The sequence below is a fragment of the Phaseolus vulgaris genome, chromosome 1, assembly GCF_051622355.1.
Source record: "Phaseolus vulgaris cultivar YP4 chromosome 1, ASM5162235v1, whole genome shotgun sequence".
NCBI classification, from domain to species: domain Eukaryota; kingdom Viridiplantae; phylum Streptophyta; class Magnoliopsida; order Fabales; family Fabaceae; genus Phaseolus; species Phaseolus vulgaris.
The window spans coordinates 41,330,264-41,402,352 of record NC_143498.1 but is presented as its reverse complement, the minus strand read 5'-3'; the positions used below and the strand labels follow the sequence as shown (position 1 = coordinate 41,402,352).

At 30.4% G+C, this 72,089-nt stretch overlaps 4 protein-coding genes across 5 annotated transcripts; 3 read left to right on the top strand and 1 right to left on the bottom strand.

The window, feature by feature from the left end:
* Positions 1-1,974: 1,974 nt before the first annotated feature.
* Positions 1,975-11,785, bottom strand: LOC137814080 (1-acyl-sn-glycerol-3-phosphate acyltransferase 2). 2 transcript variants are annotated; one of them, XM_068616631.1, is made up of 11 exons: positions 11,429-11,785; positions 10,652-10,774; positions 8,784-8,823; positions 8,549-8,622; positions 8,221-8,280; positions 6,359-6,436; positions 5,998-6,156; positions 4,434-4,559; positions 2,917-3,009; positions 2,596-2,682; positions 1,975-2,448 (listed from the first exon to the last, which is right to left on the bottom strand). In XM_068616631.1, exons 1-11 carry the CDS (start codon positions 11,507-11,509, stop codon positions 2,206-2,208), a joined length of 1,164 nt encoding a protein of 387 aa, XP_068472732.1. In that variant the 5' UTR covers positions 11,510-11,785; the 3' UTR covers positions 1,975-2,205. The 2 variants fall into 2 exon arrangements, with proteins under 2 accessions (XP_068472732.1, XP_090158751.1); XM_090302625.1 differs by having other exon boundaries at positions 7,570-8,280; positions 11,429-11,747.
* An 18,359-nt stretch (positions 11,786-30,144) lies between these two features.
* Positions 30,145-31,911, top strand: LOC137814079 (uncharacterized). The gene is made up of 4 exons (XM_068616630.2): positions 30,145-30,585; positions 30,669-30,718; positions 30,839-30,900; positions 31,151-31,911. The coding sequence occupies exons 1-4, from the start codon at positions 30,438-30,440 to the stop codon at positions 31,608-31,610; spliced, it is 720 nt and encodes a 239-aa protein (XP_068472731.1). The 5' UTR covers positions 30,145-30,437; the 3' UTR covers positions 31,611-31,911.
* A 23,915-nt stretch (positions 31,912-55,826) lies between these two features.
* On the top strand, positions 55,827-58,939 carry ADSS (adenylosuccinate synthase). Its single transcript, XM_068616629.1, has 4 exons — positions 55,827-56,260; positions 56,949-57,641; positions 57,865-58,176; positions 58,385-58,939. The coding sequence occupies exons 1-4, from the start codon at positions 55,979-55,981 to the stop codon at positions 58,553-58,555; spliced, it is 1,458 nt and encodes a 485-aa protein (XP_068472730.1). The 5' UTR covers positions 55,827-55,978; the 3' UTR covers positions 58,556-58,939.
* A 5,476-nt stretch (positions 58,940-64,415) lies between these two features.
* On the top strand, positions 64,416-67,611 carry LOC137814077 (oligopeptide transporter 5). The gene is made up of 2 exons (XM_068616627.2): positions 64,416-64,670; positions 65,042-67,611. Exons 1-2 carry the CDS (start codon positions 64,578-64,580, stop codon positions 67,286-67,288), a joined length of 2,340 nt encoding a protein of 779 aa, XP_068472728.1. The 5' UTR covers positions 64,416-64,577; the 3' UTR covers positions 67,289-67,611.
* Positions 67,612-72,089: the final 4,478 nt, after the last annotated feature.

Sequence of the window (72,089 nt, the reverse complement as noted above, 5' to 3'; positions counted from 1 at the left end):
TTGGAAGGACTTTGGTTAACCGTCGGCTCAATTAAGTGCTACTTTCAATGTATTGCATGTGAAGATATTCATTAGATCAGAAAATAATTAAAGATTAATTAGAATCTATGCCCCCATTGAAATTTTATTGATTGTTTCTTGATGTACAAATAGAAAGTTGTAGCTGGTAAAATAACATGGATGTTGGATTTTCTTACAAACCAAAAAGTACGGAAAGTGTAGTAATAAACAGTAAAGCATCAGTTTTGAAATAAAATATTGTAGGTCTTGAATGATTTCATTTGGATAAAATGCTGTGTTTTAATTTTAAAACAAGACTTTTTCTTGCAATGATAATCACTTGATCACTTCCCTAGTTGTTCCATAACATATTCATCTGACTTGTAACTGGTATTAATGATTGGTCTGACATAAACTATATGATATTTCAAATGAAAGAATAAATAAAGTTAAGAGAACTACTCAATACTAATGTACAGTCTGGAGAGTCTAATCTTGGAAGAGAGACGGCAGTTAAATATTGCAAGCATGATGATTGAGAGTCACTGTTCGTACAAAGTCGTGACATCATTTACTCTTTCTAAGTTTAATTGAATTCACTGTGCATGATGGTGAAAGATAAATCTATCCATCAGAAATGCATATCATTCAACTAAAGAAACTGAATACACAGCCTGTTTGAAGATAGAACATCAAGCTCTTAGTTTTTCACCACACAACATTAATACTTTCTGTCCATTCATGGATGAACGGATAAACAACAGTGAATAGATACATGGTCAAGTTGATAATAAAATAATAGATTAGTCTTTATAATAATAATAATGATGATGATATGAAGGTTTCTATTCCAACCATAGTTATCTTTCAAGGGATTTTATTTCAGTATATTAGTCAAACATTTTCACTTCCCATATTCTGTTTGAAGGTGAATATGATAATGAAAAAGAAAAAGTGGTTTGTGGAGGGAGATAACAGCGATTTTCAGTCATCAATGACCCTCCGGAAAGTCCAAAAATGATGTCACTTTCATCAGTTGCTTTGAGCTTTTGACAGAGACCACAAACTATTAACCATTCTGAGATCATAATTGAGATATTGTCACTTTGTGTTGTGTCCTTTAAATATTTTGGCAGCTACAACATGCACATAAAGCTGAATTTAAATGTATTCACTTTCCTATGCTGATTTGGAGATTGATAAGAATGAGTTGGATAAGGAATAAGTTGATGGTCAGTGGGCCTATATATGGTCCAATCTTTATATGGGTCTTAAGCAAGCTTTCTGAATCATCTCTTTACGCCGCAAAACAATAAGGAAGAAGCAAGAGAACAACACACTGAGCAAATGCAAATTCTTGTTTAGTAGATAATCCCAGTAAATTGCCTTTACTCATCTCAGTACTGAGCCATGTAATCATCGTCAAAACATTGTAACAATAAGATGATAATAACATATCACATCCTATCCCAAGTTTACTTTTTTTCTAGTTATTATTGGTGTCAATTAATCCAGAAGGTTGTCCATTTTATAAAAACAATCAGAATATATATATTGTACAGTCAAGACTAACTGTCATTTCTCATTTTATTCTTCCATGTGAGTGAGCCTATGATAACGATATCCTCTAAGCATTCTACAACTTTAATTTAATAGTAAACATTTTCTCTATTTTGAAGACGCTGCATATTCTTTCAATTAATAAACTATTATTATCCATTCCTTATTCTTAAGGTGAATTTAACATAGAATTATAGTTAACACTAGGGTGTCATCATTATCAGGAACCTTTGTGATCTATAGCTATAGGATAATAATGGTGATATGACATGTCCACCTCTGGCCTTAACTGTTAGCACTTAAGTTATGGCCTTAACTCTACATACCACACGGATTATCCAGTAATGAACCTCCAGAACGGTAATGTTGTTGCCAGTGCATAGATACACAAAAATAAAATAAGAGGTAGTAGACTTTTTCTAGGCCAAAATGTTATCCTGATAAATTTAAAAACAATGGATCGTTAAGCATACATACTGCATATATAGAATAGAAACATAGCATGGTCATATTTTGATATCAAAATAATGAGTATTACGTGAGTCACTCATCACACAATGCTACTTCAAGTTCATCAAAACATGATCGTAGATGAAGTCCCTATCTATGTATGGAAAAGTTCGGTCGGGGTAACAAGAGAATAATCTACTGTTGCTTGTCATTCTGAGCCTCTAGTTGTTCCCCCTTGCTTTTTGACTGAACTGGTGCGATCTTCGTAGGGTTTGAACGCTCTGACTGTGAGAATTGAATCATAATTTGCATCAGTGCAGTAACAACTGCCAAACCAACAGCTGAGAATGCAACACCCTTCCATGAAGATAGTAGTGAAGACCGTTGTAGGAACTTTACAAACCCCGCAACAACCAGACAGGCCCAAGACATCATTACCTGCTCCCAAAATAAATTCATGGTTCTTTAGGAAAACATCTATAGGATTGACCAAAAATAATGGAAAACATCCATTGGCAAACGGGATACAAAAGAAAAGAATATCTGATAAATAAGAATATTAGAAGTCCTGAGAAAGTATCTTACCAGAAGAGACTTTATTGGTCGACCAGTATCCTGCAGCTCTTTGTCACTAAAAGTATCCTCGGCTATATGTTTGTCTAACAGAGCATCCTAGTTTTCCAATGGGTAAAAAGGAAAATAAAATCAGTGATATTTTTTAACAGGGCACAATCATATATAGAGAAAATCAACAGTGCAAGTAGAACATTGTGAACAATTTTTCAAAATTTATCATTAATCATAGTTACACAAAGTGAAAACAATTATACCACACTACCAATATGTGGACCCAGAGTGGAAAAAACAATAATAGAAACAAGTAAAAAAATGTCTTCCAACAAGCACCTTGGCCACAAATATATCTCGACACCATTGAGCAACGGCCTCGTCTGTTTCTGGCAATTCCTTCATCAAATGCCGCTTGATATGAACATGCACCTGTGGAATGAATATTACAGATCCTGTTCATGAAGTCAACCAAATTAAAGCAAAAGGTAAACGATAGAAGCATCCAATCTCTTCAGCATCAACAAAATAGCAAACCTCAAATATTCCAAAACCTAACCTTCAAAATCCCTAAAAATACCGTGGCTTAACATAAAAGATAAAAAAACAAGAATCCTATTCCAAATTTTCCGGTAGAATTAGAGATAGAAAAATAAATATTATAGCATAAGCCACTCTAATTGGAAGCAGTTTGATAGAAAACCAGTAATTTAGAATGATACAGTGGAACTTCTCCTTGTCTCGTTAACATTCAGGAGTTCAAAAGACATAGTTCTCTTCCTTCCAATTTGTGTCTCAACTCAACAAGTCACTTCAATAAATCCCCAATCTACCTTTATTACCAAATACTAGCTAGTGTTATTGATAGAATTGGGACCCAGTCCCCTTCTAACCTCCCTTTCTTATTCTAACTTAACCTATACCCTTTTAAAACAGAGATCTACTAACATCCTCCAACTTTCCCTGAACCCCAGACTCCTTGTCTAGATGTCCTTTTCATGGCCTCCATTTTCCCTAGTTACAGGAATATCCAAGTATTAATAATTTAATACCACTATGCAAGTGTCAAAATCAGCCAAATAAACTTGTACTAAATATTAACTATTGAGCACATTCAAGGCACACACTGAGCAAGGAAATCATTCATTATCATTCATTTCATCTTATCTGAAATTCCAATTTCTAATCCCATAAGTGTTAATTTCAGCAGTTACATTCACATCAGAGATTAGTGTAGCACAGTAAACTTACCGAGAGCATAGGGACTACTGAGTTTAAAGAAAGGGAAAGTCAATAAAACCATTGACGGGGGAATAACAATTGTGTCTGATACGTGGATATTGTAGGACAGGCTTTTCTATTGCACTGGAAAAGTCACGGGATAAAGTCGATTTTTGACAGTTGAGGGTGGCCCAACCCAATATCAAATTTTCAATATGCCCTAATACCATCTTGATTTTGGGTTAGCCCTAACTTAACTCCAAAATATAGCTCATGAGGTTAGGTCATGAGGATTGCTCAAGCTCTCATGAGTCATAACATAAGCTCTACTTTTGGACATATGTCAATGTCGGATCACAACAGATTAGGATTAGGATAACTTTATTTAATCATTATGTTCCAGTTTTGTTATTTGAGGAGTTTATATAAGTTTGGGGAAACTTTTTCACCTATTTTCCTCTCTCCTCTCCGTCTATATATTTTATAATATGTTTCAGCTGAATTAATGAGGAAAAATATCATTATTCTCCCTACCTATTACGATATTCAATGACAGTTACATAATACAGGCAGAAAAAAAATTGATGGGCACTTAAGATGGAGCTATTTATAAATCTTCATTTTGATTGTCTTACCACTGAAGCTTGCCCTTTGAAGAGTCTTAGCATTGTAGGAGCAGGGGAATTCTTGGGGACAGCTACTGTTACATCATAAATGGCAGGAACAAATGAGCGCATATGACTTACTGCAGACACAAAACCCTGAAAGAAACAAAACAATATACTAAACAATAAATATTACAGTGTAAAAATAAAAATTGTTGTTGAGTTAATAAATATGAGAGCTAAGAAACAGTTTACATATGTTCTGGGGTAAAGTAGTAATGTGGGCCTTTTAAAATCAGAATATAATATTGTCACATCTACGGGTGACAATATCTCCTTATATATATAAAGATTCCTATTCTATATGGATCCAAATTCTATAATGCTTTTTGTTAGAAACAATGTAAATAGGGTAGTTATGGTATGATTTTATGTTGTATATTATTATATAATCACAGTAAATAGGGTAATTGTAAACCCTTGTATTTATGAGCGTATGACAATATAAATAATATCAACCGCTCAGTAATTGGCATACAGATTCCTTCATGCTTATTGGGTTCGTTCTTTTTCCCTTTCAACACTTTCTCTTTAATAGATTATAAGACAGCTGAATTGCATGGCTCTTGTTTGTGTGAAGCAAACAGACCCTAGACGTAATTCATTGGTCACTTTTCTTGTTCTGTTTGATTTTCTATACCATTCTAACCTGTTTTCCGCAAAAGCACATAAGAATAATTCAACCTAACAGAAGAATTGGAGGAATAGGAAATGCAAAGAATGAATGGATTACAGATGTATTGAATTATTGAATTAGGAGAAAGATACAGAAGTTTACAAAATGAGTCTGACCAAAAAAATTAACAACTCAGATCAAAGCAACCTTGTTTTATAGCTAACAACTACCTGTTCAACTCTCAACATAAAAACAGAAAAACAGAGTAACTACCTAAAGTCCCGTCCTGTAACAAAATCCAAACAGTTTCTTTCCTGGGTTTTCTCTGATGCACCTCTAAATCAAGTCCATATTCCCAAAGGTGCTGTTCAAAGCACCTAAGGGGCCACCAAAAATATCTAAACTTGACCCAATAAAACCATAATCCTTACCTGTACAGAATCATAAAGGGCCCTTCGTCCAATTTTGTTAAGGCATAATCTACAGGAGATAAAAAGACACAGCAACCAACCATACGAGATGTTCAAAACTCAGACAAACACTAATTAAATTGGAAAAACTAAAAAGAACTCATATTTACTATTCTTATTGGTCAAAATCTATGAAGTTTATTTAAATATCCTGTCTCCGGCTACATCTCTTGGTGAATTTTCATATAGTCTTCAAAACAAATTAACTATAATACCCACATAAACCTAGCAAGTGATTCTCTAATTTGAATGAACCTTTTTACGATCCATACCAGCTAGAGTGACATCAACCTGATAACAAGCAGTGGAAGTGTAATACAATCTCAACAGCAATACTACTAAGATTTGCAAGACTGTAATGGCCGCTAACACAGATTAACACAGTGTAGCTTCCAATCCATGGAAGGAAAAGCAATAGAAGGAAAGGCAGAAAATATATATAATTCACCTTAGTTCTTGGAATTAAAACATTTCTAGGAACAGGCAATCCAGTGGAAGTTGCATATTCCTTAGCAGCCAATAGTTTTGCCTGTGTAAAGCGAGTTCCTTCTACAAAGAGAGCCAACCAAAAGGGAAGAGGATAATCACTCAGTTGTTGGATGCCTGACTGCAGATATGATAACAAAATATTCAAATGAGATTCCCAAATGAAATCAAACAGCTAATGCACCCAGAGAGAAAATTTATAGCCATTGAATGTATTGCTGCATAAGTAAGAAATAAGAACACATCAGTTTTGACAGCACAAGCATGTATCCTTATCTTGTGAGCATAAAAATATAAACTAATTAAATTTTAGCATGTCATACCCTTAATGTGCTTTCATCCTTGGCCCAACTTCTCTCCAGAAAAAGATACTCAGAAAACCACATTGACCAGCCAATGACCTGCATAAGTACAACTTAGCCTCTAAGAGTGGCACGAATGAACTAAGCCCACTAGAGATAATTATGAACATCAAGTTGATACGAACTTATGCAAACCAAAAAATGAGAATGGATGAATAATATGTATTATTGATGACTGAAGTAAAATGCAGTAGAGAAACTTCCACCACCACACAGAGAAAGGTATTTTTTTCCTCCCATCCTCAACAGCCTCTTTCCCTCAAATAACCAAATTCTCTCATATCATCCTTTCCCTCATTTTCTCTCCCCACCTCATCATTCCAAACAAATTTCCTATTCCTGCTCACATACACTTTCCACATTTTTGGGCCTACTCCGCAGGGCCTCCCTATTGTCCGAGGGCCTATCACAAACCCAACAAGTTTCAAATATCATTGGAACCTAGGAACTAGAGAGACAATATCTTCTCTTCAGTCAAGACAAGAACAGGGCAGCAAGGGGCTCTCCATCAAAGGATTGCAGACATGCTAAACAAAAGGGGGTACAAAGCATTGACACTTCAATTTACTTCACATATCCATGTCGGTACATATTCGATACTGATATTCTAAGGTACTTCTATGTATCAATGAAATATCCAAACCTACAAGCACCAATACTTTTATTTGTTTCACGTATCAAAGATACTTACTTCATCGATACGTGTTGGTAAAATGTTCAAGCTTTTAATGCATTTATATCCAATAAAACAATAAGAAGAGTATGTGTAATATAGAAACATATAAACATTGTTTCTTCATAGACCAAAGAGGGAAATTGTTCTCTACAAATTAATTTAAAAAAGTAGTGACATTGATAACATTATTCCTACACTTAAATACTAAAAAGTATTTTACGATTACAATGATTTAAAAAAAATTATTTCAGCACAATGTCTAAAAAATGTGATTTTAATTTGAATTTGCACTTGAAGATATATATATTCATTACATTTTGTGAATTTTTATACATTCTGAAATATGTATCTTGCATGTATCCTATTGTGTTAGAATAACCGTACTGTCATATCATATATGCATTGTATCTAATTCGAGCAAGCTAACCCCTAAACTTGGAAGAAGGATTGTCAACAACCCCTTTTGTAACCGTCAAAAGAATGGCATGTGACTCACATGCACCAGAGATTCAAACAGCACATGCGGCATTGGATGACCATGATTCAGTGGAGATGAGCCGGTAATTAGGAGGCACTCCTCCAGGTGTAATCACCAACCCAATGGGCAGCAGCAACAACAAAAGTGGCAACAATGACTGAGCAGTGGCACCAAAAACAGAGTCCTCGAGATCAAGAGCTCTAATACCAACTAGAATGAACATATTTCTGTGTCGGAACACAAGCTCTAATCCCTTTTTATAGGCTCTTGCATAGAAAGAGAAATAGAGGAAGTAGGAAGAAAAAAATCCATCCTAATAATATCAAATATACAAGATTTTATTCTATTTACAAGAATAATACAAGCCAAAATTATTCCCAAGAGGGAGCTTAAAAAACTGAGTTATTGTGCTTCCAAGAAGGTAAATTGCTCCTAGTTTTTACAAGGTTTAAGATAATCTAATTGAGAAATCCAAAGATGAAAGTATACTAGAAAGCTTATAATTGATGTTACGAAAATATGAGAGAAAGTAGAACATATAAAAGAGAATTGGATGTTACTGTTTCTGCAAATTAAGATCCTCTAAATGCAGAGTGCACTTTAGGTGATGTCTACAGTACATAATGACTAAATAAATTCATTTTGAAAGTAAAAGTCACAAGCACATACCGGCAGAAACTTTGAAGATTTCTTCATCACAGCTAGGGTGCTGCCAAGACAACCTGAACGCTGTTGAATGATATTGAATAACCAATCAGCAGTTGAAGCAAAAACCAAACAAATATGTCACAAAAATCATAAGATAACAAATCAAAGATTAGCAATATTTTATTATATGTATCCACAAGTAACCCTAAAATGTGTTCGTTTGTCCTGGTATCAGACAATCCAAAATAATTAATAATATAAATTACTTGTATTAATACACAAGTATGAATTAATTTTAATTTGCTTTCATTGAAGATGTGGAAAATATCAAACCATAGACGACAATCACCTGAGCTGAAACCCATCCAACAAGCCAATCAATATCACTTCTGTGATTGCTCATCACAAGGGCATGCTCTTTACCTGATTATACAAAACAGAATCACATTGTTACACGTAAGCAAATGTTAACCCCAGAATCTCCCCCTTTTTCCTTTCCAGAAGATAAGAATACATGCACAACACATTAAGAAAGAATGAGAGCAAGAGTGTCATGCTAAATACATGACTAAAAAAGGACTTACCCATTAGACGAAAGGTTTCATGATCTGTGAATATTTGGATCTAGAGACAGAAAGTTCCAAATGTGAGAATAAGTTATATGAAATGCAACTGAATAAACTATTAAATTACTGAGCATAAATTATTATTTTCAAATAACCAATTTTATTTATTTGATAACATCAGACCTTCTGAAAGTATTAAAACAAGACAACGATCTTGATCTTGAGAGAGAATATATTTCTCGAATTCCATATGGTATGGTAGCAATAAACCAACCACCTAACTCATTACCATTCTTTTGAAATGAACTGATTTCAAAAGGAGCTCTTTGAAGAATAATCCAATGGAGTTAATCTTTCCATCTGATCTTGCAATACAATAATAGAGAAAAGCAATATCCCCTTGCACGAAAAATTATTTAAAATCAAGAAATTTGTAAGCAGGCTTCAATTCACAAGAAAAAGTTCTGGCTAGGAATAACAAACAGACACTTTTGTTTTGAATAAGAAAAGCTTGATTAAAAATAGAGAAGAATGAAAATTACAAGTTAAATTAAATTATATCTTGTAAGTAGGAATATTCAGTCACTCTCTAAATCTTTACCTCTTTGATAGTTTTTTTACCCAACTGGGCAGGCAGAAAAGGGAGAAATTTTAATCAAGATAAAAGGGGAGGGAGGTATTAATAAAAGATAACAAATGCTTCTAATATTCACCAATCATATGGATTGTAGAGCTATGTAGCATCACACCATTGGATCTTCCTCAACTTTTAGATCCAAAAAACCTAATATCCTACCCTTTTAGTACATACAACTACTAATGAAATAAACATCCCATTCCAATTATTTCAAGTCCAAGAAAAACCTAAGAAACTATAAAAAAAAATAATTATCTCCAAAATTTCTAGCTCTGCCCATTGCAGCTCAAAGAATTAATGGAAAGTGGCAGTTTCCTTTGCTCAATTACTTTGTTTATATAAAATAAATACCTGCTAGACTAGTTTGATTGAGTTGGAAGTCCATTCAAGTCAGACATTTTTTTGTTTAAGCTAAAAACAAGTGACTATGAGATAAGCTTTACTTAGAAAAATTTTCTTCAGAAGATAGTATTTGTAGGTTTATGAAAACAAACTAAAATGGCTATTTTTTATGTCTTCATTATTTTGTTCATGAATATAAAGCCCTTTGACTGAATAGTATTCGCTTTTAGTACTGCTAAGTAAAAAACATGCACTTTTATTTTTTACTGGAACATTTGGGACTAAATATGCAACACTGTAGAGCCCGTAACATATTGTTCCTTGTAAGTCACATGCACAAGGTAGCCAGATTGCCCAAGTTTAATTTTACAACAACCATCCAAGGAGAGGGAAGAGATGATTACCCTAAACAGCTATTTAATCCTTACAGGTTTCTAGAAAAGAAATGTACTATGAGAATAATATAGAGGCTCACTTCCGTATCTTCTAGAATACCACATAGAGCAAGCAAAACAAATTACACAGTGGTGGATGACTAACTAAATTTGCAGACAAAAATAGTCCCAAAAGTGGTTAAAGTGAAAGGAAGAGATAGGTGTGGGCTTTAGTATCCACCAATAAAAACTAATATATTAACAACTAATATTTGGCGATTTAAAAAATAGTGCCCAAAAAACACCTGTTTGGATAAATCTTCTCCCATAAGTTAAAAATTAGCCAGAGAAGTTAAAATCAGTTTTTAAAAAAGTTAAATGAGAGAATATCCATTAATCTTATATACAAGGTAGTTTTAACTTGTGGGGAGAAGCTTAAATTATTTTATCTTCTTTTGTTCTCGGTGTTTATTGAGAAATTTATCCCAACAGGACCAAAGAAAAATATAGAAAACTTAGATCTAGACAAACACCTTAACTCCTGCCCACCAATCAATAAGCCATACAAGCTCCAGCCACAACAGTTCTGCTACAACCCGGTTGATCCGTCTGTACAAATTCTTCGACACCGGCCTTAAAACAACGTAGCATATCGCCTGAGACAAATTAATCAAAAGATCAAACAAATTAATCGGAGCAACTCCACATCTTTCATAGTATTTTTTTCATTTCCTTTACAATTTCCTTTGTGGCATGAAACAAAAAAAAATGAAAAAACTAATTTTGCACTGTTGGTTTGCAATGAAGATGAACAAATTAACAAGAGGAGTGTCAGCATCACTCTCTAAGACACACTTATCGGATTAAACTTTATCGAAAATTATAAAATCAAGATAAACTTGTTAAAAGGAGAATGAGAAGTGGAATGTAAGGACTTAAGAAGAGGAGAATTAAACCCAAAAGACCAGTCCATTAGATGGAACAGCCCCGAAACTCCCAACTATCAAGTAGCTGATTTTCTCAATGTGGGCCTCCAAACATGGAACCCGCTACAGTTTATAATTTCAACCAATAATAAGGAGCGTGTTCAAAAGAGTGCGTGAGACCGGTGTATGCTACCATTTCTCAGTCACGAAATGTTGGAAATAGTTCTTCCACTCCATCAGTAGAAAAGTGGTGAATGAGTTAAGAAAGAGTTGGGAGATATTGGTGGAACCTCCGGTTTGCATGATGATGTGGAGAAATGAAAAATTTTGGATACATCTGAGAGAGAAGAAGAGATACAGCAGTGAAAGGGGGAAAAGAGAAACCTGAATGAGATTGACAAGGAGGCCGGAGGCGAAGAAGAGGAGACCCAATGGCAGGACAACAGCTGCTGCAGCAATAGCCATGCACAGCAGAAGGCAACAGAGAGAGAAAAAGGGAATCAATGAGAAATGATTTTTGAATGTGTTGGATTTGGTGATTCAGATTTGATTTGGGAAGTGAGAGCAGAGAAAGCGTGGTGAAAGGAATAGAATGGAATTTTGGGTTAAGAGAGAAAAAGCATGGAGCTTGGTGGTTCCCTTTTTCCCTCTTTGGATTTTCGAGAAGACTGAGCTAAGTTTCACTTCCCACTTCCCACTTGCCACTTGCACCCATTTAATTAACTGCTTCACCTGTGCACTGCATCATCATCATCACCATTGATTTTACTCTTTTTTTTTTCTTTTTCCTTCTTTTTTTTACAATAAAAATTGTATTTATTTTAATTAATTGCTCTCTTTTTTTACTTATATTTAAAATATTTAAATTAAAAATATCTCTACAAAATGTTAGCTCATCTAACGGATAAAATTTGACTGTTGGCTCGTCCACTACTTTTCCGTAGTATTTCAGCTACATTACTATATTAGATCAACTACTGTACCAGTTTTCACCAATTTTAATAATTTAAATACAGATAATGTACTTCGTTCGGATTATTATGATTTTAAAAAATTATATATAAGACGAAATTTATTTTTTACTTTTAATTCAAATTTCAGTATATTTTTTACATTTATAGTAAAAAAATTATTGAAATTAATTTTTACAAAGAAAGAATTAATTTTAAATATTTTTTTACAAAGAAAGTATAATATACATATTAATTTTAAATATTTTAACATCCATATTTAGAATATGTTTATTACATGAAAAAATCTGGTAAAAAATATTTTAATAATTTTTTTCTACAAATATTTAGGAGTCTAAAATTTATATTAAGAAAAAAAATTAATTTAATGTGAAAAAAAGGAAAATATTTTTTAAAAATTATTCTCATAATTATATTTTAATTTTAATTGTTATTTAAAGCTTTGCCTTAATTATGCTATATAAGTAAGTAATATGGGTTGGGTGTGGTAATTTTGTGTTTTGGATTTCTGTAACTCCATTTTTGTCTTGTTTATCACTTTCACTTTCCATTTCGGTTGCATCGGATAAATGATGCCCTTGATAAGAGCTTTCACTTTTAGCAATGGCATCTACCAAATTATCATCCAGAGAAAAATTTGGTAACTTTATGAAATGAAAACGATGTTGGGAGAAAGTTTTGGAGCTGTATAAAATAGATTATAAGTTTTTTTTGTTAATGATAATTTTTTCCACCCACGCCTATTTTAATTTTAATGGTCTAATCTTTTATTTTTAATCAAAGAGAAAACGTAATTTCTTTAAATAGGATGACAATCTCGTCAATGAATGTACATATTTGCATGTAGTTTATTTCAGTAAAAGTAAATGAAGCTTTTAGATGAAATTATATTTAAATCAGAAAATTTTGAAAAAGAGAAGTAAAATTTTAAAATGAAATGATTGAGATAAAAGATAGAAGATAGAATGGAAAAGTTAAAAAAGAGATAAGATATGTTTGTGAGTTGGATGAGGGTGAGAGTGAGAGTTCACATAGAAGGAAAAAGAAAGTTGAAAGTTAGGTTTTTGAAAATAGTGAAAGCATTTAGATAATATGATTAGTGTGAATGAAATGTTACAAAAATTAATTATGTAATTTATTAATTTATCGAAATACACAATTTTTTGAAATTTTTAAAATATTTGAATTAAAATAAAGAAAAATATTTATAAATAAAAGTTTATATATTTATTTATAAATAAATATTTATAAATTAATAAAAATAAGGGTTTCTAATCGATAATGCTTGAGAACATAATCGATTAAGGTCCACATCCTAATCGATTAAGTAGTCGATGTTAAGTGATTACACTAAGTCTAAATTGATTACAAATATCCAATAATGGTTACAATGTTCAACCCATGCATTTGTATTTTTAAAAAATTTCCAAGTCACAATAGACTATGGTCACTACTCTAACCAATACAACTACTCATCCAAACAAAATGTAAAACACGTTAAATGTGCCTATTGAGTGAAGCAAAGTTAAACTAAGTGAGAATGTACACATTGTTGATAGCAATGATGATGCAGTTACTCATTTCTTATCGATCAGCCTCTAGCATCTTCAATAGAACCTACCATAGCACCTTCAATACACCATAATCGATTATGGCCTTAACCATAACCAGTTATGTCTCCGAGCCTAATCGGTTATGGAGCTTACGGGAACATGCAAATGTTGGTTCTTTCACATAGAAACAGTCACAATGGGTGCATGCATATTGTGGAACTAACTTAGAAATAACAAAGCAATATACTCAACATGAGAGAGACATTCGTTATATAATTCATAAGGATCATATTGGTTAAAGAAAAATGAGTCTCAATGAATATTTGAAGTGCATGCAAGTGTATCAAAACTTGCTTACTTGGAAGACAATGTTGTTGGAAACCTACAAGGAGTGTTTGAAACTACATTGCAAGAGTCAAACTTGCAAAAGAAACTATTCAAGCAAAATGTAAGTCAAAGTGTTGCGCGGTTGATAAATGTGTATTCTTTGTGTGTGATGAAATGACTTGGAGTCTTGTTTTTCAGGAGCCTTTCATGCACCTTATTTTCATAACCAAGTTGCGTCACCTACACAATATCTTTCGAATATTTTCAGTGTGTGAGAATGGATAAACAGAGGCAGTGGACGTGGTTGAAGCTGGAGAAAAAAGTTTCCATGCACGTGAAGCTTCAGGGGCACATTTGTAATTGGCTCATTCATATCAATGTTTCCATGCATTTCTTTACAGTTTAGGAGGGGACATCTTTCACCTCCTCTCTCCTTTCTTTCCTCCCAAATCAGTGTCAAACCACCCAACCATGCATGAACAATACTTAGACTTTCTTAACCCTCAAATCCACTCTAAGAGTAAATTGGTCAATCCAAACAAAGTGTTAAAGCATGGTTCATGAATTGGAAATGATAATGGAAAACTTAGAGATAAGGTTATTGTTTGAGAGAAATAAAGGAATATGATTAACATGTGTTGGTGTGGCTATGTCTTGGACTTTCATTTTAATTTTATAGTATAGATGGTTATTTACTATTCTTAGTGTCATGTTATGTAATAAGTATCATTTTGATTTTGTTTGTGTTGTGCATTATGTAACAGGCATACTCAATGTCATTTTGTGTAGTAGGGATCATGTAGTGTTGGTTAATGTGTAATACCAAGGTTGACATGATATATAAACACGTATTGGTTTATGTAGTGAATTATGAATAGTTTATGTTCTAGTTTAACTTGTGAGTTTATATGATATAATTCTCATCCAAACTTATTGTGTGATTTTTTTTTTTTAATATGGTGGAATATGTTCAAAATAATAAAATTTGTGTAAATAGAAGTAGTAAATAGCTTTGAAAAGTATGCAAAAAGTGTTGTACTTTCATCAAAATAATCTCAAATCACTTGTGTACATTTAGTTTCATCTTATGTGTTTACTGACATTGCTCCACCTTAATTTTGTAGCATATGATTGTTAGATCAAGTGTTTACCAATGAAATAAAAATTATAAATAATAGTCAAAAAAAAAATTCTACTTAAGAGAGTAGCATCTTAAACATCACGATTCAATTTTAAATTGGTTCACGTGACCTCTACCACGAAACAATTGATGCATTATACAACCATGTATATTGCTAAAATGCATTTCTTTCTACCATTTCCTTAAATTTTCTCTTAGCTTATTGTGCTACTCCAAATGTAATCCTAGTAGAATAATTGCTCATTCTGGTTATTAATTTTAAATTGATTTCATCTTTTAGATCTTAACTTATGTCACTCGTTTTGATTTGACATTTCTATTGTTGGAGACTCATCCAAAATTATATTTGGGTTGCATAGTTTTTATTTCAGGTTTCATAATGTCCAACATTTTTAACAAATACGAGAAAATCATTTCATTATTAGACTTAGCTATAATTATTCTACAATTATTTTTAATCAATTTAACTTTTATTTTATTCAATACAAAATGTTTAAGAATAATTTCTTTAAACTCCTTCATTGAACCAAATTACATGTTCGACTTAGTGTAAAATTATCAATGTCATTAACAATATATCTCTTATTTCATTATCAACATTCCAACACATCTTAAAATCACACATAATGAATATTTTAAGTGATCCAACTATTCTATACTTGAAATAAATAGTTTATTTTGGTATCAAATAAATATTTTGTTTTTATATAATTTTTTAAACTCATTTCTTAAGTAAAACTTTCGAACTATATTTGAAAATGAATTATTTATCTATATAAAAAGTTTTCTTGTACTTTCACTTGTTTTTTTTACTCTAAAACCATGAAAAAAAGTTTTTTTTTAAATTGTCACATGATGAAAACGTAGTTAGAGCCACTTGATATTTAGCATAACCTTTAATAAGCTATGTAAAAAAAAAATACTCCACAAAGATATAACAAAAGCAACTAAAATAATAAAGTTAGAAATTTTAGGAGATAAATATTAAAAGTCAAAATTATATATATGTTATAAGTCTAAATATTTTCATTCGAATTAAAAAATAAACAATCAAAGATAATATCCAAATATTTATTTTAGAGATTAATTTTATTAAAATGTATTTATTTTTTATACATGTATTATAAAGCATTTCAAAATAATAATATTTATTGTGAAAAATTTTGGATAGATGTTTTAATATTTTATTGAGAATAGTAAACGTCAACACATATAAAAAATGAACGCTAAAACATTAATCAATTGGAATGCATAGTTAATATATTTAAAAAAATCTATTCCAAGAAATTTAAAATAATTGATATTACTTTAACAATAAAATCAAATCATTTCTATATATCTTATAGTTATGATCAATTTTACTATTCACTGAAATTTTGAATTTTTTAAAACCTATTGGCAGACAATTTTATTTACAGAAAAAATAACCATAGAATAATAAATAATAAAATTTCACATTCGAGATTTCGGTATAAGAAAATGCTGCCAAGATAACCAATTACATCATAATATAAAAATTTGAATAAGGTTATCTCTTATAAAAAGTCCTTTCAATTTAAATTAAAACAAGCGAGTTTTAGTATGTGATTTATATTATATTAAAGAATAAACTTTAAATCTAACTCAATTTTTATAAAATCGGTTTATAAGATGAGGTTTGCACTAATTTATATATTTTGAAATATCTTTATCTCTAGTTGAGGTGAGATCTCCAACACACACTCTTAGATTGAAATCTTCCAACTTGTGTGTGAAATTATATATTATGGGTGGTAACATGATTAACCCAACATACAAATTCTCGTTAGGATAGACTCTAAAATGATTCTAACACTATCTTAAGAAGTGGACTTTCAATATAACTCAATCTTATAAAACTGACTTATAAGATAAAGTTTGCACTCACTTATATACTTTGAAATGTTCTTATATCTAATCGATAGAATCTAGTCGATATGGAATCTCCGACATATTATTTTAAAAAATAAAACATGTATTATATATTCAAACTCTCACCAAGTTTTACCATTTTTAATTTTGTAAAAAGAGGAAATTATAGCTTATTTTTGCGATATCTTATCAAACTCTTTTCTTATTAAAGTAATGTTATCGATTTATATTTTAAGACATTAATTATGTCATATGTAAGGTTATCAAACTCGTGGATTGACTTTTAAATTCGAACGAGTTTAAGAGTCTAATGATGACTCACGAGTTAACTCGTGAGTATACTCGTTTTTATACAGTCTCGGAGTGGACTCGGACAGACTCGCTGAACTTAGTGCAAAATCGCAAGTTGGAGGTCGAGTCAACTAGTTCGCCTTGTCGCGTGTTTTCACAGTCTCAAATCTTCATACCTCGCCTCCACCACGCCTCGCCACACTTCCTCGTGCTTCTTCATACCTCGTCGCACATGCCTTGTCATTGCAACCCCGTTCAGGTAGGCTCTACGGTTGGGTTGGGTTGTTGCAATGTGTGGCTGTGGATTTGAGGGGTTGAGAAATTTCAATTTTAGGGTTTGTTGATAAGGGCAGATTAGGGATACACGATTGTAGGTTGAGGGGTTGGAAAATTCTAATTTTAGGGTTTATTGATATGGGCAGATTGGGAATTATCATTAAAAGTGATTGTTAAATCATTGATTCATATATTTCCTGAAATAAAATTGGGATAAAATTATTTTTTATTATTTTGATTTTGGTTAATACAGTGAAATTGTGGAATTACTACTTAAATGTGGAACAAGTGAAATGTAATTATACTTTATAAATATTTAATTGATGCATTTAATATTATAGAATTAGTATAGGAATATTTTTTTTATTGAATTTTTACTTGAAGTAGACTCTTACGAGTGTACGAGTCGGGTTTACGAGTCAAGTTTACCGACCTTCCATAAGTCTACTACTTAGACTCTTGAGTCTGATAACCTTGATCATGTGTTTTATTGTTGATGAATTTTATTGAAAAAAAAAATTACTAGTAAAACTCGTTAAATAAAGAGTTATACAAATTTTTATGATGTTTGATCAATTTTAAATATCACAAATATAATTAAAATGTACTACCAATATGTAGTTAATATGTGTTCTCTTATTATTATTGGTTAGATACTATTTGAAATAAATAACATTTGATTATTAAAGGATATATGGGAGATTATAGGTTAAATACATTATTTTTAATTTTTTTAATAACAACATAATATCCACTAAGAAAGCATTTTAATTTAAATGTAAATACTGTAATCAATCTATTTATTGCAAAATATTAAAAATTGTTTTAATTTAATTATGGGATGAGAAAATTATAATATTGAAGATAACACTAGTGAAAAAGACTTTATATGATGGTTTTATAGGACTTTTTATGATGGTTTTATAGGACTTTTTATGACGGTTTTGATGATGATATAGATTCAAGCGTTATAAAAACTTTGTACTTTCTATGTCGGTTGAAAAATTGGCATAGTAAGTTGACTTACTATGAGTGTTGTCTATAAACCATCATAAAATGTACAAAATACCTATCATAATATGTTCAAACGAAACTTTCTATGACTGATATTTCTACAACCGTCATAGAAAATACGACTTACTATGATGGTTCTCTTCAACACCATCATAGTAAGTAATTTTTTATGACAAATATTCCTACACCTGTCATAGTAAGATTTTTTATGTCATCTATTACAATATCCATCATAGTAAGTTTGTTTTTTTTAGAAAAATAATTGTTTTATCAATTTTTCATACATTCATTAATAACAATTATCTGCATATCAATGTTATCTATACAATTGCATACAATTTACAAAAAAACTCATTAATTGATCACATTTTCCCCATTCATTAATAACAATCACCTACATAACAATGTTATCTAGACAAACTCATTCATTGATCAATTTTACTTTATTCATTAATATCAATCACTTGCATATCAATGTTATCAATTTTTTAAGAAAAATAAAAATAATTTCATATTACCTAAAAATAAAATTATTTTTTAATTTTTAAAATTAATATTAAAGGGCAGTTTTCATATGCAAACTAATTCCTACTATTTCTTTAACTTCTTATTTTAAGAACCTAAGCCACAACCTTTATGGGAGAATTTTATTTAGAAAATAAGAAGAAGACAATGACAAAAAAAAAATATTGAATCTCACATATCAAAGAAAATAACATCTATTTCCAGTCACTCTCTTCATTGTTCCACTCCACTTCAAGCAACTTCATTCTTTGGTGAAACCATCATTCTTTTGCATTTACCATCAAGTGAATCTCAATCTTAGTCCAAACCCCATTACGCCCTCCAATTCCAAAATCACTAACGAAAAAATAAGAAAAAAAGTTTAAAGAGGAAGAAAAGTCCAAACTAAAAAACAAAAAAGAAATTGATAAATCAATTCATCGTTTTTTATATATATTATTTTTTGTTTTTTCAATTTCGATTCATTCAAATTAAAAAACGCGGATACAGACACACCGTCATATACATGTGTTTCCACTAGTAAATTATAAAGTTATTAAAAATTAAATTCCAATAACTAATTCTAATTTTTGTTTTCTCTTTTTAAATCTACATTTTTCAAAAACTAAATTAATAAAAAATAGTTTTATACTATCATCCAATTATAAATAATTATATATCATAAAAGTTACTTAAAAATATATATTAAAAGTGCATGATTATTACATTCTTTTATCTACCTATATAAAGAAACAAAAGATAAAAATAATGGCATTCAGTGTCAGTTTTTTAATTATATGTAGCTACCCATAGTCAATTATAGTTAGTAGTTGGAAGCCATTTTAAATGTTCTTGAATAAATGAATTCAAAGTATTTAATTTGGTTGGCCAACTAATTTGTTTTTTAAATTATTTTTGGTCTGTCACTGAAGCATTTGAAGTAAATGCCAACATCCACCCACCTTTCTATTTATGCAAAGATGAAGTAGGGAACTTCCATGGACTTCAACAAAAATTGGTGTTATTTGCTTCACCAAACTTCAATAACCCATCACATTATTTTTAAGGTTTCTTTGCAATTTTTCTTCAATATAAAACTTTATAATTGTAATAACTTTTTATTTACCTGTTTCAAGAAGGGGCACTTTTAAGACAGAAAATAATTTCTTGTTTTTATAGTTCAGAATTTTATTTAAATATCCTCTATCTTAAAAAATTTGTGTCAAAATAAAAATATTAAGCCTTTTATGTTTTTTCAAATTTTTAGTTTTTAATCTTTTTTAGTTAATTTTTTCGACATGTCAACTATATTTTTAATGTCGTTAAGAGGGAAAATTAATACTTGCATTTACAATATATATCCAATTATAAAATAACCACTTTATAAAAATTATTAAAATTGATGAAAAATAATATGGGTGCTCTTCCATTTATATCATTATAATTGTAATAAATTGTTTTTTCTATTGATTATTTCATCACAAATTTACATAATATTTTTAATATATGAGTCATAATCTTAATTTTTAAGAGATTCTTCAAGATGTTTCGTTCACGCAAAATCAAAGATGACAGACTGTATTTTTTAATTATTTTGTTTTATTTTAATAAAAAATGTTTTAGTCTTTTAAATTTGAATAACTGGTTTCCTTCCAACAAAGTAAAAGGGATGTGGTTAGTTGGAAAATAAATTAATTTATTTAAAATAGGTTTGATATCACCTTTTATAATATTTTTGCAATTATTCAATGGAGGCCATCACCTTTTTTCCCACTCAATATTATCTTCAACTTTATTAAAATGACTCAGTTTTTTTTTCGTTAAAATGATCATAATTTGGTAAATAGAGATTGACACATAATAAGGTCGTATTATCCAAGTCAAATTTTTAAATAAATAATAAAAATTAGGTTTAAATGATAAGACTTCATGTATCAATTTTTATCTATCAAATCATCACTTTCTTAATGACCTCGACGTTAATCTAATAAAAGAAAATAGATTGAAGTAATTTAACAAAATTTGGCACTACAATGAATCCACAAAAATTGAAAAATTATATGAAGTAATTATGAAAAATATTGGGAACAGAAGTAGTATTAAATCTTTGAATAATTATTTTAATACAATAATGATTAAAAAAATGTCACTATAATAATTTTTATTAATTTATATCTAACTCTAATATTATTAGTTTCAAAACTATAGGAAACCTAGTTCAAAATGTTGTTGAAAATATTCGGTACCATGTTAAAAAAGAAAATAGACTAACAAGATTTATGTAACCAAAGTCTTCAACTTGTTACATAATAAATGTTGCAACCTACTTCCTTTAACATTTTGAAAGTAGAAACTCAGAAATCACACTTCCATTTCAACAACCTCAGTGTTTCATATGGCTCTTTTTTCTTTGGTGGACTTTTAAGGAAAGAGTTTTCTTCCATGTCTTGTAATATTAATTATTGAAAAATTGTTCTATAAGTTTATTCATAAAAATATTTAATAGTCTGTGCAACAAAGTCTTCCAATATTTCCTTTTCAGTCACATTAATTCTTTTCGTCTACTCAATTAACGTTGGAAGCTTAAATTTTGTTTAAAGAATGAGTTTAACAATATAATATTGCTAAGTCAAATAATTTAATATGATTTTGTAACTATAATAAATAAACTTGTTATAATATAATAGGTGAGATTCTAATTATGATATATGTTGATTGTTAATTTATCTATCATAATAAATAGTTATTATGGTAATGGATATAGTGTTTTTAAGATCAAAAAAATCATTTCGCAACTCATTAATTTTTCGATTTGTTCTTTTTGTCACTCGTTATCACTACTCCAATGGTATTCTTTAGAAACACTTCTACCCCTCACTACTTTAAATTCGACTTACAATTTTCAAATCGTATACCTCCTTCATCCCTTCTTTCTCTTTTTGTTTGTTTCATTTCCTCCAATGACTAATTGTTTTTGCAATAATAGAATAACGTGTGATATCATTGTTTTTGAAGTCAAAAATAAAAAAAGACATTATATATTTATATACGTGACTATGATGCTTCCTTTACAACTTTATAATGGAGTTTGCTTTGATGACTTTTGGATGATGTCAACAAAACTATTTGATTACATGTTTATAAGAAATCGGTTATGACACAAGATTTTTGATGTTTTTAAGGGACAAATTTTTGTTAGGAAAGTTGAGCACGTAAAAATTAAAAAGTTCATTATTTTTTTTTTTTTGAGTAATTTTTGTTTGATTTGATTACACAAAAATCCAACATTGTTAATATCAAAACCTTCATACAAATCTATAAAAAAAAAAGAGCTAGAAGCTGCACAGAAATATAAACAAAATTTTATCACAATTACAAAATTATATACTTTATTGAGTTGTTTTTTAGTTCCACTTCCACATTTTATAACTATGTCTATAATCCATTCTATATTCAAATAATTTTTGAATGTCAAGGATCTTGAAGTTTTTAAGTGTTTTTATTAAAAGTTCATTAAGTGAGTCAAACATTTTACATTTTAAGCGCATCAAAAAGTTTATTTATCCCATGTAAGCCTTAAGATACAATAAACAAAGTTCCAAAAACATATTTTTATTCAATAATGTATATCAATGTAACATGAATATAATAAGGAAATAACAAGGAGAAAATGAAAAGGATATATTATTACGAAGTGGACTTTAAGCCTAACTCAACCCCATAAAATCAGCTCAATGGGGTGAGGTTTGCACCCACTTATATACTATGAAAGGCTGTGGTCCGATAGCGGGTGGCCTGATAAGCCCAACAATAACTCGCTAGGATAGGCTCGAAATGGTTCTGATACCATATTACGAAGTGGACTTTAAGCCTAACTCAACCCCATAAAACCGGCTCAATGGGGTGAGGTTTGCACCCACTTATATACTATGAAAGGCTCTAATATCTAGTCGATGTGGGATCTCCAACATATATTTAGCTGAAAATAGAAGAAGAAAAATGAGAAAGAATACTCCTTCATACATTGAGTGTTTAAGATACATTGAGTATTTAAGAAGAAGAAAAGAGGATGAAGATGAGATAAGAAGGAGTGGAATGAGCAGTTGGCCTCTTCCATCTTGGCTTGGTGCTCACTGCTCACTGTTTTATATAATGAAAAAATAGTGAATATAGAACTTTTTTAGAAGACAAGGGTGTTAGTTTCATAGGAGGCATGCAAAATGGAGTGAGAGTGTGGTTGTCTCACTTAGTGAGACACATTTGAGTCCCATGAGTTTGTAGTGTTGGTATCCTAGTTGTGAAAAATGAAGGATACAAAATTTCTTCCTCTTCCAGGCTTAAGTGAGGATTGATGGCTTATAGAAAGGTTAGTCTGGGTTTGACAAAAATTGTGTAGCTTAATTAGCCATTAGTTATTATAGTAAAACATTGTTTGATAAATCTTTTGTTGTCAATTTTAATCAGCATAATCTCGAGATGAAACAATTGGACATCAAGATATTTTCTTGTATAGAGATTTAGAGGAGATCGTTTATATTAACAATTTGGAGATTTGCTAAGAATCAAAGAAAAAATTGTCTATTGAGAAAATTATTGTATGATGTGAAATAGTGTTTGCAATAGTGGTAGAAAAATTTCAATGATTTATTGTAAAAGATGATATTTTTTAAGTGTAATTATAATAATTGTGTCTACATTCTGAGAAGAGGATAAATGTGTGTTTTTTTTTTATATTTTTATAACCAATCAATATGAAAAAAGAATTTGGAAGGCTCAGAGACAAATTAAACTTTTAATTTTAGATGAAAAATCTTAGCTTTTTGTGAGATAACTAATTGGGAAGGATATAAAAAAATTAGATGGTGAGAGAATTGTGTTTATCTAAGTAAAACTATTTGAAGAAGGTTGTATGGAGGTTTATGATGTATTAATCTAAACTAGTGGGTACAACTTTGGATCATCATAAAAAGCTCTTTGTTACCCATGCTTGTTGTTTGAAAATAAGGGGGAGATTTGACCATGCTAGTGAAGTATGAAGGATTATGTATAATATGGTATATAATAACCCAGATTGGACCCACATTATTAGTTTTGTGAACATGTTTTATGGAATATCCTAGATAAACTCATTGGGAAACTTTGAAGTGAGTGATAAGATAATAATAAAAAATATATATCATATAGTCTAGGGTATAAACAATTTATTCATACAGAAAAACCATGGAAAAATTTGTAAATACAAATTATGCAAGGAATGTTGATATTAGAAAGTTGATTTCTAGGTTTGTGCTCACATTGTTTAGGACTACAATTTGTTAGAAGACAACATTTGTGGTGACATTGTCAACTACCAAAGTAGAGTACATCGTGCTCACAAAAAGGGTAGAAGAGACTTTATGGTAGAAGGGGATGATGGAGAACTCAGTATAGTACAAGATTATGTGATTATTTATAGTGACAATTAAAATTTTTAACTTTTAGTTGATTATCAAATTTACCATGAGAGAAATAAATACATTAATGACCAAACTTCATTAGTGATGAAGTTGAGTTTGAGGAGGTTAAAATTGTGAATATATCATATAAAGATAATCCAACGAATGTGTTTAAAAAATCTTTATCAATATCTAAGTTCAAATATTGTTCGATCTTGATTAATTTTTTGTTTGAGGATAAAGGAGACGAATAGTGATGATGAAATTTTTTTCCTATATTTGGAGTGAAAGTGGGGGAATATGAAGATAATTCAAAATCATGTAAAAGAATTTAGGACATTATATGTTGTATTGTTCGATGTGTTAGATGATAGATAAAATTGTGAATATATCATATAAAGATAATCCAACGAATGTGTTTAAAAAATCTTTATCAATATCTAAGTTCAAATATTGTTCGATCTTGATTAATTTTTTGTTTGAAGATAAAGGAGACGAATAGTGGTGATGGAAATTTTTTCCTATATTTGGAGTGAAAGTGGGGGAATATGAAGATAATTCAAAATCATGTAAAAGAATTTAGGACATTATATGTTGTATTGTTTGATGTATTAGATGATAGACAATACATAAGACTATCTACTACTATTGTAGACAATAGACCATGTATAATGATTTTCTATTTTTGTTATTATACTAATTGTTGTTCACAACTTCTATAAATTAAGAATCAATTAAAATATTATAACATTTATGAGGTGATATATTCCACATGACAATAATGTTGTTATAAGTCTATCCAAAAATATTATTTTGCATTTTAGAGAAAATCATATAGAAACTAACATCATTTTATCAAAGATTATGTTTAAAAGATGACTTTTTATGATAGATGATCAACTAATTAATTGATATCTTTACAAAAGTTCCTAATAGAAGATAGACTAATATGTCTATAAATGTTACTATTAAAAAATGACTAATTAATATATTTTCTGCTTTACATAAATCGTTTTATAATATAAGTATTTAATGGTTTATTGACTATTAACTTCATATATCAAATGTGTCTTATACAAGGAAATGATATGTGATATTTGTGTATAAATAATTCTCTACTATTTTGATATAATAATGATATTTTATTCTCAATTTCATTGTCTTACTACATTGTTATAAATCTGTCAATATTTAATGATATAATTTTGAGCGTAAACAATCTTTTACATAAAAGTGACAAAATGAGTAAGTTTAAACTATTTTGACGTTAGCCGCTCAATAATAATGTATACAAGCTAATCTATATGCTTACATGTTAAATTATTCCATTATCTATACTTCTATACTTATATATAAAGGAGATTCCCCTCTTAACTGCTCTTGATATTTTTTTCTTATTTTATTCTTATATTAATATTTAATTTTATTATTATATTATGGTCATTGTGTCATTTCTTATTCTCCTCTTAACGGCTCTTTATTTTTTTTCCTATTTTATCCTTATATTAATATTTAATTTTATTATTGTATTATGGTCATTGTGTCATTTCTTATTCTCCTCTTAATTTTTCTATTTTATCTTTACTTAATAATTTATTGTATTAATTTATTTTGGTTATTTGGACATTTTATAATTTCAAAAATTAATAAAATAATTTTTTTAATTTTAAAATTTATTTTATTTGTTATTATTTAACTGGAGAGTGGAGAGATTGATTAGTTACTTTCCTATTTTAAAGATCTTCTTCCCTATTAAATAAAAAATTAAAGATATTTGTAATATTTTGTGGACTACTTTAGCAGGATAGTGGAGATTTGGTACGTTATAGGTACCTACTTCCCACTTTCTCTCTCCACTACACATAACACATTCTTTTTTTTACCATACTTCTCACTTTCTTTTCTCTTTCCTTTTCACTTTCATGTAAAATCATACTTTCATTTCTTTGATTAATCTTGCACTTTTCATTGATTGTTTGTGAGTTTTTGGGGTTTTTTTTTTGCAGTGGCTTTGGATGAGTGATTGGGAAAATCTCGACAATGGTGTTCTAGGAGCATCTCTCCAAGGTTTATTTGTTTTCAAGAAACTATGCAGGTTTTGTTGTCTAATGATTATGAAGGTTTTGTTGTGTCTAATGAGGGTCTAGTCTATACTCAAGACCGAAAAAGATATTGATGTAAGTTCTTTAGAAGAAGAATTTGTCGAAGACCTTCTTGAGCAACATAATGAGATTGAGTATCTGTAATCTACTTTTGCAAATCAATGACATATGATCTTAACAACCTACTTTTGCAAAGGTTCTTTCGTTGTTCCTTTTTGTTTTCTTCTTTTCTTCTTCTTTGGGCAATTCATTATCTACCATGAATTTGAATTATAGGCATATACATTAAAAACAAAAATAAAAAATGCGGATACACAGGCGCGAGAGCGCCAACGCCTATGTTCCCGCTAGTATATATAAAGAAGATTATTCTTCATAACCGTTTTTTTATATAATTTTTTTTTTCTGATTCTAATCTTATTTAATATATCTCATTTTATTAGTATAATAAAGTATTTTGTCATTTCATATTAATTATTTAAAAAAAATATTTTTTAATTGTTTAAATTAATGTTATGGGATAATTTTTACATGCAAACTAATTTTCCACTATTCCCTCAATTCCTTATTTTAAGACAAAACAGAAAGAAAGAGAACATATTTTCATCCTCATTCAGTTCCCACACCAAATCTCGCGTATTAAATAAAATAACTTTCATTTCCAATCATTCTTCACTCCATTTCAAACAACATTATTCTTTGGTAAAATCATCTTTTTTTGTATCTACCATCGAGTGAATCCTAACATTAACGTGAACATCATCACACTCTCCAATCCTAATACTACCAATGGAAGAAAAGACAAAATTTGAAGAAGAGAAACTCAAACTAATAGAGAAAAAAAAAGGTTTATTAATCAATTTATCATTTTTCTTTTACATTTTATTTTTTGTTTTTCAATTCGACCCATCCAAAATTATCTGTGAATGTATGTTAAATTTCTATCATTATGGAAGTTAAGTAGAAGAGGGAAATGTGAATACACTAGTTTCCATTAGTAATTAGTAATTAAAATTTAATTTATAATTTATTATGTTTATATTTATATCTTTCAAATAATATAATATTAAAAATAATATTTTAAATTATTTTTATTTTTTTAAAAGTATGTTGACTGTTTAATTTTTTCGACTTTTGACCCACAAATTAAGCGAATAAAAGAGAATGTACCAGAACTACCTAAGATACTAAAACCACTAATCCAACTCGCTAAATTGTGATAAACTGACATAACAATTCAAGAACCCAAAATTACTTTATTATCCCTAACCAAATTTTGGAGTTGTGATTGAATAAACAAACGCAATAAAACTGATGAATCAACTTATATATATATATATATATATATATATATATATATATGGGATTTTTTATTATAATTGTTTTTGTGTACATAATTTTTTTTCTACCCTTATTTAATATATCTCATTTTATTAATATAATGAAATATTTTATCATTTCATATGAATTACTTAAAAAATAAAATTATATTTTAATTTTTTAAATTACTATTAATGTACACTTTTTATATGACTCTCATTCTCTTAATTCCTTATTTTAAGGTCACAACAGAAAGAAAGAGAGAATATACTCTCATACATTTCCACATTAAATCTTACATATTAAATAAAATAACCTCAATTTTCAATCAATTTTTGCACTCTATTTTTTGTTTTTCAATTTCGACTCATTCAAAATTATTTCTGTATATATGTTAAATTTTTATCATCGTAAAAATTAAATAAAAGAGAAAAATGTGGATATTTGGACACAACCGCGCCTGTGTTTCCACTAATAATAAATAAAGTCACCATAATACATTTTGTATAAACAACATGGTTATAAAAAAGACTAAAAGTATTTTTCTAAATTATACAAACCTAATGATTTTAAAAATTTGGAAGATAAAAAAGAAATTTATTTTAGTTTTCAGAGATTAAAAATATAATTAATAAAAAACATTACTAAAAGAATGTGTTATTTAACTCATTTTCGCAATTTTTAAAAAATAAAAGTTTTACATTTTTTTATGCCTCAAATTTTATTACTTACAGATAACATCACTATTTTAAACATACTTTTAAAACACTCTTTATTATTGATTAAAACTTATTAAAATTATTAAAATTTGTAGTCTCATTTTTTTATTTACTAATTTTATTCATGATTTTATATTTTTCAAGAAAACAATTGAGTGTTAGAATTACAAGATGTGTGTTGTTTGCACTTCTCAAATAATCATTATTAGTTAAGTAATATTTCTTAAATATTTCTAAAATTATTATTTTACAATGTACCTACTTTTACATATGCTTGTATAATTCATGTGATCCATGCCAATTTTATTATTGTAATATAAATTACGAAGTCTGTTTACCTTTTATAATTTCTTGTCCCTTCAGTGACAAAGTCATTCTAATTTATTTTATTCAAATTTTAAATAAATTAAATAAGTGATACGTATTTTTTTTATTCTTTAAGTATTTAATATTATATCATGTATCTATATATTGTTACAATTTTAAAATACATTATCAATTTGCACTTTTAAATTTTCCGTAGGCCAAATGATTTCTAGGAGAACATATGCAACAACAATAATTATGTTTTCTTATATTACGATGATATGTAAATATGATAAAAAAATCATTAATTATTAAAATAGAAGAAGGATAGCAGAAATTCAGTCAATCTTACTCTCCCAAGCAACATCTAAATTTAAAACCTCGGTTTCAATTTAGAAGTTATTTTTATCCGTAATAAAAAATCAATGTAAATCACTTTCAACTTGTATAAAAATTCTATTCAACTCACCTAATTAGACTTAAAACTCCCACCTAAAAGAATAAATCTCTGGAAAAAAAAATCAACAAATCATCCTCATAAAGACTAGAGGGTCAAAACATCCGTCAGAGAAGGAGAAAAGCGTAACATAAGACTTGACAGTGACCCACGACCAAACCTTTAATTGAATAAAGGCAAAAACTTCTGAAACGTCAGTCACACTCTCCTATTAAAAATTACATTGTTCTTATGCTTCCACAACTCGCTTATCACCACAATCTAAACCGCTCACCATACATCGCCTGAAGCATTTCTGAGTCTGGGGAAAATTCAACAAAGAAACGTTAGAAGTAAAACAATAATAACTAAGTTAATACAGATTGAACCAATTAAAATAAAAACTACACCCTAAATTTCTCAAAAAAGATAAATATATTAAAAATAATTTTTTTTATATTCTTTTGTCAATCACAAATGGAAAAAGGTATATAATAAATTACTTTGTCTGTAATTTTTTTAAAATAATTTTAATAAAATAAACAATTTTTTTCTGTATTGGTCTCATCTGATAATTTAAAATAAATAATTTTCAATTTTCTTTAAAAAAAATTAAATACGTGATTTTTTAAAAATTAATTATTTGAATTTTTTTTATTTAAACAGATTAATCCACTATTTATTTGTAATTGACTATTATCTTATTCTTACTTGTATATTTCCTTCGTTTATTAAGTTCAGTTTTTTTATTCTCCTAATTCTTACAGGTTGACAATGAAAAAGGTTATAAAAGAAGAAAGAGGGTGAAAGTGCCCAACGGTCGAAATTATTTAAAACATTATATTCCTACAATAACGTAAATGTTATGTTCTAACATCCAAACGTTACACAATCCTTAGTTCTAATTAACCATACACAATTCAAAGCCCACACCTTCTTATTCCAATCTCTTCTTCCTCTTCTTCTTCTTAGATTTTCCCTGCATCAAAATCCTGGGACCTTCACATTTCCAACAATTTTCCATCTTCTTCTTCCTTTCCGTTTTGCAATTCAAATTCATTTCGCTAACTACTAACTACTACTTTTGGCTTTAACTTTTCAGATTCAGATGGAACCGGACAACATTGACTGGGACAACATCGATTCTACGTTCGCCCTAGACGACGCGTACGAGAACTTTGACGCGCCTATGTGGGTCGATCTCTCTGCTTTTGATGACTCTCTCGTTGATGATGAAGCCTGGTTCTGCACTCGCGGTGAGACTCTTTACCAGGGTATATGTGGAATTCCGTTTCTCGCTTTTTTCCCACTTGCTCAGTTGTTTCTTTTCCACTCGCAGATTGCAAGCATCCAAAAACCGCTGAAGATTTTCTTAAACGCAATTCCAAGGTGGCAACCTCAATTTTTGTTTCTTGTTTTACCAATAAACTGTTCAATTGCTTAATTTGTGGATTATTTTTTCGTGATGATGAATTAATTTTATTTTTCTCTTTTTTTTTGTTCGATCAGGTTAAGCATTTAAGATTTGCATCCTTTTCTGAAATGCTCCCCTTTAGAGACAGACACCGAAGGTACAGAATCCTATGAAAAAGGGGCTTAAGAAATGTCTTAAGTAACTTGAAATTTGGCTAAAATTGATTTTAGTATCTATTTTTTACATATCATGATTAATATTCTGAATTTTAGTGGATTTAATTAAGTTTAAGGTCTGGATCAAATTCATCACATTTTTTAAAATATATTCTTCAGAAAAAGAGAAAAGAGAAATTACAGATTCTTATGAGATGATTAACCTGACTTTTTTATGGTTCTGTGTGTTAGGGGAAATTCTACAACTGTGGAAAGTAGCAAAGGCAAGTATAGTGAAAGATCGAGAAGACCAAGGTGTTCTGGAAACTTTAATGAAGACAGTGAGAATAGGAATCCAAACTTTACAGCTCCACTTCCCAATGACAGTAGGACCAACAAGTTGAAGAAGCCATTGACGAAGACAAACAATCCCATTCCAAATCCGAAAGAGTTGAATACTGGACCAGTGGAGTGTCCTGTGAAAAGTCACCGAAAAAATAAGCTCAAGAGTACTTTCTCTGCACAAAATTTGTTGGGTGGCAGAGAGATTCTTAGTCAGATAAGCGGATTCTGCTCTGAATTGAAGAGGCTAGCAAGAGGGAAGAAAGGGACAAGTGAGAAACGTGGAAGTTCAAGTGGGGTCTCAGAAGAGGTGAAGGAAAGTGTGGTACAAAAGGAAAGGGTACCTCTGTTTGTGGTCAAGGACTCTTGAATGTTGAAGATCAAGTAACGAAGCTTGATCTTTTTACATAGGATTTTTTCAGCAGTAGTGAAATGCTGCTATAATCATGCATTTCAATAGGATTTGAATTTCGATTTTGATCCCGATACATATTTTGACAGTGAAAAATTGGTGCAAAATTATGCATTTCAAATTTTCAATTGGGGTTTGAGAGTTACTGTAATAAAGTTCATGCCTGAACCAGAAGAGTTTGGGTAGTAGTCTTTCTTCTTGTAGGGGCTGAAGGTTCATGGTTATCATTAGAAAATTATAATTTGTTTATTTTTTAATTCTAACTTTTGCTCCGGTTTTGGGGGATTTTGTGTGAGGATTGTGTTCCTTTTTCAACTATTTGAGTAGATGACTTTAAATGCTAGACCACATAATTATTTTTTATTTTTTATTTTTGAAAATTTTAAATTAGTGTTTTTAATTTTAATTTTTAACATTCTTTCTAATATGTATATATATATATATATATATATAATATTTAATATAAGGAGAGTCAATTTTGTAATAATGTATTAATGTAACATTACATTTATATTAATCGAGTATCATTTTAAATGTCCACATGTCTTTTTATTCTTATCATACAAGTAATTAGTTGATTTCATATAAAAAAAAATGAAAAATAATAATTTTATATTTTAGGATGACAAAATTAAAAAAAAAGGTTAAAAGTGTTTATTTTTAAATATGCTAAAAATAGTTAACTATAATAATATTATTATGCGTGTACTTAAGTAAATAATTTTGGGTTTATATTTCAGAATGATGAAAATAATAAAGTCATTCATAAACCAAAGCTTAAATTGCTCATTTTATATAGACTATAAATATTTAACTTGAAAAAATTATGTGTGTGGAATAGTTTCCTTTTTATATAACCTAAGTCAACAATTTAGATAATTCATGATTGAATAATAATATAAAAATTTACATTATTGATATATTTCAATTCCTTTTTAAGTATATAATTATTTATCTAATTTTCAAATATTCAATTAGTATAGATTATGTTTCTCACTCTTTACTTTTATCACATTCTAAATTAATATTCTTATTCAAACAACTCATCATTTTTAAAATGTATAAATCTTTTTTTATAAATATTTATTAAATTTGTTGTGTTATTTATTATCAGATCAATTATAAATATCTAGTCTTACATATATTCATGTTTTAACTTAATGTGAGAAAAATGTGTTGAAGATTCTATATAAAATAAATATAAGATTGATATATATTGTATAAGAAAAAACAATCAGTATTTTGTAGTTAATTTTGTGACGATGGATCTAAATTTATACTATTAGTACAATTTTTTTATGGAATAATATTCCCTTGTGGAAGACGTATTTGTAAATAACACTTTCTCTTTCCTTTATCTTTCCCTCTCTCTTCTTTCTTCAATTTCTATCTCATACGTTAATCTGATCATGCCATGTTGTAGACGAGGAGTCAGGCTACATTTCTATCCGATCAGATTTTCTTTAAGTTTATTTTTACTTTCCTTATTTTCTATTTTTCTCTATGATTTAGTCATCAATCTTAGTGAGACCAGTTGAGAAAAGTGTTTCTCCCAACTTAATTAAGCTCATACAAAAATTTGGTAATATTTGGATAACTTGCTATAGGTTCCTAAATTTTTGAGTGGTTCCTTGTTTGAGGTAGAATTTCCATCCGTAGAAGGTGACATGGTCCCCAGGCTAGAAGATTTGAATATGAAGGGGACGTGGTCCCAAGTTTCAATTTCTCTTGCAGGAATGTTATTTGATAAAATTATTTGATTTTATGTTGTGTGAACATGTATAAATATTATATTTTGATAGTTTGAAAGTTAAATATTGTTTTTGATGTTGAGAAAGTTCTTGAATGGTATAATTTTTAAAATGTTGTAATTAAAGAATATGTATTATATATGAATGATGAAAATTGTATGAAATTGATGTCATACATTTGGGATAATGTATGGGTTGTTGTTTGATGGTACATTAAGTATGAAAAACCTATGTTTAACGGAGATCCTATGACTTCACTGATGATCTAAGTCATGTAGACTAAGATATCAGATGGTGAGAAGCTGAGAAGAAGTTCATACACACCGAGTCTTGCTGTAGACACTCAGTATTGGATGTTTGAACTTACCCTGATCCTTTCTATTGAATTCGCTGGTAATCTTTGGATCAGGTGTTAGTCTCTGGTAGGACTTACTTAATATGGGTCTTCCAGAAGTCGTTAGATGTTATTATGTTTGTTGAATATCTTGAATGTGTAGATCCTTGTGAGTTCTATGTGATTGTTTTATGTTGGGATTTGAAAAAGATTGAAATTTTTTGAAATTGATTCATGTAATTTGGTTTTCTCTTTTGATTTAATTGTGCATATTATAAAATTTTATTTTTATTAGCTTACCCTTGTTTTTCTTGTTGCGTTTTGAACTGCGATGATTGTACTATGCTCACGAGCAGATGATCACAGGTGTAGGAGGTCTTGGAAGGCTTTAAGATGTTTTAAACTTTATATTGTAGATGTTTATATTTCTATAAGCCATGATCTTGTAATATGAATGTTTTGAAATACTCCAAGATTGTATAGAAATGAGTATAATTTGTATTGTAATAGTTATATGTTATTTTTCTGGAGTGTTAGATAGGACTTTAGGATGTAGTTTTGAATCTTAAATTATTAATATTTATATTTCTGTAAGTCATAATCTTATAATAGAAATATTTTAAAAAAACTCAAAGTCTATATAAAAATTGGTAGAGAATGTATTCTAATAGTTAGATATATTTTATAGTTAGATATATTTGTAGGGGGTGTTATAGTATTCAGGTCTCTGATCATGAAAAAATCTATTCTCTTTGTAAGTTTGTAGAATAGGAAGAAAACTTGGAAAATAACATGAAAAAGAAGTCCACACAACTTTTAAGGTAGTGCAGCATAGTCGATAACATTAACATATAACAGACTTTTTAATGAACTTTTTAATCAACGTCTCATGCTTATGCTTTCAATAAGGAAAAAAACACTCAAACTAATAATTTAATATTAAACAAATAAATAAACTAGTTATTATTTTGCCCATAATAAAAAGTCTATATATGTATCCTTACAAGTTATAAATTTGTAGTAAAGTACCAATTCCTTATTTATTACTATTCATCCAATCATAAACCTGTTTTTAATAGCATTGAATTACATATGGTGTTCAATACCAAATTGATAAAAAAAATTATCCGAAAAATAATCTACAAAATTGATAACCTATTAATATAGAAAATCTTTGGATTGATTTTGATTATTTTTTTCTAGAACCAAACGATTTGGTTCACTTTGCAGATTAACACTTCAAAATTATTCTAACATAAAGTCTACTATTTAAATATTATTATATTACATTACTTAAATAATATACTAAAGAATGTACGTGGTGGAATAAAATTTAATATGTCTACAAATACGTGACATATGAGTACAATATATTTAACATATAAATGAGGGGGAGTAAAAGTTGTTTAAATAATAGAGGGAGAAAAATAAAAATAAATTCTTAGAAGGAAATAATAATAAAAAATTATATTCCAATATTTTATATTTTAAATCTATTGCCATGTTGTAGAAATATGTAAGCGGTTTATTAAGTTTATAGCATATAAATCATAAATATTATATAATATTTATACCACAATATATAAATACATACAACATAACTACATTTCTTTATTTTTTTTTCATTGTAAAAATGTAAACAGTCTTTATGTTTTTATATGTTGTTTTAGTTTCTTTTGATAAAGAAAAACTTGCATAAACAATTTATTTAATATTACGTATAATATTGAAGAGAACAAATATTTATTTGTAATAAAGTAAACGAAAAAAATTATTGATCATAATATAATATTAAAGTATCATATTTGAAAAAATATCAGATACATATACTAATAAAAAAATACATCCAAAATTAATGCAAACTAAAATGTAAAAATTAATTTATTTTGGTTTAATATTTTTAATATTGAAACCAAATTAAACCTGACAGCATATAATTTATATTTGGCATGAAGATATTTTTATTAAAAAAATATATAATCAAAAGCTTAAGGTAAACTTATTTGTATGTATGATTATGACCTTTGAATTGACGTAGTTTATGATAATGACCTTATAAAAACAAAAAGGCCATTATCACAAAACATTTGACTTCTACTATTTTATTCACCAATCGATAATAAATTAATATGCATTCTCTGTGATTGGTTTTATTAGTTTATTACTATTTAGATCACATTTCATTTAAACTAATCTTCAAACTATTTGTTTTAAATACTTCTAATTCATATTCTATAAACCCTTCTCTAAATTGTATAGTATCACTCTGGATACTTTTTTTTAAATCAACATAATTTTAAATTCATTTTGGATAGCTTATCAATAGAAACTCAACCATTTAATACAAATAAGTGATATATTTTAACATATATATTTTTATCATTAATCTGCACGTTAAAATTATTTATAAATATTAAATGTTTTTTAATTAATTAAATTTGTCACGACATTTGTTTACATGTTTTGTCTTTTTAGCTTAGTATATGGATAATTTTGTCTATATCAGTTTTAATTATTTAATTTTAATCCATATATTTAAAACACTATAAGAAAATCATGAAATAGAAACCAATTTTTTTGAGACTAAAATAATTAGTTACAATAGAAACTAAAATAGAAACTATTTTAGAAACTAAAAAAAAATTGGTTTCTAAATTAGTTTATATTATTTTCTATTATTATTAAATAGTTTCTAAGGTTTTAACTATTAATTATTTAGTTTCTAAATTTGGTAGAAAAACATTGGTTGCTAATTAGATACCAATTTAGAAACTATTTAACAATAATAGAAAATAATAAAACTAATTTAGAAATCATTTTTTTTTTTAGTTTTTAAAGTGGTCTTTAATTTAGTTACTATTACAACTAATTATTTTAGTTTTTACAAATTAATTTCTATTTGATAATTTTCTTATAGTGAAACTTATTGTTTTGCATGTATAATTTTAATTATTTGATTTTAGTCTTGTCATTAAATTTAAAAAAAATGTAATGACGAGACACAAATTCATATAAATATATAAGCGGCATTTCATTTTTGCAAGTTAAATAATGTAATATAGAATACATTAAATAAATAAAATCACCAAACTTTAATACCAAACAAAAAACTAATAAACTAATTAGATTGTTAAGTCATTAAAACTGGAAAAAAAATAAATGAATATTTTGTTATAATGAAAAACTCTTGGTCCTCTACTTTATTAAATAATTTTTTATTCCATTATTACCTTGTTTTTTTTTTAAATTTTATCTCGAATGATCTCAATTTGATATTTTTTAAAGAATGAATTAATATAATCTTTTCTATCAAATTCATAGTGACATGATGTTGTTGAAATGTCACATCACAGTGCACATGTCATTTTCGTTAAAAAATCAATTTTGATGATGATGCCTTATTCGTTCATCATGTTATATATTATTATCATCAATCTAACAAAAATAATTATATTGACTCACTTTTTTTAAAAAATAGACTAAATTTATAATATTTAAATATTATAAGAAATTAAAAATTATTATAATACTAAGATAAAAAAAAAGCTACTTAACCTAAAATAAATTATATAAAATTATTTATAACTAAAAATAAATAATAATATATTTATTTAGTATCTGAACAAATTAGATATATATATGATGACAACAAATTATAATTGATTTATTATGTCTGAAATACTAAACTATAAATACTAACTAATCTTGTTATCTTAATTATTTTTTGATTTATTCAAGAGGTTCAAAAAAATCTATATATGTACACATTGATATCAAAGAGAATACTAGCTTAATTCTTTCACTCACCTTAATCCTTGTATATTATATCATATTTATAACTTTTACTAACAAGTGTTGGATAAATTTTTACAAGTGATCATCTATCTTCATGAGTAACTTAGTGATTAATCCTCAAAGGTTTAAATAAGACTTTCCAAGAATACCACTTTTTCTACCTCAAGAGAGTAATGCTCATTTTCGATAAGAACATTTGGTGTCCATCGTGGGGTCTGAGTAAAATTATTCTCATACCATAAGTTTTATGGTACTTAGCAAAAGTAGAACTACCGCATCATCTTCATCAAACCTTGAGATGACTCAATTATAGAAACCCTAAAAGCACATATGAAAGTCTCCTTCAAACTAGGAAGGAGAACCTCCAAAACACAATAGTTAGCATGCATGTCAATTTTGACAAAGAACTAGAGCTCATGTGAAACAACCATTAGGTTGAGTTGCAAGCTCTCCATGAGCAACTTGTGATACTCACCCAAGACTGGAACACACACATATTCGACCAAAACTTACAAACTGGAACCCAATGCATTGAGCAAGTAGTTGAGTCTCATCCCCAACTAGAAAAACAACTTGTCAAAGATAAAGGGCGCCTAATGCGCGATGTGTAATCTCAAAGGCTAGATATAGATGTAGAGATACAAACACAACTTCTTCATGTGGTGACCAAATCCAATCTCAAGGCTCGTTGTCACGAAAGGGAGTCACGAGCATGTGATAAACAACAACTTTTTGAGGTTGTTTCAACAATGGAAGAAAACCTTGATGGTTTCCATTCTTTCATTCTAGAAATCATGAACACCCCACTTCCTCAAAAGTGAAAGTGGTCTACCATAAAAAATACGATGGATCATCAAACTTAGAGTACACGTGAAAGCATACATTACCCAAGCTAACCTTTTCTACAAAAATCTCACAGCACATTACAAGCTTTTCCTAACCGCTCTCAAGGGCCCAACCTAGAAATGGTACTACTCCTTCCCAAAAAATTCAATAAATTCTTTCCAAACTTTTTGTGCAAGGTTTTTAACCTAGTTTGCTATCTGCAGACCCATGGTTGCAAACTCGACCTCCCTCCACAGTGTTATACAAAGGGAGGTCGAGTCACTCAAACAATGCATGACTATTTTTCTAAAGCTTCCCTCAAAATTCTTGACCTTCATTCAACGATATAGATGCACATAGTCTTGGTGGAACTTCGTCCAGAAAAATTTCTTGACACATTTTGTGTTAATTCACCACCAACATGGACTAACTTTGTACCAAACAACACAATATATCAGCATGGAGGAGAACTCAAAAATAAAAATAAAAAGAGTAATGAAAGTTATTGCACATCCTTTCTCTTCCATTGCCCCGAGTGCCACACATGCCTTTAAGCATAAATGTGTTAATAAATATGAAAATTACATCCTTCTAAGCACTAGTTGAGAGCCCATCATAGAAGGCGTTTAATCTTGAATTAGTACAAGTCCTACAACATACACCCTCTCTTCCTTTTGCTGATTCCAACAAAAGATGTAGTTATAAAAAAAAAATCAAAGTCACACAATAAGATAATGTTATAAAGTACGCAACCTGATAGAAGAATTCGTTCGATTTGAGGCATTTTGTACAAAACAACAAGGTTGGATGAGACCCAAGATAAGGATGATGAAGGGGAGGAGGTCGGGGCAGAGGATTTCATGGTACATTTCAAAGTCAAGGAAGAGGACACCATTAGGAGGGTCAAGAATCACAATAGGTTAAGCAAGGGTAGAGAGCAACCTCGACAAAACCCCAGTGAAATTATAAGAACGATCTGTTAGAATATATGGCCTTAAACGAGAGGGGGGGGGTGAATTGTTTAAGAGGGGTTTTTGAAAACTTTTTCAGGTTAAATGAAATTCTTTGTATAAATTCAGAACAAGAATCAAGTTAGCCAATAACTTAAGCAATTATACAACAATACACATAAAAACAATCGGTTGTTTCTTCGAAACAATCGGTTGTTTATATCAGTTAAAAACACAAACAACTTAAAACAAAATTTAAATGAGTTCAGGGTAAGAGAGAATCACATAAACAATTTATACTGGTTCACTCTTAAGCCAAGAGCTACATCCAGTCCCCAGAATATCACTAGGTAATCTACTAAGCAATCAAACCAGATTACAAAACACAAACCACCAAAGTAGTGACCTTGAACCCTTCAAGAAACACACTACCTTTGGCAAACCACACCAAAAGTATTGATCTTGAACACCTCAAGAACACACAATACTCCTTGGAAACACAACACCAGAAATACAGTAGGTTTAGAAAGGATTACACCTTATCACAGTACAATCTGAATTGAATACAATTGCAATCATATTCCACTCTCTCTTGAAAATCCAATGCTTGATATGAATTTTGAAATCTTAAAATCAAATTTTTCAAACTGAATTTCTCAAAGTTGTTTCTTACTTGTTTGAAAACATACACAAACCATTTATATTTTCCAAAGATTGGTCAAAACATTTAATGAAGGAGCGTATTCAGTTAGAAAACATTTAAAACAGATTCACCATTCAAAACATAATTCTGTTAGGATTTTCAAAGAAACAATCGGTTGAAATCACGAAACAATCGATTGTTTTGGCTTGACAGTTAAGTAAACCAAACCAAAATAGTTTTCAACCTTTTTCAAAACTCCTAAGAGTAAAACAACCGGTTGATTCGACAAAACAACAGGTTGTTTTTCACTTAGTTGGAAAAACACTTGATTTCAAAAACGTTTTAAATCACATCAATTTTAGATTCAACAAAGGAGTGGATCACACTCTATTCTACCCAGATCCCACCCAACCACAATAGCAACTCTTGTCTTTCATCAAAGACCTTGGATTTGGATTCTTCAAAGCACTTGATCAACAATCTCCCCCTATTTGATGAAGACAAAACCCTGGTTGTTTGTGTTGATCTTGATTGAATTTGAAACAACACCTGCAAAACAAAAAGTTATGTAATGCAGAGCATCTCTCATAGCAGATTATGATGGCACATAAACCAATTTTCTACTTAACTATACCAGTAGAAAAAACTAGCCAAATAACTAAGCTAAAGCATACCAAACTGCACCACCATTCAAACCAGAATGCAGCAGAAAATTGAAGTCAGAGTTATAGCAGTTTTAAGACACACATAAACCATATTCTCTCCCTATTTGTCTTCACAAATAGACTTTAGGAATAGGTAAAAACAGAATAGTCCAAAATAAAGCAATACAAACATAGAAAGAATAACAAAACTTGGCTTCAATCTTCCTTCCCATACTGCAGCTCAAACAGTTGGTTCTGAACAACTTCAATCTGTTCATCAAGGGTCTGGAAATGTGTGTCCATGCTTTGAAATCTGTTGTCAAAGTTCTGAAAATTTGTAACACAAAGATCATGAAGATTTCTTTGATTTTCAGCAAAGCTGTCCAGCCTATTGACCATGAATCTCTAAAAGGAAGACATTGAGGGAATCTTATTTCCTTGATGTCCAGCAATTGCTCCAACACATAAGTCAGAAGCAGGTTGTACTTCATCTTGAACATTCATATTAGCACCTTCAACAACTTCTTGATCTTCTTCATCATGTTCAACATGAATTTCACTTGAGGAACCACCATGTTCACCATCCTTACTTACCCACCTTCCATTAATCTTGATAAAACCCATCTTGCTTAGTGAACCATTGTTCACTTCATGTGTTGATTTCACTAACTCAGATGTTTCATCCTTGAGATCCACTTCAAAATAGTTTAAGAATTTAGAAATCAAGATAGCATAAGGATAAATGATAGTCACTTAACCTCATAGACTTTTGCATGTGTTCCTTGATGATATGGATCCAATTGATCTTGACTTTGCTCATTATGCAATATATGTAGACAAGATCTTCCTCAGTGAGAACAAAATGGTTGCTCCCTCTTGCTGTTAGAATCCAAGTGACAATGAGAGCCAACAACCTTTCATTCAATTTCAACCCTCCAACAGAACAAGTTCTTACTTGTGCATGAGGATTCTTCAAACAACTTTTGTAATATTGAATTTTGTTGAAATCTTCCACCACACCAATATTCCCTTTGTTGATTCTTAAACCAACATACTTTAGACCAGTCATAGCAGCCCATACCTCATGAGTGATCTCCATATCCACACCTTTGACATGAGAAACGTGATTGTTATCTTCAAACTTTAAATTGGTGTAGAAAACCCGAATAAGATCCGGATAGATGTTCCCCTTCATCTCTAAGAACCTCTTTAGCAGTTGTTCTTTGAGTAGTCTTCTCACATCATCCAGCTTTTGACTCTTCAACCAGCTAAAAAAAGACAACTTTTGGATTGTTTATTACTTTTCTACTAGTTTCAAAGCGATATTTCTCAATCAATTCATTGTCTCCTAAAACCAGCCTTCAAGACGCCCTCTTGATCTTACAACTCTGGTTTTAATTCTTTTTTATGATGGAGGAGTGGAATCCATGAAACCAGAATGAGAGAAATTAGAAAAAAACAGAGAAGGATATGAGATGCAGCAAGAGATATGTCAATGGGTTGTTTTTGTGTAGAAAAACAGTTGTAGAGGGTTTTATAGTGAAACATAAATCCTCTTTGATCCTTTGGTTGCAGTGGGTTCCGATCTTCAAGAAAGATAATCTGGTCCAAGCTTGCACAGAACTACGTCAGCCCTTACCAGAAAATCACATGGTCAGCACATGTGGATTTGACTAGTCATAAAGGCACTTGAATTTCCAAGATACGAAATATATTCCTTTTATGACAAGAAGTAACTTTCTCCTAAACCAAATCACACCTCATGACTGTTTTATTGACTCATAATCCCTTTAAAAAAGAAATCTTAAAAAATAGAATGCATAAATAAATTAAATCAATTTTATGTAGTGTTGTCAGAGAATAAACAATCGGTTGTTTCGAGGAAACAATTGGTTGTTTTTCTGAAGCAGCAACAAGTGTGAATATTAAAAATAGAGAAGAATCAAAATATAAGTGTACATATATAAGTCCTAATAGATGAAGATTTCAGCATGGATTAATAATAGAAAAACAAAGACAAAGAAAGTCTTATCCTTTTGTCATGGAGTCCCTTCAATGAGTTTTTATTCATGATCAAGAAGGCTTCTTTTGGCTTTCAAGAGGACTTAAGCTGGTACAAAGCCTTAATTCAATTCCAGACAAAATCCTTTTCTTCCAAAAGCTTGATCTGATAACTCAAGAGCCCATGCTTCTTTTAGTATGCCTGCAACACAACATATTCACGCAACAAGATTTGGTCCCTTACAAATGTTGGTCCTTTAGATTCAGCTTTATCACTAGAAACTTCAGAACCTTTGAAAATCCATCTCATAATACCCTTAGGAATAGAATATTTCCTAATTTTACAGAATCTAACTAAGTGGCCTCTCTTCATGCAGTAAAAACATGTAACAACCGGTTATTTCGAGCTTTCAATCAGTTGTTTTTCTGGCACTTTTGAAAAAGGCTTTGAAATCCCATTTTTCTTATTTTGAGGATTAAACCCCAAACCAGATTTTCCAAAAACACATTTTTGGGATGCCAAGACAGTTTCAAAGTTGGATTTACTCTTTGAAAGTTTATCCACAGTTCTTACAAGATAGTGAACTTTACTGTCAAGAGTTTTACAAATTTCACAAGCTTTTGAGTCACACAAGCAAGAAGATTTTTTACAATGCATTTCAAGTTTTTCAAAATCAGTTTTTGAATTTTCCAATTCTTCTTCAAGTGTCTTGACTCTATTTTCAAACCAGTTATTCAACCCTTTCAATCGGTTGTTTAAGAGAGCCAATCGGTTAGCTTCTTCATGAGTTTCTTTAAAAGCTGAAGCAATTGACTATAACTTTCAGCATTTAAGGAGGCACAAGAACTTACACTTCTTGAGCTACATGAATCATCATCTCCTTCAGCCATCAAACACAGATTGGCCTTTTCATCTTCACTTGATGAGGAGCTTGATGAAGAGACTTCATTTTTATCCCAAGAAATATAGGGTTTTTTTTTTATTTCCCTTTCTTTTCCTTATTGCTTGACTTCTTTTCCTTGCCTTCTTTATTTGGGCAATCAACTTTTATATGCCTGTGTTCTCCACAACCAAAGCAAGTGTAATTGTTAGAATTGAAATCACTAGTTTTCTTGTTTCCATACCTTTCTTTGTTGGATTCCTTGTTGCGGTTTCTCTTCAAGAATTTGTTAAACTTTTTGGACAACAAACTAAGAGTTTCTTCCTCACTTTCATCACTTGAGTCTTGCTTACTCTTGTGCTTGGCATCCTTCAAGGCAATGTTTCTTACATGTTTGTCTTCACTTTCTTGAACATTGAGTTTATTCATCTCCAACTCATATTCTCTAAGCTTTCCAAACAAGGAGGTTGTAATCAAAGATGTCAAGTCCTTTGATTTTGAGATAGCCGTGTCTTTAGGTTGCCAAGATCTATCAAGACACTTGAGAATCTTGATGTTCAACTCCTTTTTGTCAAAGGTTTTTCCAAGACTCATTAGATGATTGATAATATGAGTGAATCTCTTTTGTACTTCAGCAATTGATTCTCCTTTGAGCATTCTGAACATCTCATACTCTTGTATTAGAGTATGTTTCCTTACTCTCTTCACATCATTTGTTCCTTCATGGGTGACCTCTAGAGTATCCCACATTTCCTTAGCAGATGCACATTGTGAGATCCTGAAAAATTCGTCAGAGTACAAAGCAAAGATTATGATATTCTTGGCAATGCAATCAAACTTGGCCTTTTTGTTTTCAGCATTACTCCATTGGGATCATGGTTTTTCAATAGAAAATCCATCCTTTTCAAATTTAGGAATAAAATGGTCATTTTCAATTGCATCCCAAATTCCTTTATCAAGTGATTCAACAAAGATTTTCATTATAACCTTACAAAACTGATAATTCAAACCACAATACAAAGGTGGTCTGTTAATTGAGGCATCCTCCCCAAAAGGTAGTTTTTCAGCCATAGAAAAAAGATTTTAGGATCAAACTTGAATATTTTTCAAGTACCAAGCTCTTGATGCCAATTGTTAGAATATATGGTCTTAAACAAGAGGGGCGGGGGGTGAATTGTTTAAGAGGGGTTTTTGAAAACCTTTTCAGGTTAAATGAAATTCTTTGTATAAATCCAGAACAGGAATCAAGTTAGCCAAGAACTTAAGCAATTATATAGCAATACACAAAAAAGCAATCGGTTGTTTCTTCGAAACAATCAGTTGTTTATATCAGTTAAAAACACAAACAACTTAAAACAGAATTTAAACGAGTTCAAGGTAAGAGAGAATCACACAAACAGTTTATACTGGTTCACACTTAAACCAAGAGCTACATCCAGTCCCAGAATACCACTGGGTAATCCACTATGCAATCAAACCAGATTAAAAAACACAAACCACACAAATACACTACCTTTGGCAAACCACACCAAGAGTATTGATCTTGAACACCTCAAGAACACAGAATACTCCTTGGCAACACAACACCAGAAATACAATAGGTTTAGAAAGGATTACACCTGATCATAGTACAATCTGAATTGAATACAATTGCAATCCTATTCCACTTTCTCTTGAAAATCTAAAGCATGAAAATCTGAATTGAATTGAATTGTTTAAGAGGGGTTTTTGAAAAAAATTTCAAGTTCAATGAAATTCTTTGTATAAATCCAAAACATGAATCAAGTTAGCCAAGAACTTAAGCAGTTATATACCAATACACAAAAAAGCAATCGGTTGTTTCTTCGAAACAATCAGTTGTTTATATCAGTTAAAAACACAAACAACTTAAAACAAAATTTAAATGAGTTCAAGGTAAGAGAGAATCACAAAAACAATTTATACTGGTTCACTCTTAAACCAAGAGCTACATTCAGTCCCAGAATACCACTGGGTAATCCACTAAGCAATCAAACCAGATTAAAAAACACAAACCACCAAAGTAGTGACCTTGAACCCTTCAAGAAATACACTACCTTTGGCAAACCACACCAAGAGTATTGATCTTGAACACCTCAAGAACACACAATACTCCTTGGCAACACAACACCAAAAATACAGTAGGTTTAGAAAGGATTACACCTAATCACATTACAATCTGAATTGAATACAATTGCAATCATATTCCACTCTCTCTTGAAAATCCAAAGCTTGAAAATCTGAGTTGAATACAATTGTTTAAAAGGGGGTTTTAAAAACTTTTTCAGGTTCATTGAAATTCTTTGTATAAATCCAGAACAGGAATCAAGTTAGCCAAGAACTTAAGCAGTTATACAACAATACACAGAAAAAAATCGGTTGTTTCTTCGAAACAATCAGTTGTTTATATTAGTTAAAAACACAAACAACTTAAAACAGAATTTAAACAAGTTCAAGGTAAGAGAGAATCACACAAACTGTTTATATTGGTTCACTCTTAAACCAAGAGCTACATCCAGTCCTAAAATACCACTAGGTAATCCACTAAGCAATCAAACCAGATTAAAAACCACAAACCACCAAAGTAGTGACCTTGAACCCTTCAAGAAATACACTACCTTTGGCAAACCACACCAAGAGTATTGATCTTGAACACCTCAAGAACACACAATACTCCTTGGCAACACAACACCAGAAATACAGTAGGTTTGAAAGGATTACACCTTATCACAGTACAATCTGAATTGAATACAATTGCAATCATATTCCACTCTCTCTTGAAAATCCAAAGCTTGAAAATCTGAGTTGAATACAATTGTTTAAAAGGGGGTTTTAAAAACTTTTTCAGGTTCATTGAAATTCTTTGTATAAATCCAGAACAGGAATCAAGTTAGCCAAGAACTTAAGCAGTTATACAACAATACACAAAAAAAATCGGTTGTTTCTTCGAAACAATTAGTTGTTTATATTAGTTAAAAACACAAACAACTTAAAACAGAATTTAAACGAGTTCAAGGTAAGAGAGAATCACACAAACTGTTTATATTGGTTCACTCTTAAACCAAGAGCTACATCCAGTCCTAAAATACCACTAGGTAATCCACTAAGCAATCAAACCAGATTAAAAACCACAAACCACCAAAGTAGTGACCTTGAACCCTTCAAGAAATACACTACCTTTGGCAAACCACACCAAGAGTATTGATCTTGAACACCTCAAGAACACACAATACTCCTTGGCAACACAACACCAGAAATACAGTAGGTTTGAAAGGATTACACCTTATCACAGTACAATCTGAATTGAATACAATTGCAATCATATTCCACTCTCTCTTGAAAATCCAAAGCTTGATATGAATCTTGAAATCTTAAAATCAAATTTGTCAAACTGAATTTCTCAAAGTGGTTTCTTACTTGTTTAAAAACATAAACAAACCATTTATATTTTCCAAAGATTGGTCAAAACATTTAATGAAGGAGCGTATTCAGTTAGAAAACATTTAAAACAGACTCACCATTCAAGACAAAATTCTGTTAGGATTTTCAAAGAAACAATCGGTTGAAATCACGAAACAACCGATTGTTTTGGCTTGACAGTTAAGTAAACCAAACCAAAATAGTTTTCAACCTTTTTCAAAACTCCTAAGAGTAAAACAACCGGTTGATTCAACAAAACAACGGGTTGTTTTTCACTTAGTTGGAAAAATACTTGATTTCAAAAAGGTTTTAAATCACATCAGTTTTAGATTCAACAAAGGAATAGATCACACTCTATTCTACTCATAGATCCCACCCAACCACAGCAGCAACTCCAGCCTTTCATCAAACACCTTGGATTTGGATTCTTTAAAGCACTTGATCATACTTGATCAACACGATCAATACTATCATTGGTGGATTTTTTTAGATAAGAAAATTTGAATTCAACAAGGAAAATGCATCTTCAAAGCATCATCTTGGTGGTTCTGCTACCACCTTGCTCCCTCTCATCAATCACATTTATAAATGAAGAGTTCTACATCAAAAACCCTACATGGGATGATTCATTCGTTAGTCCTCATATTTTCGGTTTGAAGGCTCCTAACATATTTTCAAAGCTTCATTATCATCATGCAAACTGATTATTTCATTAAACAATTGCAAAAACTAGAGTTGGTAGGCCAACTAACAACATGCTGAGTTGAGCTATTTGGATTTGGTTTAAAGTTCAAAAGTTAAGGTTCAACGAAAGTTCAATTCTTATGTGACTTTCCTATCGAGTTACCTTAGCTTGAAGAAAGGCATGAATGGTAGTCCTTCATTGTGAACAATTCATCAAACAAAAAAAAGGCAATAGGGTCGGGATAATTCTTGAAGGGTATGACAACATTTTCCTTGAACAAGTCATTCAATTCAACTTTGAGATATCGAACAACCATGTTGAATATGAAGCTTTGATCATGAAACTAAGACTTGCTCGAGAATTGAGTGTAAAGAAAATCAATTGCCAGAGCGATTTTCAGCTAATCATTGGACAAATATATAATGATTATCGAGCGAAGAATCCCTACTACAAAAATACTAACATATTGTTAAAAAATTTATGGGGAAATTTGATCAATTTAGCATTACTCATGTGCCAATAAAATATAATTATTACAACGATGTTCTCTCCAAGATAACTAGCACGAAAAGGATTGGGCATCATTGAGCTTTTATCCAAGAAACCTTGTGAGAGTCAGGACCATAAAGGCGTACTATAAGTAATACGGGCAACACCAACTGGATGATCCTAGTCATCACCTTTTTATAACAATGATGTTCTTCCTGACGATGTAAAAGAAGCCAAGAGAGTGATCCGAAAATCATCATTCTATATAGTGTATAACGGTGAACTCTTCGAAAGAGACATCTCGTCACCATTGCTAAAATGATTGGATGACAACCAAGCTAAATATGTGTTGGTCAAACTTCATAGCAAAATGTGTGGCATTCAGTAGCCTGTTGCATGGTTTCCTGAGTCATATGAGCATGATAATTGATAAGTACCTAATTTCAGTAATATTTCATATTAAAATATAGACACTTATGAGGATTTATTGCTAATTTACATATAAAATAATCCCTAATTTATGAATTTATACCTTTTTACATTTTTATGAGCTTTATTTGAATAAGAGCATTTAATTCTCAAATTTGGTGTTAATTGCATATTTCTAGGGAAGATTGAAGATTTGGAATAAAAGAGAATAATTTGAGCTAAAAATATAAAGTCGGAAGGTCCCAGAATGGAAAAAGATGCAAAGAAAGATTGGGCCTTTTTTATGTTTTATCATTTAGCCCATTAGCGCGACACAAGAAACAACCTAACCCTAGAAAACTAGGATAAATAGAGGGCTAGAGGCTCAACCCTAGTGTGCCAGATTGAGAGGAAAACACCATAGAGAAAATTGTAACCCAATTGGGAGAATGGAAGGTGCTAGAAGTATGCGTGGCTAATTCTACCCTTTGGGATTGGGAGTAATTTGCTCAAACTCTTATGTATTGAGGTGATATCTTATATATTAATATTCAGTTCTTGATTGATTATTGGTATTGTTGTTTTACTTTTAACTTTCCGTGACAAATTGAGAATCTTAAATCTGACCGAGAGGTATTTTTAGGGTTTGGACCTAAACATCAATACTTAGCATATTTGAGTGCTAGGGATAGACTTGAAATGTTAATTGTCATTAACTTCTGAGTGTGATTCTATGTTTTTTTTATAAATATGTGAGGGATCGCTATTTAGGAAACATTCTTAAGAATTTTATATGCAAGAGATCGATATAAATGAATTTTCTACGGGCATCAATTTCAATCAAAGAACTCAATATTAACATGCTAATCAAAATACATGAGAGTGGGAGAGATGAAACCTAATCTCTATTTTTCCAATTGAAGCAACTAATTCTTTGTTTGTTTTCTTATTGATCAGTGCCAACATAATCACTTCTAAACTCTTTTTATTGTTATGTTGTTATATTTAGCGAATATTGTACTTGATAATTTACTGTTCCTTGTGGGATCGACATCCGTCCTTAGGGATAATTATTACTTCTGACAAATGTGGTGCACTTGCCCTAAAAAGTCATCAATAATATTGACCAACATTTTGAAAGGATGTGCATGGCTTTATTGAAAAATGTTAAGAATGCCATAAGTTTGGAGCAATCTACACATTTCCTCTAGAATAATTGCACACCATAGTTAACCCTTTGGTTGTTTACGATGTAGGAAATGGATATACTTAGATCATATCCCCTTGTCACGTTAGGTAAACTTGTTAATGATGATCATTGATTATTTGACTTAGTGGATAGAAGTCAAACCCTTGATAATTATCACTACTCAATAGGTGCAAAAATTATTTTGGAAGAATGTCATATGTAGGCATGGTCTATCACATTTGATCATCATAGAAAATGGTCAACAATTCATAAACAAAAGATTTGAGCAATTCTTGCAATAATCGGTATAAAACACGGAGTATCATTTGTGGAACATCATTAAACTAACGACCAAGCTAAGACAACCAACAAGATAATCTTAAATGAACTCAAAAAGAAGATTGGTTCTGCCAAAGTTTAATGTGTGAAGAAATACCTGTCATACTATGAGATTATCACTGCACCCCTTAATCATCAACTTAGAAAACACTTTCTTAGTTAACTTACGAGTTGAATGCCATTATTCTAGTTAAATTTGAATAAACATCTTGGCGAAAATAGAATTTTGATACAAACAATAAGAATGACAACTTGATATTAGAATTAGACTCCATAAATGAAATAAGAGAAGAAGCCCGAGCAAGATAAGAGGTTGCTAAAGATAGGGCAACTCAATGTTATAAATCGCGTGTTAGAGAACAAACTTTTTACAAAGGCGACTTAGTATGACAAAAACTAAGAGAAGTTTGAAAAGACAAACATGAAGGGAAATTTTGTTAGGAATCCAAGTGAGTCTAAGCCTCACATTGAGTAAAAGTGAGAAAGTTGAGCAACATATAAAGGAAGAAGACCCATAAACTCGTTACCTTAAGGTTTTGGGTTGGAGGTGACATCAATTTGTTATGTAGGTTTGGTTCAGATCTCATGGTTGTGAGATCTCCCCGACAAGCATGTCTTGTTATGATGAACATCAATACAAGTAAGAATTCCTAGTGAGGTGTTCGTGGTTAAAATGCTTATACTCTAGGGGAAATGTTGAAGGGACTTGCACTTGAGGGAGAAATTGTTAGGAATCCAAGTGTAAGTATAAGTCCCACAATGGGTAAAAGCGAGAAAGTTGAGAAATATATAAAGGAAGCATAAACTCATTGTCTTAAGGTTTTAGGTTGAAAGTGTTGTTAATTCTTTATATGGGTTTGGCTTAGGTCTCATTATTGTGAGATTCCTCGGTGAATAACTGATGACTTTTTACGGCAAGTGCACCGCGTTTGTCAGAAGTAATAATTGTCCCTAAGGACGGATATCGATCCCACAAGGAACAATGAATTATCGAGTACAATATTCGCTAAATATAACAACAGAACAATAAAAAGAGTTTGAAGTGATTATGTTGGCACTGATCAATAAGAAAACAAACAAAGAATTAGTTATTTCAATTGGAAAAATAGGGATTAGGTTTCATCTCTCTCACTCTCATGTATTTTGATTAACATGTTAATATTAAGTTCTTTTATTGAAATTGATTCTCGATGAAAATTCATTTATATCGATCTCTCGCATATAAAATTCTTAAGAATGTTTCCTAAATATCGATCTCTAGCATACTTATAAAAACAACTTAGAAATCACAATCAGACGTTAATGGGAAATAACATTTCAAGTCTATCTCTAACACTCAAATATGCTAAGAATTGATGTTTAGGTCCGAACCCTAAAAATACCTCTCGGTCAGATTTAATATTCTCAATTTATCACAGAAATTTAAAATTAAAACAACAATACCAATAATCAATCAAGAACCGAATATTAATATATAAAATATCACCTCAATACGTAAGAGTTTGAGCAGATTACTCCCAATCCCAAAGGGTAGAATTAACCACGCATACTTCTAACACCTTCCATTCTCCCAATTGGGTTACAATTCACTCTATGGTGTTTTCCTCTCAATCTGACACACTAGGGTTGAACGTCTAGCCCCTTATTTATCCTAATTTTCTAGGGTTAGGGCGCTTCATGTGTCGCGCTAATGGGCTAAGTGATAAAACATAAAAAAAGATCAATCTTTCTATGCATCTTTTTCCATTCTGGGACCTTCCAGCTTTCTCTTTTTAGCTCAAATTATTCTTCTTTACTCCAAATCTTCAATCCTCCCTAGAAATCTGCAATTAACACCAAAATTGGGAATAAAGCTCATAAAAAATGTATAAATGTATAAATTCATAAATTATGGATTATTTTATATGTAAATTAGCAATAAATCCCCATAAGTGTCTATATTTTAATATGAAATATTACTGAAATTAGACACTTATCAATAACCCTCGAAAGAGCCAACAACTTGACACCTAATTGGGATGCCCCTTACCGAATAACCCTCCATTCAAAATGGAGCATACAAGCTCAAAGAATTAGATGGAAAATTCATACTAAGGACTTGGAATGCAACAACACACTTGAAAATATATTATAGTTAATCATTGTGAAAATGTACATTGTAAAATGATGATGTACTTTTTGTCCTTTAACTCTTTTTTTATCCCTAAGGAAGATCTTGTGAGTAAGATTTTAATGAAACACATTCTTAAATAAAATAATTTTTTTTGGAGAATCACTTGATTTCACAAAATCATAGTTATTTTGTATAATAATATCAAAGTTATTCGGTGTATATACTTAAATCCATTGAGTCAAAGTTATTCGGTGCAACTACATCAAATCAAAGTCATTTGATGTATACAATCAAACACATGGAATCCAAGTTATTTGATGCATATAACCAAACACATTGAATCCAAGTTATTTGACACTATACAACATATGAAAGGTATTCTATATATATAACTAATCATTGAAAGTAAACAATTGATGCTAATTATGTCGTTTAATGTAAACTACTAGAAAATCAAATCAAAGTTATTTAGTATATATATATATATATATATATATATTTAAGTTGTTTAAAGTAAATGACCAAAACATCATATTGAAGTTATTTTGTGTATATAGTTAAGTCGTTCAAAGTAAATAACTAAAATACCGAATCTAAGATATTTAGTGTAATCAATTTAGTTATTCAAAGTAAATGATTAAACATCAAATCAAAGATAATTAGTATTCAACTAAATTTGTTCAAAATAAACGACTAAACATTATATCAAAGATATTCAATGTAAAAATAACTAAAAATAAATTAATAACAAATCATCAACTATAATTGATCAATACAATAAAACTCGTTTATCTAACAAATCGGTATACCTTTAATTATTTACAAATTCCTATATTTGGAAGTTTATGTAACGACCAACTCCATAATATTGATAGAGATATTTATAACTTAATATAAAAATAATATATTTAATAAGTATCAAACAAATGATATATACTAGCAGGAATACATGCGCAACAAGTATCTGTATTTTTTATTTTTATTATTTGTATATATTTATGTTTAATATTAAAATTTGAATAAAAAATTGTCATTATTCGCACACTTATATTAAGATTATAAATTTATAGTTCATTTTAATAAATACAAATACATATGAGAAAACACATAAATTATCTAAGTACACGATATGCTGTGAAGGAAACATACCCGACATAATAGTTATATATGATAAAATTTATAAATGTCATACAAAATTATAACATAGAAGAAAACAGTAGTTTACAATGTCATGATTTTCCAATAATAAATTCTAAGATATCAAATAAAGATTGGTATTTAAGTTCTTTCATTTTTCCTATCATTTAAAAGTCTGCATCTTTTAGTATTTGACAATACTTGTATATTTTATTTTTTAATATTACAACAGCTATGTATCTATATTTTTAAATATTTTTATATCATAAAAAATATAGATATACATGCATGGTATATTAAAAATTATAACACACAAACATGCCATATATTAAAATATGCATATACATATATGTGTTTTCGTTAATAATAATAATTAGTTAATTATTAAAATTAGAGATTAAAGAAATAACAAATAACATAATTATTTACTATTCTAAACTTGATTTTTTTATACAGTATTTTGATGTTGTTTGTTAGGATAGACCTATTGGAGGAAAATAAAGAAAATATTTATTTTAAAAACAAATTGTATTTTTAAAATAATTAATTATAAATATATAAATTTCAAGATAATTACTTTCTGTACAAATAATTATATTAACATAATATATAAATATAGTTATTAATTTAAAAGATATAAAAAAACTATTTATAATATGTACACTTTTTCAGTTTTTTAATATTTATAAATATAATTATCAATAATATTTATATATTAATTATAAATTATCAATTTTTTTAAGAAAAATGAATACGGTATAAGAACTTTTTATCAAAGTGAATTAAATTATTTATATTCTTTTTGGTAATGCTAATAAATATATCAATTATAATCTTTTATTATTTAAATGTTATAATTTAAAATTAATATTAAAATATAATCACTAAATATACAAAACAACACTTCAATAATAATTCTAATTTGATTATATTTTGACTATAATATAACTATAATAATTTGACTATAATATCATTAGATTTTCTTTCTTGCACTCACATAAATATAATAATGATAGGAAGAAAAAAAATTATTAAAAGAAAGTATTTAAAAATATTATGTTAAAGAAATTGTCACTAACATGTATTCTGATTATGTATATGACCCTACAATATCAAACTATTGTATATAAAATTACTATTGACAAACAAAATTACTAATTTGTTAAAGTAAGATTCATCAATAAAGGTTGAAACTTAAAGAGATGAATATACAATGAAATCAACCTTTCACATTTATTTTTCCATAATCAACAATAAAGAGAAACACTCACCATATGTCTTCAATAGCGACATCGAAAGTTGTCGTGCAAGCCCTTGGCTCAAGTCATAAACATTTAGAGTAACCATGTGACCCTCATGCAGCCAAATATCAAATTTTAGATGTTAGGGAGAAACAGAAAATTATGAAATTGCCATCTCTCTTTGTTGCTTTCAGTGACATCGAAAAATCACCTGAATATACAATCATCCAAAGAAGAAAAAAAGTCAAATATCACCAAAATAAGTAAAAATTATAAATTATTATAGTTTAAATCAACTCATTGGTCCCTTTCTGAATCTGCGTCCGGTTTTATTAATAAATAGAATCTTGAAAATAAATACTACATTGATAAATATAAAATTTAAATGACACATAAAAGAAAGTATTGAAACATAACAGATGAATTTCCGGTGAGTGATATTGGTGAGAGAAGAAGTCGTCAGAGATTCCTCGGTTGGCCAACAAAATGAATGAATCATCCTATTTTTTTCTTTATGCTTGTATGAGAGATTTAAAAACAAAGAAATCACAATGCCAGATGATAATAAAGTAAACACTTTACATGAAAATGTGTCTCTCACTGTAGTGGAATAATCTATCTAATACTAGGAAGATGATGCGAGCAGGGACGATCTTTCAGATTAAAGTTTTTTTTTTCTCTATGCAAAACTTGGATTGATGCGATTTGAATAATTTTTTAATATCCCAAACAATATATCATTTTCGTACAACAATTTCATGTGATGGTAGAAGTGGTGGTGTTTCAATCCTAGATGACTTTGAAGGTTTTTGGTGAGTTCAACCATCTGAATCTTGTTATTGTATTAGAGAGCGAGACTATGTGTGCAAAAGAAAACCTACCTCAAGGAGGACTACACAACAAATATCTTTAATATTTTATTTAATAGAAAAGAAAATTAATTTAAAACATCTCATTTAACAACAAATATCTTTAACTTTTAATTAATTTTTAATTTAATAGAGCAGTTTAAACTCTCCACTCTCGATTAAGTAACGACAAATAAAATAAAATATTATTTAAAACAGTTAAAGTGGAAAATCATTTATACATACGTATATATATAATAACTATAATTTGTTATAATTGAATTATTTTATCTTATATACTAAATTACAAATACTTAATAATCAATTATATTGTTTTTTGTCTTTCTAACTATTTTAATCTTTATTCAAATAATCCAAAAAAATCTATTTTTATTAATTTTAGGGGAAGTACACTCTGAATTACTTTAATCCTCATATATTCTATCATATATATCTAGCTCGCACTAAACGCTACAGAATCCAATAATGGTCTGAAGTATCAACTATCAAAACGCAACATTGTCAACAACACACCTTTTTTGTGCCCTTTTCTGTTTGTTTTTAACTCTCTCTCTCACATTGTTCTGTGTGTATTATCTTTCGTGTGTGTTCACAATGAACAGCATCTCATCTCGCACGTTTGATTCTCACGCGATATGCAACCCTCACCGCCCCTTTTCATTCCGCCGCTTTCACCCCTCTCGAAACGTTGTCGTATGCTCTGCCAAGCCCATCGCGCCTCCTCCTACAAAGCTCGCCGCCGCCGACACTTCCGCCGCCCGCATCGGCTCGCTGAGCCAGGTCTCCGGCGTTCTAGGTTGCCAGTGGGGTGACGAGGGCAAGGGGAAGCTCGTTGACGTCTTGGCCCAACACTTCGAAATCGTTGCTCGCTGCCAGGTACTTGTGCAAGTTCTTTTCTTTTCCCCTAGTTGCGAATCGTGGTTGTTAGGGAAACTCGATGTAATTAGTGGGTTGTGGTGGAAGTGTTGTGTTAGGGTTCATTTGTCTGTTTAGCAGTGCCTTTTGTTTAAGGTTTTTGATGTTTTGATTCATTCTTTTTTTTTGCAATAATTTATTATAAGAACTACACTAAGTTGATTTTTGAATTAGGTGTGCCGTCAATTTGTGCCTGAATCTGCAGTGATGTCATTTTCGTTTCTGAAATTATCAAATAATGTTTATTTTAGTTCTTCGTTGTTACCAAGGGACAGTGGTTTTTGACTTTTGAGTCCCTGAAATTACAAAAAGTAAGAATTCAAGAGAGAAATGTTTAATAATATACTGTCTAATACACTCTTTTGAACATCCTTTCTACTAGTGGTTGAAATTTATTTTAAATTATAAATTTTCTTTAGTCTGGTTTCTTGTTTAATGAGTATTATATATGGTTTTGTAGCTTCAATTAAATTTTAACCTAGAGAATCTGTTTTTCTCTTAAAATGATTGATGTCTGGTAATTTAGATTGCGATACTATTAATTTTAGGGATTATTTTGGTGTATTGAGTTTGGCTTTGTTTGGTGTTGGTTTGTTTTTTTAGTTGTTGCTTTGCACTGATAATTTTTGGTAATTAATGTATTTCTCAGGGTGGAGCTAATGCTGGGCATACTATCTACAATGCAGAAGGGAAAAAGTTTGCACTTCATCTTGTTCCTTCTGGTATTCTCAACGAGGATACTCTGTGTGTTATTGGGAATGGGGTTGTAGTGCACGTGCCGGGGTTGTTTAAAGAGATTGATGGTCTTGAGTCTAGCGGGGTTTCTTGCCAGGGAAGGATATTGATATCTGATCGTGCTCACCTGTTGTTTGATTTCCACCAATTAGTGGATGGGCTTAGAGAAGCCGAGCTTGCTAAATCTTTCATTGGCACCACCAAGAGAGGCATTGGACCCTGCTACTCCAGCAAGGTTAACCGCAATGGCATCCGAGTGGGCGATTTGAGGCACATGGATACTTTTCCCCAGAAGCTTGATCTTATATTGTCAGATGCAGCATTGAGGTTCAAAGATTTTAACTACGGTCCAGACGTGCTAAGGGAAGAAGTTGAAAAATACAAGAGATATGCTGAGAGGTTGGAACCATTTATTGCTGATACTGTACATGTCATGAATGAGGCGATAACACAGAAGAGGAAGATCTTGGTTGAAGGAGGACAAGCAACAATGTTGGACATTGATTTTGGAACTTATCCTTTTGTTACATCTTCTAGCCCATCAGCAGGCGGGATATGCACTGGTCTTGGTATTGCTCCAAGGGTTATTGGTGATTTAATTGGAGTGGTATGTGGATATTTATCTGTTTTTATTGTTTATTTATTGGAGTTGATGGTGATATTTTTTTATTTTGTCGAAATTGTCTTTTTTGTATTTTTCCTTTTCTTCTTATAAGTAATGGTTCCTTACTACCAAACTTGTTTCTGTTTTTTTGTGTTAAAGAATATAATGTCTCCAAATTAAGCTTATACAGGCAGAATGGTTTATTAGTTTTATTTTGGCTGTGCAGGTGAAAGCATACACTACAAGAGTTGGTTCTGGACCTTTTCCTACTGAAATTCTGGGTTCAGGGGGTGATCTCCTCAGATTTGCTGGGCAGGAGTTTGGCACAACTACTGGCCGTCCTCGGCGGTGTGGTTGGCTTGATGTAGCTGCCTTGAGATTTTCATGTCAGATAAATGGTTTTTCATCGTTGAATCTTACCAAGCTGGATGTTTTATCAGATCTTGAAGAAATTCAGTTGGGTGTCTCTTACAAACTTGCTGATGGCACCCTTGTCAAATCTTTTCCTTCTGACCTCCGTCTTCTTGAGCAATTGAAGGTAACTTTTTTTCATCTTTCCCTCCACTCCATTATTCTTCCACCTCTTTAATTCTGCTCCTTATGGATCACCAACTAAATGCTTTGATTTGATATATTCTAACATAAATCAGCACTTGAAGGAACAGTTTTTCAAGGAAGGTAAAGGTCTAATTGCTTAGGAATTTTGTTTTACATTCTCTTATGTTTGTTTGTGTTTTATGTTCTAGGTGGAATATGAAGTACTTCCAGGATGGAAGTCTGATATTTCTTCCATAAGAAACTACTCTGACCTTCCAAAAGCTGCACGGCAATACGTGGAAAGGGTAGAAGAACTTGTGGGGGTCCCTATCCACTACATTGGTGTTGGACCTGGACGTGATGCCCTCATATACAAATGATTTTTCATGTTGAATTTGCATGCCTCTGTAGTAAGTTGAGGCTTTTTTTGCGGTGGAGGTGCTTATTCCCTCTAACATTCTCATAGTTTAGGGTTGAAAACACATTTGCGGTGACGAGTGAGGATCACCTACATGATGTAATATGCTGCTAGCCGTTGTGAATGGCATTTTGGGTTCATATAGAAATTTGATTCAGGGTACTTCACCGTCTAATTTTGCAATACTTGTCATCAATGATGAGTATGAATTAGATGTATGGTGATAACATGTGTCCCCTTATTGTGTTACTCATGTAGTAGAAAATAATGTTGTACTTACAGCGACCCAAAGGCTTTGCTTTCAAGTAACTATCAACAAAATTTCATCTTGGTTTTTAGGGGTTCAGATTTCTGTGTGCCTTCATCTCTTGCTGCTTGTTTTGCTTACATTTTCAATTGCGACTTTGCATTTTTTTGAATGAAAAGTAATACGATTTTTTAGCAAAAACTGAATAATAATAAATGATTGGACATCACACGCTTGATGTCTAATTGAATACATTTTTCTACAAGGGTATACAATAGAGGAAAATATTTTTATCCGTAAAAGTTATCTTACTACAATTGTTTTGAAAGCTTATTTTCAATATATGTATTTATATATAAATTAATTTTTATATCCAATAAATAAATCAATTTTAATTTACAAAAACTCATTAATTTATTTGTTTTCTATTCTGTATGAAAAGGTTTATTAAAACATACACTTAGGTGTAATGCGAAGGAGTAGTTAGACGCTCGCTGTTTTGGCTATTGCACGGTCATAAATAAACGAGTTGTCTTTTTTTTTATGAGTAACTTGTTATTCACGGTATAATTTTGTATCGTAAAAGTAATGTTTTTTAGAAATACAGTTGATATATAGAAGTTTTTAAAAAATAAAATTTATTTAATTAAAAAGTCAGAATAAAATAATATAAAAGAATGAGATGCTCGGACTCTTCTAGTCTCCTTCAAAGTATAATATGTCAAGTCGAATGAAAAGTTTAATATCATAATATTTTGGAAAAGATAATTGAAAATAAAAAGGAATCTATTCCCTATGGAGTACAAAGAATATAAGATTAAGTATTTGTTTGAATTTTAGATGAAAAAATTAAGTTGAGTTAAATTTAAATGGAGTTGAATTCTTTTTATTGTAGATTTAAATTAATTAGAGTTTGAAATTAATTTTGCTTCCACCTATATCTAAATAAAAGTGTAAAACATATTGATACATTATTTAATAAAATTAAAAAATAGTTTGGGTATTTAAATTGAAATCAAAATCTACCTTTAATATTAAAAATTGGTTTGAGTGGGAGTTCGGAATATATCCTAAATAATAGAAAAAATGAGAAAGAAAATTATTGGAGGGTATAAAATTAAAGTAAAATTACACTGTTGTCCTTTAAGATAAATTATACTTATCTATGGTGGAATTTTTATTTTCTTTACGAATGAAAGGGTGGTAAGCGCTAGCTACACTTTATGTGGGTGTTGAATGCCGACATTTTTTCCCCAAATCTCCAATAACTATTTATCAAAGTATTATTAATTACTATTAATAAATAAAATTTATTGAATAAATTTTAAACAAATTGACTTTAAATGCTATTAAATTTAACTTTAATAAAAATTATTATTATCATTATTATTAATGATTTACATAAACATTTACTATAAGAAACAATTTGCAATGATAATTGATATCAATTATTAATTTAATATTAAAGTTAAATTTGTTTTTGGTACAAAAATATTTTTATAAATTATTAATGATAATATTAGAAATTATTATTAATAATGATCGAAGTAAACTTTGTAATTTATGATTAAAGTTTTAAATAATTAAAAGTGAATATAAATTATATAAGACAAATTAAAGCAACTCTTAATTAAAACTTGAAATTTGGATATAATATAAATATAAATAAAATAAAATGGATAAGATAGAAAATAAATAAATCTGGAACCATGTGTGATATATCATATTATTATTAATATTTTTATATTATTCATTGTTATATTTTTATTATTTTTTATTAATATTAAAGTTAATATTAACATATACTTAATATAGTATATAGTAATAACTTTTCTCATCTCTTGGTTGGTGATAGGAGCAAAAGTCATTTAAATAAAAAAAATAATGAGATCCATTCTAAGTATTGACTAAATTTTTTTATATGTGTAAATACTTCAATTTTGCTCTAATATATTTTTTAGGGAACAAAAATTCTTTAAAGTTTGATGTTTGAACAAGACAAAAGATATGTGCTACCTCATAATTAATTTTTAGGTGAGCGGATTCGTGAACGACTTTATCATTGTAAACTTAATTTTTTATCGATATTTTATTTTTATTACTTCTTTTGAGTTAGTTAGTGTAATTTAACATTTGTATAACTTTATAGAATATGTTAGTTAATGTGGATGTGAGTTGCTGCACCATTTTTCTTTGTTAAAAATAGGAGGACTATCACTAACGATTGCACCTCAAACATAATTATCAAACTTGCTAGGATTGTGAGTCTCACATTGAGTATAAATGAAAAATATGAACAATATATAAGAAAGAACAACCACAAACATATTAACTTAAGGTTTTAGGTTGGAGATGGTGTCTTAGTCTCATAATTAGTTTACTCATAGCTTGTTGATGTGTGTATTGTAACAAAGGACGATTTGCATCAAGATGTACGATGCATGAATAGAAACTACAATGTGTTAATTTATATGGAAGTTAAGTTAGTTTGAACCTAATTTGAATAAAAAAATCTCATGCATTTGTTTAATTATAATTTTGCATTGTAGTACAAATCAAATTATTATAGTGATAAAGATTTAATCTTCATAATGTTGTCCAACAAATAAGATTTTAGGAGTGGGGTTAGAGATCTTTGCACATATTTGATTGTTGCACAATATGTCATGCATCGTGCATGACAGGACAATCATCTAATCTTTGAGATGATACTTGGATCAATTTTTGTTGATGTCACATAGGACATGACTCTGTCAACAAGGTTACATTAAACCCTAAACCCTAAAGACACATTTGACACATGACATTCACTTCAATTTGTATGTCTGATATCTGACACTTACCTCAATTTGCATGCCTGACATGTGACAATAGTTTGAATATGTTTGTCTAACATGTAAAACTGACCTTAAAGCACATGTCTAAAAAGTGGTATTTGTCTAAAATCACATATTTGACACAAGTCACTCATCTCAATCTTCATGTCTGATACATGATACCGATCTCACTTCACATATCCAACATGTGTCACTTTACATGTTTGACATGTGGAACTCATCTTAATCCACATGTCTGGTGTTGCAAAACAGATCTATGATATTACAAAATAGAAAACATAAAAAACAGAGTATGTGCAGATTTTTCGGAGGTAGTGGAAGATGTTACCGTTGCAGAGATTCTCGGGGGTAGTGGAAGGGAGGTTGTGGAAGAGGTTGTGAAAATGCAACAACTCTACGAAATATCCACAAAATCCTTTACCGTTGCGAGATAGGGTTCTCTTTGGTTCGTTTGCAAGATTGGGTCTTCCACGTTCGTTGCACGTCTTCCCCCTCTTTAGGTTGACTCCCACCTTTAGCGGCATGTCTCCGGCGTCACCTCCACCTGAACCGCACTCTCCTGTTCTAGTGGGTTGTTGAACTTCTCACCTTGCCTATAAATAAGAGGCACGGGAATGCTCAAGAACACACCTTCTCTACCTTTCATATTCAGCAACTCAACGTTGCAACATTTCTTCTTCCTCCCACTTATTCACAATTTTCTCTTTCTCTCTCTCTTCATTCATTATTTTAATTTATTATATTTATTTTTCTGAGTACATTGGGTTCTTACTCTATCAAGAGTAAGAACCCAATGTATCCTGGGGGACTTGTGCAACACACCGCGGATAAGTCCTTACAGACAGTGATTACTCACACCTCGAAAAACCAATTTTGTTTGTTTTAAAGCCTCATTTACTACATCTGGTTCATGAAACTTGTCTTAATCCACATGTTCAACATATGTCACTTTTCACAATTCACATTTTTAACCAATACTTTACACCCCTGTATGATAATGAGTTTGCTCCAAGACACACATAGTTATTGTTTGAGCCATGACAACATAATTTTTGAGTCAATTAAGGTTATTGATAATGCGTGTGAAATCCTGCAACAAATGACACATTGTCATTGTTTTAGTAAATGTGTCTTCATATTTTGGTGCAATCTACACCATTCAATTTATTGCCATATTAAAGGACATAAATGTAAAAATACAAACATATTCTCCGTAACTTACTAAACTCAAACCAAAATGAACATGCACAACAAATAGAAATAAACAATTGACTTCATCTAAATTATGTCCTATAACTTGTTTATGTCAATCTTCAAGTATTACAAAATCACCACAGATATTAAATTTCAATATTTAGATACCTTAAAAATACACCTTTAAAAGTGTGAAGTGGATAGTTACTTGTGTTATGAATATTTTTTTTTTGGAAGAGTCATCAATAAAACTGTTTTTTCACCTTTCATTATTATTTATATAAATGTTCTCTTCTACATTTTAATTTTAATTTTTCCACCTTCTCTTTCATGTTAATTGATAATATTGAGCGTTTCTAATATTATATTTAATAATATTAATTTTTTTTATCAAAATACGGACAAAACATAAGTACTATTATTATTCAAAACTCTAAGTTATATATATATATATATGTGTAAAATAAATTAAATAATTAATTTATATTACCCACCTAACTTTCCGATATCAAATACACAATAACTTTATCACAATTAAATATTGATTATTTTTAATCCGCAGAATTTAATTATATAAAATTTTATATTTTCCAAAAACTTGAAAATAAATTTTTTATTTTGCTCATCATATTAGTAGGCACATAAAATTAATCGCATTTACTTATTAAACTATCCATTAAAATTAAAATAATATTTCTAGTTAAATAATCAAAATATAAAATAGCTGTAAAATATTAACAGTTTCATTAATAAAATGAATATTTTAATTAATTTTATTTCAATATAATTTTTAAGCTAAATATATAAACGAGATATATTTCTATCTATATATTATTTCGTAAATTATATAAATAAATCAATAAATTTGTTAATTTAAATTTTATTTCTTGAGTAGTAATTAGTTATTTAAATTAAAAAAAATTTAAAATTTCATTTCCAATGATTTTTTTTGTATAAATCATTATTAAAAAAACTAATTTTTATTTAAAAATGAAATTAAATAAAAATATTTGGTATTAATTCATATTTAAAAATTCATTTTAAATTATTACAATATTTAATATTAATTTATATTGAATTGTTAAACTTAATTACTTGTATTCAAACAAAACGTTAAATATTAATACTAATTATTCATATAAAATTTATCAAACAAATAATTGAAAAATAAATAAATTCCATCATTTTCAATTGAGTACAAAATATCTGACAACAATATACTTTTTCGAATGTTCCCATAAGTTTGGAATTTGGTTCCTTGCGTAAATGTGCCATCTTTCTTACAGTGTATAGAATGGAATTAATGAATCTTCAGATTCTTACAAATTTATATAATTAATTGAGATTCTCTACTATTTTGTTCTTTTTATAATTGTAAATTTTTATTTTTTTTGTAGCTACCTTATTATCTTAAAAACATATTCTTAAGTGGTTGTTTAGGTGTAAAAAACATCTATAATATGCTATCCAGAGAATTATTAGTTGGGAAAAAGATTGGTTAAACGCCATCTTATATATAGAAATATTGTGGACGTTGACCTGCCGTACAGGTTCAAACAAGAACTACGTGTCAAATGAATTTCTCACAAAACAGTGTGCAAAATGAAATGGTCAGATCCATTTCCAAGATTTAAACACATGTTGTATTGTACTGAAGTTTTCATTTTCTGTGTCAGTTTTATATCTGCAATTCATATACAGTATCAATGGAGAGTGGAGTCAGTGGTAAGAAAGCATCACATCCACCATCTTCGCAGCAATTCATTTCTGTTACCACCCATCTGCTTTATTTGGAAAAGGTATCTACTTTAATCTCTCTCTCCTATAGTCAGTGGTAAGAAAGCATCACATCCATCTTCGCCACATGTTTTTGAATTATGTTATCCTAATTGAATCCTCTGTCATAAAAAGTGGGATAAAAAGCTTATGTTTGGAATTATTTAGAACCTGAAATGATTCATAGATTGAATATTTTTTCTTACTTGTCCTCTTTATGTAAATGTTGTGGAACACTTGGCAGATATTGCATGTAAATAACGGATTTAGAAGCAGTTGTATGCCATCTAATTGCAATTTGCAAGTGTTGAAGGGGTTAAGAGTGCTAAAGATCGTAGGTAGGGAAGAGTGGTTTATGGGATTTGTTGTTTGATTTGTTTTGTTTTTGGGTAAGGAAACTGGGGAATCAAGCATAGGAGTGTCTCAAGAGAGGGTGACAGAGGATGCTGAGAAATATGAATTGGAATTTGATGATTCTCCCATAGAGCAAGTGAGGCTAACAGTTCCAATCACTGATGACCCTACTCAGCCAGCATTAACATTTAGGACATGGGTTCTGGGGTTGGCATCATGTGTGTTTCTTGCCTTTGTGAACCAATTTTTGGGCTACAGAACCAACCCTTTAAAAATCTCTTCAGTCTCAGCACAGATTGCTACACTCCCTCTTGGCAAACTGATGGCTGCAACTCTTCCAACTAAACCAATCCGAGTGCCATTCACGAAATGGTCATTTTCAATGAATCCGGGGCCATTCACTTTGAAGGAGCATGTGCTTATCACCATCTTTGCTACATCTGGATCTAGTGGTGTTGATGCAGTCGACGTCATCACAATTGTTAAGGCTTTCTATCACAGGAGCATTCATCCAGTAGCAGCTTATTTGTTAGTACTGTCAACCCAAATGCTTGGGTATGGATGGGCTGGGATTTTTAGAAGATTCCTAGTTGACTCCCCTTTTATGTGGTGGCCTGAAAACCTTGTGCAGGTGTCTCTATTCAAGGCATTTCATGAAAAAGAAAAAAGACCTAAAGGAGGATACACTAGGATGCAATTCTTTTTCCTAGTCTTTGTAGCGAGCTTTGCCTATTACACTCTTCCAGGGTACCTTTTCCAAGCAATATCAACCATCTCCTTTGTTTGCTTGATTTGGAATGATTCCATCACAGCCCAACAAATTGGTTCAGGCATGAATGAAATTGGCATCGGCTCATTTGGCCTCGATTGGAACACTGTTGCAGCCTTCTTAGGTAGTCCTTTAGCTGTACCTGGCTTTGCCATCATCAACATGTTAATAGGATTTATGCTGGATATCTATGTTCTGATTCCCCTTGCCTATTGGAGCAATTTATATGATGCCAAAAGGTTCCCCCTCATTAGTTCTCACACGTTTGACTCAACTGGTGTAACATATAATGTTACCCGGGTTCTAAATCCCAGAACTTTTGACATTGATTTGGATAGTTATAACAATTACAGCAAGATCTATCTTAGTATCACATTTGCATTTGAGTATGGATTAAGCTTTGCAACTTTGACTGCCACTATTTCCCACGTTGTCCTCTTCCATGGAGATATGATTCTTCAGACGTGGAGGAAGACAACAAGAGCACCAAAAGAACAACTTGGAGATGTCCATACAAGAATTATGAAGAGAAACTACGAACAAGTCCCTGAATGGTGGTTTGTCACCATATTGATCCTTATGGTTGTTGTGGCCTTGGTTGCTTGTGAATGCTTTGGGAAGCAACTCCAACTGCCATGGTGGGGAATTTTACTTTCTCTAACAATTGCATTAGTCTTCACCTTACCAATTGGGATTATTCAAGCTACAACAAATATAAAAATAGGACTCAACGTGATTTCAGAGTTAATAATTGGATACATTTACCCAGGAAAGCCCCTTGCTAATGTAGCCTTCAAGGTTTATGGACATGACAGCATGCTACAGGCACTGGCGTTTCTCAGTGACTTCAAATTAGGCCACTACATGAAAATTCCTCCTAAGTCTATGTTCATTGCACAGCTTGTAGGCACAGTTGTTGCTTCATCTGTCTACTTTGCCACATCTTGGTGGCTTCTCACGTCTATTGAAAACATTTGTGATGAAGCATTGTTGCCAAAGGGTAGTCCATGGACATGCCCAGGTGACGATGTGTTCTATAATGCTTCAATTATATGGGGAGTTGTAGGACCACAGAGAATGTTTGCCAAGGATGGTGTTTACCCTGGGATGAATTGGTTTTTCCTCATTGGTCTACTTGCTCCCATTCCAGTGTGGTTGCTTTCTTGTAAATTCCCCAACCACAAGTGGATTCAACTCATCAACATTCCCATTATCGCTGCAGGTGCATGCAACATTCCACCAGCCAGATCAGTGAATTATATTACATGGGGAACTGTTGGAATCTTCTTCAATTTCTATGTATATAGAAAGTTTAAGGCATGGTGGGTCCGGCATACTTACATCCTTTCAGCTGCTTTAGACACTGGAGTTGCTTTCATGAGTATGATCCTTTATTTTACCCTTCAATCTAATGGTATTTTTGGTCCATCCTGGTGGGGTCTTGATGCAGACCACTGCCCTTTGGCCAAATGCCCTACAGCTCCAGGTGTATTTGCCGAGGGATGCCCTCTTCTTTGATTTCCATATTTGTATGCAATCACCCATATTTCCTAGTGAATATGATATTTTTTTGGGTGAGTTCAAGGTATGATATTGGACATTAAATGTACTTGAAGTCTAAATATTCACATTCTAGCTCTGCTGATTGTAAAGTATAATAGAATATCGAAAAAAGATATTGAACTTGAGAGCAGAACAAGCAAGAAAGATTTTTTAAACGAACTAAGATTGTGTTTTACTTTGATTTCTTTGTATTAAAGCTATCAGTGTATCATATTTCATTCTTGCATGCCACAGGAGGCAAGTGGAAACTAAAAGTATTGATTTTAGAGTTTTGTGATGAAGACAAATATGTAGTGATTAGTAAGAATGACTACTTATGTTGTTATCCATCATCAGTTATACTTTGGGCTTCTCCAGAAATTTGATTCAGGATATTATTATTAGACAATGCATTGCAGTTTGTTTGATGATCTTTCAATTTTATAAGAAAAAATGGATAAATGTGTTTGCAATTTTGTTACTATTTTTAACGCAGTGAGAAATCGCATATAAATGCAACCACATTTCAAACACAAAATCACCTAGTTGATCGTTTTTTTAAACCTTGGTTAAGATAAAGGGGAGGGTAGTTGTCTGATTAAAGAACAACATCAATAATGCTTTATTGAACTTTTCTTATCAGGTTGAAAGCCATGTTAACCAACACAATTAATTGTGCCATCGAAAGAGATGCTCATAAAGTTTGCTTCTAAAATGGATTAGATTTAGACAAACTTTAATAGAATTGTAAAAATATAAATTTTTGAATAAGTAATCTAAAAGCCAAAAGTACTTCAAGATTAACTGTTTTGGAAGTGAAAATATATACATTTAAGATTTCACAATTCAAAATAAATTTTTTCACTTCTAGGCTAATTCAGAAGTATGTTTGACTTTCGGATTATGTAATTTTGTTAGAAATAATATTTTTATTTTCGAATTACATGTTCCAAAAAGTGATAAATTCTATTATGATAGGAATGATGTTTATGTTTTGTAGGGTAGCATTTAACCTTTCATTGTCATATTGAGGTTCAATACAACAAATTGATAAGCAAGAAAGGAAGTCATGTTTATTATTAAGTTGTGAAAAGGAGGCAAATACATATGTTACACAACTTTTATACAACTAACTACAACTAGAACGAAGAAATGTTATTATTTATTTAAATGCGTGGTAAACTAGTGAGCAATGATAGATGGTGAATTATGAAATTACTTTGTGAATCATAATCATGAGCTAACAAATACATTAGTAGGTTATTTATTTGCTGACACATTAAAAACTAATGAGCAATCAATATTTGTTAACACGACTAAAAGTCTAGTGAAGTTGGGAACATTTTACTAACTTTAAAGGAAAACAACTAACATAATGTCAAAACTATATTTCAAGTGTACAATGTGATATATGCATAACGAATATCTTGAAGAGGATAAAAAACTAAATGTTGTTAATAATATTGTTGAACAAGAGCTTTGATGTCTCTAAATCTCTATGAATTGCTTGAAGGCTGGATGTAGCTTGTGTGTGTGAGTTCTGAGTAGTTTGAACCTGTAAATCCACTCTTAGTTAGGATTTACCGTTGGTTTAAATCAAATTCTTTTGAAAAAAAGTGTTTTGCAAAAAAGTGGAAAAACAACCAGTTGTTTTATCGTTTCAATCGGTTGTTTGACACTTAGTGGTTTTTGAAACAGGTTTTGACAAAGCTTGAAATTGGTTGACTTGCTATCAACCCAATTCAATCGGTTGTTTCGACAATTCAACCGATTGTTTTTTGAAAATTCTTAACAAAATCTATTAAGTTTGGTAAATCTGTTTTAATTGATTCAAAACTGATTTGGCTCCTTCATTAAATGTTTTTAACTGCCTTTTGAAGTTTAAATAGTTCGTTTTACGCTCCTGGTAGTAAGGATTTGAGATTAATCTTTTGAAGTTAGTTTTTTCCAAGATTTACATCAAACTTTGATTAAACTTGTCTAAGAGTGGAATATGACTGTTGTGTTCTTATTCTCTCTTGATTTGTATTTCTGTAAAGAAATGTGTTTCATGGAGTCAGAGGTTGTTCTGATTTGTGGTGTGTTGTATTACCAAAGGAAGTGTGTGTTCTTGAGGGGTTCAAGATCACTTCTTTGGTGTGTTTGTGGTTGTAATCTGTGGTTGATTACATAGTGGAATACCAGTAGTTTCTAGGGATTGGAGGTAGCTCTTGGTGTAAGAGTGAACCAATATAAATCTGTTTGTGTGATTCTCTCTTTCCCTAATCTCAATTATATATGTTTTAAGTTGATTTTATAAACTGTTGATTAAAGCAACCAACCGGTTGAATCACATAAACAACTGGTTGATTTTTTGGAAATCAACTAAAACAATTTTGTAACTTGATCATTTTCATTCCTCTAGCTTTGATTCTTCATTGACTTTCTCCATACCTTCAACGTTTATGAAAAACGTTTAAAAACAATTCACCCTCACCTCTTGTTTTAGGCCTACAATTCTAACAATTGGCATCAAGAGTTAGGTTCTTGAAAGTTACTCAAGTTTTGATCCAAAAATATGTTTTTATGGCTGATAATCTACCTTTTGGGGAAGGTGTTTCTATAAATAGACAACCACTGTTTTGTGGTGTAAATTAACAATTCTGGAAGGTAAGGATGAAAATCTTTGTTGAATCAATTGACAAAGGTATTTGGGATGCAATTAAAAATGTTCCTTTTATCCCTATGATTGAAAATAAAAAAGAAATTTCTGAAAAACCTTGGTCCCAATGGACTGAGCAAAAAAGTAAAAAGGCACAATATGATTGTATTGCTAAGAACATTATCACATTTGCACTAAGTTCTGATGAGTTTTTCAGGGTGTCTCAATGTGAATAAACAAAGGAGATGTGAGATGCTCTTGAATTGACTCATGAAGGCACCAATGATGTGAAAAGGGCAAGGAAGGACACTCTCATACAAGAGTATGAGATTTTTAGAATGCAAAAGGGAGAAACAATTGTAGAATTGAAAAAACGGTTTACTCACATTGTAAATCATCTTATGAGTCTTGGGAAAACATTTGATAAAGAGGAGCTTAATATCAAAATTCTCAAGTGTCTTGATAGATCATGGCAACCCAAGGTTACTGCCCTATCTGAATCAAAGGATCCAACCTCTATGATCACTGCCTCATTGTTTGGAACATGAGTTAGAAATGAACATGCTAAGTGTTCAAGAGAATAAGGACAAACATGTGAGGAAAATTGCATTGAAGGTTGTTGGGAACAAAAACTACCAACATTCAAGTGATGACAGTGAAGAAGAAACTCTCAGCTTGTTGTCAAAGAAATTCAGCAAGTTCCCAAAGAAGAATAGCATCAAAACTCACACCAATGACAAGTATGTTAGCAAGAAACCTACTGATTTCAATACTAACAAATATACATGTTTTGGATGTGGTGAGCAGGGGCATATAAAAGTTGAATGTGCTAGTAAAGAAAGCAAAGAGAAAAAGTCCAGCAAGAAGTTTGAAAAGAAGGGCAAATAAAAAAAGACCTATATTGCTTGGGGTGACAATGATGTATCATCATCAAGTGCCTCTTCAGGTGAAGAAGAAGTATCAAATTTGTTTCTAATGGCCAAGGAAGAAAACGACACAACCAGTGTAAGCTCCTGCTTCTCAGTTAATGTTGAAAATTATAGTCAGCTTTTTGAAGCCTTCAAAGAAACACACGAGGAAGCTAATATATTGGCTCTCTTGAACAACTGATTGAAAAGTTTAAATAATTTGTTGGAAAATAGATTTAAAACACTGGAAGAAGAGCTAGAAAATTCCAAAAATAATTTTGAAAATCTAGCATTGATGTGTAAAAACTCTTTTGCAGGTGTAACTCTAGTTTTTGTGAAAACTGTGAATCTCTTGAAAAGAAGGTTCACTATCTTGTAAAAACTGTGGATAAGCTTTCAAAAGGAAAATCAAACTTTGAGACTGTTCTAGCATCTCAAAATTGTTTTTTTGGAAAATCTGGTTTGGGTTCTATTCACATAGTAAGAAAAATGGATTTTCAAAGCCTTAGTCTACTGTAACAAAAAAACAACCGGTTGTTACATGTTTTTACTGCATGAAAAGAGGCCATTCTGTTAGGTTCTGTAAAATTAGGAATTTTTCTGTTCCTAAAGATGTTATGAAGTGGATTCCCAAGAATCTTAAGGGTTCAAAGGATCCAATTGATGCTCATGGACTCAAATTTGTAATGGGACCAAATCTTGGTACTTGATCTTATCTTTTTGCAGGCATTCTAAAGGATCCAAAATCATTGTGCTAAAGAATCAAGTGTGAAAGGGAAGATCTAAATTGGACTTCTTGTTGCAGATCTTAATTGTATTTTGGTTGCTTGAATGTTAAGTGGATTTATTTAATCATGTATCATGGCTATTTGACAGTGAAACTTTTGTTGAATCAAGTGTGTTCAAGCTTTGAAGAATCCAAACCCTTTGAAGGTTGATGAAAGGCTGGATGTGCTTGCTGTTGCTGAGCTGTGTTTAGATAGGATTTGAGGTAGATTTTATGAGTAAATCCACTCTTGATTGAATCCAAAGCATAAGCATTCTCAAACCTTTTAATTGAAAAGTGTTTTTCAAACTAAGTGAAAAACAACCTGTTGTTTTGTCGAAACAACCAATTGTTTTATACTTAGGTGTTTTTAGAAAGGTTGAAAACTATTTTTGATGGTTGACTTGCTGTCAAACCAAAACAACCGATTGATTCGAGCATTCAACCGATTGTTTGTTTTGG

Excerpts from the sequence above, each read along its gene's own strand:
- LOC137814080 (XM_068616631.1), bottom strand. The coding sequence starts at position 11,509 with ATGGCTATTGCTGCAGCAGCTGTTGTCCTGCCATTGGGTCTCCTCTTC. Across the intron at positions 4,560-5,997 it reads TTTTAATTCCAAGAACTAAG|GGTTTTGTGTCTGCAGTAAG; the intron begins GTGAATTATATA and ends TGTTTCTTTCAG. Across the intron at positions 2,683-2,916 it reads GAGATATATTTGTGGCCAAG|GATGCTCTGTTAGACAAACA; the intron begins GTGCTTGTTGGA and ends TTGGAAAACTAG.
- LOC137814079 (XM_068616630.2), top strand. The coding sequence starts at position 30,438 with ATGGAACCGGACAACATTGACTGGGACAACATCGATTCTACGTTCGCC. Across the intron at positions 30,586-30,668 it reads AGCCTGGTTCTGCACTCGCG|ATTGCAAGCATCCAAAAACC; the intron begins GTGAGACTCTTT and ends TTCCACTCGCAG. Across the intron at positions 30,901-31,150 it reads TTTAGAGACAGACACCGAAG|GGGAAATTCTACAACTGTGG; the intron begins GTACAGAATCCT and ends TCTGTGTGTTAG.
- ADSS (XM_068616629.1), top strand. The coding sequence starts at position 55,979 with ATGAACAGCATCTCATCTCGCACGTTTGATTCTCACGCGATATGCAAC. Across the intron at positions 56,261-56,948 it reads AAATCGTTGCTCGCTGCCAG|GGTGGAGCTAATGCTGGGCA; the intron begins GTACTTGTGCAA and ends TGTATTTCTCAG. Across the intron at positions 58,177-58,384 it reads GTCTTCTTGAGCAATTGAAG|GTGGAATATGAAGTACTTCC; the intron begins GTAACTTTTTTT and ends TTTATGTTCTAG.
- LOC137814077 (XM_068616627.2), top strand. The coding sequence starts at position 64,578 with ATGGAGAGTGGAGTCAGTGGTAAGAAAGCATCACATCCACCATCTTCG. Across the intron at positions 64,671-65,041 it reads ATCTGCTTTATTTGGAAAAG|GAAACTGGGGAATCAAGCAT; the intron begins GTATCTACTTTA and ends TTTTTGGGTAAG.